Source organism: Anopheles bellator, chromosome 2 (assembly GCF_943735745.2).
Source record: "Anopheles bellator chromosome 2, idAnoBellAS_SP24_06.2, whole genome shotgun sequence".
Taxonomy (NCBI): domain Eukaryota; kingdom Metazoa; phylum Arthropoda; class Insecta; order Diptera; family Culicidae; genus Anopheles; species Anopheles bellator.
Window position 1 is genome coordinate 42,663,875 of NC_071286.1, and position 72,089 is coordinate 42,735,963.

The following is a 72,089-nucleotide window of genomic DNA, read 5'->3' on the forward strand; positions in this document are numbered from 1 at the left end:
TTCTTATTAAAAGTTTTAAGTTTTTGTTTTGCTTTTTTAATATACCGTTGCTTGTCGGAGTTATAAGAGCATTACTGCAATACGCTTGTTACGTTTCTTTTCTTCTAGAAAACTGATATGTATTAACTTCTATTATCTCAATTTCATCATTAATGCGCTTCATATTTTTAGGCTTGGCTATGTATTGTGTGGGTTGAAGGTATCCTTCTTCTGCTGGTAAAATGAGCCGTCTCCGACATAAAGAGATGGGACAGTGTGTGTGGCGAACGGAACGGATCCAAAACCCAGCTAGCTATTCTCAACCGAAGGAGTTTGCATGGCGTCTTTGTGGACTTTAATTGATGTCTTAGTTTAGCAACGGTTTCTGTCAACCCGGTGCCAGTAGGAGGGAACGTTTATTGGAACACCACAACTTAACCGGAAACGAAAGAAACACTCTCCAAACCATTGTGTGCTACAAAGAAGTCTCTCCCACCTTAGGTATAGGTTTGTTCTAAGAAGTCTCGTAGAGTGTTTTTTGCTACAAATAGGGATGCTCCACCCGACGGCAAGGTACAGATATAACAAAATGAACGCTACCCATGGAGGCGGCCAATTGCCGAATCAGTGGTTCGCTCGCCCCTCAAACTCGAAATCATCCGATCTGGGTGTTAAAATTGCTCTAGATGCGTATAAACAGTGAATCCGTTCGACCTTCTCGAAGGCAAACGCACATTTGCCACCGCCAGGTCTCCCAATCGAGTTCGTTGAGTTCGAGTGTGGTTTCCTTTATCGTTAAAAATCACAACGCAGAGTATTTGATTTCGATTTTATACATTTTTCACTTCAGCTGATGGGCTGTGTCCATCCTACGTTCTGTTCGGTTAGTACGTTCCGCGTTGCCGAAAAAGAATATTTGTAAATTGTAGAAACTGGTAGTAAAAAAACATAAAATAATCAATCAGCGAACAATCAACGATCTACGGTAATCAACTGATTGAAGGTTGAGCGTGAGCGTTTTACGATTTTGAGCGTTGTTTTCCCTTTGAAACTTATAACTGCATCCAGGATCGGTACAGACAGGCGCAGGACAGAGTCATGAGAGAGTTTTTCTTGTTTTGTGCCACCAGATAACGATCTCCCGATCGGCGTTTCGCCACTGATCGCTTCGTCCTGCGCGTACAAAAATGTTTAATATCACAATTTCAAGAAACATTGTAAAAATGCTTTGTATAACACTGAGCGCTGCCTGAACCGAGGATAATCAATTGACCACGGTGACCATGACGGTTGGATAGTAAACGGAGAAGGAAAACAACGATAGAAATTGAGCTCGAAATGTATACATTATCGTCTAACAATATTCCACGCTCGAAGGCTATACATGTAGGAAACGTACAATTGTTTTAAATTTTGAGCTACGTTTGAGCTAATGGTGTAATTCATAATAGTAGTGAGTACGATATCGTCGAGTTCCGTGGCTAAGTTGTGAGCAGAATCAGGTTCGTCATAAGTTCGAAGAAAATCACGAAGTGTTTGCCACCGGTCGCGTAGCAAAATGGTTTGATTAAGTTCCCACGATTTGTATTTATACTTTTGGTAACGGTGAGTGTAACAATGAGTATTGGCGGTCTTAGAGTCAAAGAGTTTAGATATCAGATATCAGATTGTGTGGTATTTCAATATTCAAAAAAACCGAAACGTAAATACAAAATATTCTACACCTTCTGCGCCGGTGAGTGTCGTCAGGAGTGTATTGTTGAGAGAGAGAGAGTATTGTACAGTTCGCCATGATAAAAAAGGTGCCTTATGCCAGGCGAGCGGATAGTTATTAAGTTCAACCCTGTTAGTAATGCTTACGTTAAACGGTCCGCCCCGCCGCGTGTTACCCTTATGCTCTGCCCCAAAAGACTGTTGCAGCGCAGTCGTCACTCGTTCGGGTTTTCTCTACGTCTCAACAACGACTCCCTGGTGTTCTCCTAGACCCCGATTTGCAACGTAACTGTGGCGCTCTTTGCTCATAGCCCAAGAAGCTTAAGCTTTGTTGCTTTCTGTGTCTTGCTGTAGGTTGTGGCTATAGATTAACTGCATAGGCTGGCAATTCCGGATAAGAAACGTTCCGCTTCCGCCCGTCCGTCGTGCACTTACGCGCGATTGAATCATCTATAGAATTGTGAACATTGATCAACACTTAAGTCCTAGATACAACCATGATTCATCTTCTCCTCCATCTTTTATCTGCTTGTTTAAATTGTGTAGTTTTACTGTGGCTTTGTTGTGCCAAACAAAGTTCCGTTCCGAGGCGAAATAAGGTCGCGGTGCGTTCACCCCATTGATTATCTGCTTTGCATCCTTGCTGCTGCTTCACACTTTTTGTGAGCCGGCCATGAAGATGAAGATGACCGGCACCGGACGTTTCCGTCACTATAATACTGAAAATATCTTGCTGATTACATCTCTAAATTCTACTTTAACATGGACGATTTAGTTCTTGCGTTTGGCGCCAAGAAGGAAGTTGCGTACAGAACACGGTCGGTTTGGTTGGGTTCCAATCCAATCCAAACCATAAACACACTGTCACTGTGGCATTGTGCTTTCAATTTAACAGCTCGGCCTTTTTCCGTTCCGACCACCGTTTGCATTACGGCACGACAAGCAGAGTGCAGCCCTGGCAATCAACAAAGGTGAGAAGGTGAGAAGAGTGTCTTTTCCTGTTTGCTTTGACTTGGTTTGAACCGGCAAGGATTCAGTGGGTGCGCTGGCCCACCGAGCTCTTCCTGGGCTCGCGGGCTAAGTCTAAAAGTCGTAACAATGGGTACGCTGAATGTGAATGTAAATATTATATACACTACTATGACGGCCAAATACAGCGCAGTGTGCAAAAGTTGTGGGACCCCGTTCTCGGCACATTCTTCGCCATTAGGCAACTGGCGCCATCTGCACGCTGTCTTCGCTGTCTTGTATTTACATTGTTTGTTCACTGTCACTGTTCGTTCAGTGTTGCTGCGCTGCGCTTGAGCATATGAAGTTCCGTTACTGACTAGAGTAGAAAGATTCAACAACAAAAAGATGTACAAAAACATCCTTATCGTCTCGGCTACTAGCAACTGTTTCTTTTAAATATATATGTATATTAATATGGTGTTCTCTACCTCAAACGCTGGTACGATAGTTGGCTGTAGGGCTAATACACAAACACGTACACGGCTTTCAAAGATTGAGCATTTTTTACACTTCCGGTAGTAAAAAAAGTCTCCATTTACAACCGACCTTTTTTGTCTTTCAGTGTATGCGTTTCACTTGGTTCAGTGTATGTGTGTTGCACAACTCTTATTGTTTACTCGAAACTCCTGCTCCTGCTCCTGTTCCACTGGCGGTACGTGTGGAAGTTCCGTAATTTGACGTTGTCTTTTGACGGTGTCTTACACAGCGTGTAAGTGTACTCAAGTTTGGGCGTCCTCTTAGTCCTAGTTCGTACATTCTGTGGGTTGGATTTTTGATTAGTTTTCCTTTCGGTGATTTGTAGCTTTAACAACCATGCGTTAGTTAGTGTGTGTGCCACGTGCGTACGTGCCACGTTGTTTTGTTCGGTTTGCTTTATCTTCTTCTTATGATTATACCGATAAGAACCGGATCCGCTTGTCCAATGCTTTTCCCCGGGCCCGGTCACTGGTCTTTCGGTCTTGCGTTCGATCCGCGTAGGAAGATTGTCTTGATGCGTTCTGTTTCGGTAGCGCTCGCTGCGGCTTATCCATAGTCTGGGGCCTCGGGGATTCAGAGCGCATTCGCATTGCTGCAGGCCACCGTTCCGGTTCCTAGTTGTTGTGGCACTTGTGCTTCCGGTTATTCACGATCGTGAGCCTGCTGTTGCTGGTGCTGCTGCTGTTGCTGCTGTTGCTGTTGTTGGTGTAGCTGCAGCTGATGTTGCAGCTGATCGCTTGCATCCTGCGGTCGGTGTGACTTCATGTGGGCGCTTCGGCTTTTTACCTTATTGAATACCCTTCAGCGGTGCGCAAGGTTTGGCGTGTCCGGTGGCGTGGCCGGCAGTATGAGGAAGAAGGACAAGAAGACAGCGAGAAGACAGCGAGAAGAGAGAGAGAAGGAGAACAAATTAATGGCAATCCACTCCGGGCTCCCAAGTTACCGGGACACAGTGTGACACAGTGAATCAGGTCAGTTGTAGTTGTTAGTTGAGTTGAGAGTCGTTTGAGTTGTACTACGCGCTCTAGAGCGCCGCAAACATTGAGTTAAGAAGCGTTACGCCCTAGCTGCTCGCTGTGAGTAGACCTGACCGTAGGTAGTGACGGCAGGGATAGCGATAGACGCCTAGAGGCTAGTGGCATGATGGCCAAGCTGGTCGGAGGCTGCAGAGTACCGCTCTAGAAGCGTACCGCGCGGGGCTCATGCTCAGACACTACACGCAGTGGGCAAGCAAGGAATATCTGGTCGTTGCCACCGCAGCTTTCGCGAGCTGGAAGTGACAATACGGATCTGGCAGTTGTTGGCAGCACATCGGTCGTTGGTGCAGGTGCAACAGAACACCGGAAGAGTAGAGGCAGAATAGAGGCAGTAGGCAGTCGAGACACGAGGCACAGTGACACAGCATTAGAGAGAGTAAGCAGACGAGCAGACGATGGGAACCACCGGTACCCAGGAAGCTTCCCGTGCGATCGTGTGCCGTGGCCGGAAGTGTTGTGTGAGCGCGTGTGGTGGTCTGCAGAGTATTTGATCGTCACACGAGCCCACGTGCTTCACTTGCTCGTTTAAAGGAGAGAGAGAGAGAGAGAGAAAGCGAGCGAGAGAAAGAGAAAGAGAGAGACAGATACGCATACAGGCATGCGGGCACACATACACGCAGTACACTACGGTGGGAGGGCGGCTCGTGTCGGCGGGTCCTTCCTGTTCCGCCTGCGTGGTCGTAGCGCGCCTGTGTGTGCGTTTCTGTATGCTCGTTGAGGTCCGAGGTGCTGTGAAATCCGCGTGCACTCATTCCTTGCCTGCTCATACTGATGCAACTGATAAGAGAGATGTGGACGCGCGGCGCGGCGGAGGAGCTCCTTCGGGGCCGCTTCTCGAAAGTCCGTGGCATCCGTAACGGTCGCACGTCACACGGCCACTAGGAGCTCGAACACGTGGGCCCCAAATGAAGCCATTTGCCGGAAGGGGCCAGGTGCCGGATGCCACGCTCTCACCGGACGGGAGCTCCTCACGCCGGTCGGCTACGCCCCAAAAACCAAAAGGGCCAACGAAACGAGCAGTGTTCTGTTTGTTTTGCGTTTTCTGTTGAGAGTTTTTCGGGTATCGTAAAACGAACATTTATGGGGTGATCTTACTTGCCGCACACCTTGCAGGGATAGTCATCCTTTGTCGGTATGAGGTTAGGGTTAATGGGGTTACCGGCGGCACTCAAGAAATTACCATTTGGAACTGCGCTGTGGCTACGCCCGATACAGTGGATACGGATGTGACCGTGGAGGGCCGCTTTCGATGAGAAGCTCTGCGGAGAAAGACAGACAGAGGCAAAGCAAAGCTAATTAACCCCGGGGAACCGGTGCAAGGGAGCGCGAGGAAAGAAGAGAGTTAGTTTGCCCTGTTTGCCCGCTGACTATCTCGCCTGAGCGCGGTTTAGTTGACCAATTGTAGGGCTGGCCAACAGTTACAAAAATCAATCTCGTCTACCGAAAACAATAACAACGGGTATGTAAAATTTCTACAAATGACAGCTTAATCTTTGAACTACGCGAACATCCAAAACTATTTGCATCTATGCTGCAAAAATAATTCAAGGTCAACGGTAAGGACCTTACATGTTCCGAACAGCTTCAATCGTTATGAACGAGTCTGTCATCCATTTCGCAGTTTCGAAATCACAAATCATTTTAAGGTTTTCAAATATATCCGACGACCATTTTAGAAAATTAATCGTTTGACATCAGAACAACGTGTTAAAATTATTAAAATGTGGGGATGTGAAAACGCTAATTTTTCCAACAAAATTTGCTTCAGTTGGGGCATTGTAAACTCTTAATCGATTGAAGAATGGTCGTTATATACAGAAAAGCTGACTGTATAGTTCGCATTATGGGCTGGCGGCGCCATAGTACCCCATTTTTCGAAAACGACGAAGGGAGACCGACGTTTCGATCACTACCGTCAATTCCGAGCGATTCCGCCAAATGACAACAATTTTCTATTGATCTGCAATTCAAGATTAGGACTTACAAGATATGTGGATTCAGAAAGACAGGACAGACGGGACGGGAAGTCATTGAAAATTATTTTATCAGATCCTACTGTTGCCGAGGCGGCCATCTAAACGATATTGTGCTTCACGCCTAAAGGCAAAGTACAAACTTTTTGATTAAAAATAAATTCATTAGGAACGTAATTTTTCATGCGTTTTTTTAAATTTTGTTGTAGAAACTACGAAATGAATGCACCCTGCATCACTTAGAAAATGTCTTCAAAGCGCCGAAGGCAAGTAAACGATTCGGAACTATGACGGGTACGTTTCAAAACGGCTCGGGTCCTTCTCACAAATATGACGGGAACCAATAATGAAGTCAAGAAGCTACGTCTCACACTTCATTTCATCTACATCCACATTCATTCAGCACAGTAAGGATCAAACACGGGACCTGAATCTTTGGCAGTTTTTCCGTGTTTTCAACCAATGGAATCGAACTCCATACAAATAATGTTTAATTTCTTTTGCATGTAACCATTGTCCAGCCGAACTTTAAACCTTTTCGTGTTAATGGAAAAGAAAAGCGACCAGCTAAACGGATGTGATTGATGGATTAAAAGTAAAATGTTACGCTAATTTAGTGGCTCCCCAAGAAATGGTGATTAATGCGCCCGTCCCGATGACAGATTAGCAGACGTTCGGGACACCTACCGCTGAGCAGTCGGGAACCTCACAGACATGCGGTCGGACATCGCTGGTGGTACTGCTGCTGCTGCCGCTGGTGGTGGCGCTGCCAGAGTTGCTGGTGACCGCCGACGGTTGGCTGCCAGCGCCCCCGGCCGAGGTCGGCTGGCTCGAATGGTGCAGCTTCGAGGTAGCGTTCGTTGGTGGTGGTGGTCGACTAGTGTACTCCCGCTGATCGAGCAGCATCAGGTGGTGGCCATCGTCGGTGGCCGTCGGCGGCGGGGACGCTGGGGACGGAGAGGACATGGAGGCGGCATACTTGGACGACATCAGCCCAACGTCGCCGCCGAGCCGGTGCGGGACCGGGACCGGCGCATGCTTGTAGTCGATGCAGAGCTTCTTCCAGAAGTAGTACAACTGCACGCAATCGGCCGTCGCCTTGTCGGGCAGCAGCTCGGTCGCGATCCGGTGGAAGTCCTTCCCGTAGCTCTCCAGCCCGTGGATGAACTGCTCGATCTCGGTCGCCGTCCACCGCCGGTGGATGCTGGCCGGGGTTCCTTGGAGCATGCTCAGTATCGCGATGTGCACCTCGCCCTGCGCGTCCAGCAGGGCCTTGAGGGCGTGCTCTTCGGTGTGGCAGCCGAGGGGTGCCGCCGACGAGCGGGCCAACTCCACGAACCGCTGTATCTGGCGCTCGTTCAGCGCTACCGAAGGATCCCACAGCTGCTGCGGTTGGCTGATGACGTGGTACGAATGATGATGGTGGTGATGGTGGAGATGATGCTGATGGTGATGGGGCTGGTGCGGGAGCGGGGCACAGTCGGGAAGGGTGGCCTGGTAATCCGGGCCGAGATTAATCCGGGGCCGTATCGGTAGTGGGGGCTCCGAGAAAATGTCGTTGCTGCTGTCCATCGTCGAGTCGAGCTCACTGTCCGTAGTCCCGGTCTGGGACCGCCCAGGAGCCATCGTCGCGTACAGTCCGGTCGTTCCCGATCGCTCCGGATTCAGCATCGGCGACGGAGTGTAGTGTACGGCCGGCAGAGAGGTAGTAGAGCGGCGCAGCTTCGATAGGTAGATCGCCGGTTTGCGCTGCGCTTGCGCGGCGACCGGTAGGCCACCGGAACTTCCGGCGACCGCCATCTGGGAGCGCTTGCGTGGCCACACAATGCTGCTGCCGTTGCCCAGGAGCGCGTGCTGAAGTTTCGGTGACGACGACGACAGCGATGAGGACGAAGACGACGAGCTGTGCGAGGAGAGGCTGCTCGGGCTGAGAAACACACTGTCCGTGTCCTTGGCGATCGGCTCGGTTTGCACGGTGAGCGGAGCTTTGCTCGCGTCCCCACCGAAGCTGGCCTCGGCGGAAGGCTTCAGTTTTTTGGCACTCGGTGGCAAGCAGGCGTTCGCACTGGCGGCCTGCGCTGGTTGCTGACGAAGCTGCTGCTGCTGGTGCTGAAGCTGCTGTTGGGCCGTCTGGCTCTGCTCGAACAGAAACTTCTGGTGCTGCCGGTGGGCAAAGTCCTTCGGCGACGACGACAGCAACGGATCGTCCGAGTTGGGCATCATCTGCGACTGGAGCGAGCTGAGCCCGTTCAGGTAGTACAGATCGATGTCACTCTCCGTCACGCCGATATCATCGTCGTTGGGGAGCACCTCCTCCAGGGCTTCCTTCACTTCCTCGGCCGACGACATGGTCGCACTGAAGAACGCATTCGACAGGGGCGATGCGGCGTTGCGCGTTTCCTCGATGAATACCTGCGCGTCGTCCAGGAAGTCCAGGTTCATCTTGGACGTGCCGTCGGCGGGTGATGGCTTCGGCTCGGCGAAGAAGCTATCCTCTGACTTGAACAGCTCGCAGTGCTCGTCCAGGATGTTTTTGTTCGCCCGGAACAACTCGTGGTGGTGGTGGTGGTGGTGGTGGTTCTCGTCGAGCAGCTCGTGCTTCAGCGCCAGTATCTTGTCACTGTCGGACAGCTTGATGTCGGCGTCCTTCGGTTCGCTCTTGAAGAACCCGTCGTCCAGGAAGCCCTGGTTGCGCTTGTCGTCGAAGAACGAGCCGGCGTCGGTGAAGTGGCGCGAGTCGTCCAGGAAAGGCGATGCCTGGGCCACGGCCTCGTGCGATGCCGGAGGCGTTGGGTAGGCAAGCGGTGAGGGTAGCGGTGAGATGTGGGAACCCGGGCCCGGGGACTGGAGCAGACCGTTGGCCACGGTTCCGTTGGAAGCGGCCCCCGAAGTGGTCGCCGTTTCGTACAGGACAAAGTCCTTCGCGTTCAGGGCACCGAACTCGGCCAGACTCTCCGGGAGCGGCGAGTCGAGGACGGCCTGAATCTGGCGCGACGGTGTGAACTCCTGCTCGCCGATAGGCCCGTAGTCGGAGAGCGCAATCTCGTCCAGCGGCTCGGTGGACGGCGAGTCCTGCAGCAGCTGGATCGAGTCCACGGCCTGCAGCAGCATGGCCGTATCGCTCACATTGTACACATCGCTGTCGCTGAAGAACGTGGTGGCCCCACCGGAGTCGGTGGAGTAGGCAAGGGTGAACACATCTCCGGGGACACTCGTCGGCGTCTGCGATATGGTGAGCGACAGGGGACTGCTGTCCGACGCCGCGGGGGTCAGGCTGGCGGGTCTCACGGTCGTCACCGTCTTGCACGGCGCCGTCGTTGTCGTCGTCGTCGAAGGCAGGATCAGCTGGGTTGCTTCGGCGGACGTGGCTACCAGGGCTGGAGCTGCTGGGTGAGCCTGGACATTCAGGAGTCCGGCCGTTGAGTCGGACGATGTGACGGCCCGTTTCACGGCCACCTTGGTGCCCCGCTTGAGCAGGGCAATCAACGTGGCGTCTTTCAACTCCGTTCCGGTCGTCGAGCCCGTGGTCATGATGGTACCGGCGGTGGTGGTCGTGGTGACACCGTGGACCGTCACGGTTGGAGCAACGCTGGAGCCGGAAGCCGCCAGGATCGTCGTGGGCTTCGCCGAGTGCAGCGTGCCCGTGTTGATGATCTGCGTGGTGCCGTTCTGCGTGGACACGATGGCGACCTGGGTGCCGGACTTGGGCGAGAGGAATGCTTCGCTGGCTTCGATCAGCCGACGGGCGGTGAGCGGCGGGGCCGGCACGACGAACGAACCCTTCAATAATAGATTCTATCATTAGCCGGAGCCGGTGGCCGGACACCAAAGAAAGATACGACACGTTAGGAAAATGGAACAGAAGATGAACAAAAAACCGGACACACCGAAGAAAAAAACACAATGCTTGTTGATTGTTGCCCAGGTAAATCGCGCTAGCCGTTTGGATCAGGTCTACTTGGATGGAACATTCGAAACCCTGTATCTTCTTAACAGTTACTGTCAACTCCTTTGAACCATTTTTCGATACGTTATCTAGACATATGAAACCGGATTGTGTGAACAGAAGGTTCAAAAGCCCATTTAAGAGCACGAAATGCGGACATCACTGGTTTCGTGCTACCTGCTGAAGAAAACTGCTACAGATTTCCATCAAATGCTTGTCAACGTTTTCGGTGATCATGCTCTTGGAAGATCGAAGAACGTTGAGTGGTTTAAAAAATTTAAACATAACGATTTTGACTTTTGAAAAATTTAAACATGGGGATAGTAAACAAAGAGCGTGGAGGACTTCAAAAAAGTTCAGAGACGTTCAACTACAAGAACTTTTGGACGAAAATGACATGCAAATGCAACAACAACTCGTGGATCACCAAAAAGTGTATCTCCATAACCCATATTCTAACATTTAAAGGCCCTTGGGAAACATACAGAAGGTTGAAAAATTGGTGCCCCAGGAACGCACCCATTGCACGAAACGAACGAAAGACAGCAACAAAACCGAAAAACCAAATAAGAAATTCTGATCACCATGTACAAAAGGAAGTCATTTCTCAATCAGATCGTGATTGGGGATTGGGGATAAATTCATTCCGAGGCCGGGAAAACTATCAACTTCTACTGCAAAACCAGAACGAGTCGGCAAAGAGACAATACTTTGTGTCCGGTGGAACCAGAAAGGTATGGTGTACCACAAGCTCGTAAAATCTGGTGCAGCCATTATTTCAGATTGCTGCTGACAAAAATTATCAATTTGAACCATGGATTGATCGAAAAACAACCAGAATGGCCCAGAAGGCACGGTAGCGTAATATTGCTCCAAGAGAGTTCGTCTGGACACAAAGCCAAACTGGTTCAAGCTACAATTAAGGCACTTGTCTAGGAGCTGCTATCCCACTTCGATTCCAACGAGGAAGTCGAAATTGGAAAACTAAACCAATTCGTTTTTCATTAGCTTCAAAAGACAAAGAATTCTTGCGACGTATATTCTAAGATTTAGCAGAGAGATAGGAGAAATGTATATCTAGCGATGGCACATACTTTAAATAAAATAAAGTTTTTCATTTCAATGCAATGAACGTGTAACTTCTTTGAAAAAATCCGGTCTAGATTTTAAGTTATTGGTGGACATCCAATTGGCTGGACCCTGGAACGATAAAACTTACAGAGTCCCCACATTGTGGGGTTAGGTCTATAGACATACATAGACGTTAGGTCTATTGGGTCAACTTCGACGTCAAGGAACACATGCATGGATGCTCTGAGAGGTCGCAAAGTATATGGGGTAATCCCTCAAAGCCCTCAACTTGAGTATGACACTTCTTTACAATTTAATTGCTCACAATATGCACTAGACAGCGGCCGGTCTTATAGACGAAAAAACTTGAATATTTTCCTTGGAGGTCACTTGCAGTGTTTGCCAGCGGAACCAGTTGGCAACAATCAACATTCAGCTGGAAGAAAACATCAAGGCGCCTGTTACCTTCAAATCCTTGCTCCGCTTGTTGATGATCTTCTCCTCGATCAGGGCCCGCACCCCGACGCTCGCCGTCTGCAGCGGTGGTCCGGTGTGCTCCTTCTTATCACATTTCTTCGTCTCCGAATCCTTCTTGAAGTAGCCCCCGTGGAGCCGCATGTGGCCGTTGAGGGCGGGAATATTTTTGAACTTCCGGTGGCACAGATTGCACTCGACCGGCTTCTGCTCGAGCTTGGCCCCACTGGCCCCGACGGGCGCCGCACTTGCCCCCGTCCCCGCAACCGCACTAACCGCTGGACTCGCCGGCACCGTCGCCGTTGCGGATGACACCGGCGTTATGGGCGGTCCATTAGGATCGACACTTCCGACACTGCCGTTACTGGCGCTGGTCAGCACTTTGCTAAAGCCGCTACCACCGTTGCTGCTCATCAGACTGGTGATGGTGATGGCGGTGGGTGCGGTGGCAGCTGATGACGCAACCGTCGAGGCCGCCGGTATGGATGGTGACGACGACGACGACGACGTCGGTGCGCTAACAACGGCCCTCGCCGTCGTTGCGGTTGTGGACAGCTTGTTCTGGCTGAGCTGCAGCTGCAAAAGAAGACAGAGCGAGGTGAGACTGTGGCGAGGCTAGCTGAGCTGGGCTCTCGGGACGACCGGTTTGGGCATCGGAAAGTGCGCCCGACGAGGCAGACCACGTGGGGGCAGGTCAAGAAATGGGTAGAAGTTTCTGCAAAATCTGGTTTTGACTTTTTGTCCATTCCGTTTCCGGCTCACTGGCGCTGTGGCGACTGGTACCGAGCGGACACTGTTAATTTACGACACCCTTTCCCCCACCGCCTCCAGGCGTCCGGGGTTTGAACCCAGCAACGAATTAACACCTCCAACGTCACCCACAGCCTTCGGCCGTAGAGTGGCGCCCGCAGGCTAAAACTATTATTATCTTTTTAAATAGAAATGCTCTGCTCTTGTCGCCAATTCTTTATGTCAGGGCCACTCCTGGCCTGCACAATATCCGGCCCACGGCCCATTACATCCCATCCCATCGTGGGGCCGGCTTCCGGTTGCTCGGAAGCCCTTCCGGCTGCCGGGCTAATGGGGGGTTTTAGGACCCCCACTTTCTGCCTGGCCACGGTCGGGATGGTAGGGCTTAAAAATTTATGAATCCACCAAGGGTCAACTTGGCGAGATTCCATTTTCTCCAGTGGCTGCAGCTCCAGTTCCATTCCTTCTCCTACCTACACTTCGCAAAAGTATCCTTTATCGGGTTCGCCGGCCTGGCCTGGAAGTGAAGCACACAGCATGGCACGGCAAGACCGGCAACCAAGAGGCTTTTAGAGGCCGACCACTAGCGGGGCCGGCTGTACAGTGGAGAGGCCTTGAAGGAGATGGCCACATTCACGGGATTAATTTCGCAACGACGGGAACGGGAAAGGGAAAAGAAATGGCATGGCGTGAACCAGGGCTTACGTTGAGTGGTTCGGGACCTCACGCCTCACGTCGCGCGGCTCGAGGAAGGCGATTTTAACACTCCGGACGGTATTGTTTCTGCTTACCGGCTGGATGACCATTGCTCGGTCGAGGGATTCATTTTATTTAATTTTTACGAATTAAAACAATCGCCCCGGTTGCACCTTGCTCGGGGTTCGACTCTTTCACTCTATGGACGTTATTAAGCAATAGTGTGGAAGTTTCTAAACTAGGATACGCTTTTATCTACAGAGTACAGACTGTTTAGTATCGTGGCATAATCATTACAGTTTTACAATGCGGTAAATTGCACGACCAATACAGGGTGTCCAATCTATCATTCTTTTTTTCATTTGGGTACAAAACAAAAACGGCTTCACAGTTTTCGGTGCTTGAACAATTATTTGAAAGGTTTATTCTTCAATTTTTTTTATAAAAAACAATTTTTAGTCAATTTTCTATCATGGGGGGCTTGGCAGAAGCTCATTCGGTCCACCTACTTTTAAGTACCTTTTCGATTTTATCTGGTCCTATTTCGGCAATAGCAACGTGAATTTTGGGTCTTGAGGCCTTTGGGTCTTTGGGTCTACCACTTTGGAAATAAATTTTCCATATTTCCCAATTTTCTGCAACTAAAATTGTATTTCATACATAAACTTTGTGAATCGACTTTTCAAATAAATGTTTAAGCATCGAAAAATATTCAGTCATTTGTTTGTTATAAACAAATGAAGAAAAGAACGTTAGTTCGTACACCCTGTACTTTAGAATGCTTATACTAGAACTGATCGATGGAAGGTTTACTAAACCTGAACAAAAATGCGACCGAGTCCAACCAAAACCGGAGCTAAAATATGTAGATGAAATGCATTAGGAGTTGTATGTGACGCAAGGATGAATCCATTTGTTTAGTTTGCCTTTAAGATGTAACATTTTCGACGATTTTCTGGAGACCACTCACCGAACAGCGTACGTCATAAACAGACCAAAAAGTCGCGCAACATTGTTAAACCAGTCAACCAAGAGCTTTATGCTCAAATTCGGGTGCCTCAAATCGAACATGGGCTAGTCAACATCGAAAGGGATACGGCAAGGTCGGGCAGAAGCTTCCAATCGGCTTTCGAAAAACGGATTCTTTCGAGTTGCAACAATCGAACGACACAAAGGGCAACCCAGAAACGAGGGGTTTGCTGTTTGCTTGGTTTGTAATGGACTGTTGTCCCGATCTGAACTTTCGATAACCCCACACAATGTGTGTAATCCGTCGCACCAAAGCTTGTTACCGACGGTGGGGTTGTAATTCCGGGCCTATGCTATGGGGACCGAACAACATGTCGTACAACTCGTGTCGTAAGTCGCACAATCGCTTGCCGTCGGTTGGTTTGGCCACACTGGAAAGGGTGTGCATACGAATGTCCTAGCCACAGCGACAGCTAGTGACACAGCCGTACGCTCCGCTTAAACCGTAATTCAATTGGAACCTGTTCGATCTGTTCGATCTAATTTCGTTTCGTAAATCTCACCCGAACGCCCTCTGGCGTTCGATAGGTGTAAGGGAATGCTGTGGCCAGGCCGGGTCTGGTCCGTGCAGCGGGCGAAACCCTCATAAAGTTCGCCAACTTTAGGCTACCCAAAAACTTACTCTACGAACCAAGGCGTACCCCTGATGAGATCTTAAAACATTTTCCCTGTTTCGGATCCCACGGTCCGCAGAATATTTACTCTTCCGTCGTCGGGACAAAGAACGTGACGGGGTTTTTGGGAGACGGTTCTGGGAAAAGGTGAACCTCCGACTGGGTTCGGACGAAACATAAGAATGGACCAGGGCTTCTTCTTGCCACTGCTGCTACTGCTTTGAATACTCGGCCACGGATCGGAGATGGGTTTGGGCTATCTTTCATCACTTATCTTTGATGAAAAGTGACATGTTCATTTCGTCCTGGTACCGGAGCGGTCGAAGTGGACACAGACCCAGCGCAGCTTCCAAGCTCCAGCTCTTAGGCTGTAGGGCACGGCCGAACGGAACGTCAGTCAGATTAACGAGCTTCCGAGTCTCTCAATCACGGTGTAGGATAGTGAGATCTCCACAGAAATTAAGCCATACTGGCGCCGCTCTTGTAGACGTTTGGGTGCCTCCTGAACTAAGTCTGGTGACGCATAGTTACATTGTGACGTGTGCTGAGGCACGCACACCATAGGCCGCTTCATATGGACCGTTTGGTGACATTGGCGTACCACCTTGACAACACAGTTACAGCAATCCATAGAAGAAGCTCCCAAGCTCTGATGCACTTGATTGGGGACCATCAATGGTGGTCCACTTGTTTCCGGAGTCGATCGTTATGCTCGCAGAGCCTTCCCGGAACGGGCCAGTAATGCACTTTGTGTTCTCGCAGCAGGAACTCTGTCGGCTATGGAACTACCGTTACACAGCATCCGATTCCGGGAATCCTAGCCGACGAGTAAACCTATCAATATCGGGTACCATAAGGGAGATGTTGCGGACCGCACGCACGCATGGCTTATCTCCGCCATTTGATGTGATGTGCTCCGTTCGAAGGGAGACTATAAATTTTAAGTGAGTGGTTAGCGGAGCACGGATACGCAGATAAAAAAAATGCTGGCATTCGTTATCCCGAAACGGTTCCCTGCTTGTTCACACACAACACTCCGCGCACGGTATCCGGTTCCGGATTCGGATGGGAATGTTGCTCCAGCATAAGCTCATTCGGGCAGCATGTTCATTAAAATCGCTCCCATGGAATTCATGTTTTATTGTTTTTTTTTTCTCCGGCCTCCCGCCCTATCAAAGGTAATAGATGGAGGCTTTCTATTTCGTCCCGGGCTCGGAATGGGCGGTAAAAATAGGCCTCAACTACTACCGGTGGTCGGTGGGCTGCATATTCGCCACTGAAAGCAACCATAAATTAGAGGATCCCGCGCGCGCCCGTGTCTGTGGTGCCTTGTGGTGGCTAAAGGATGCGTACGTTTGGGTCCAAAACATAACCCCGGAATGCCCCGGAACGGTCACGGGCCGGCCGGGTGAATCCTTCCGCTGTGGTCCGATTTTAAGTGGGTCCGCCGGGCAAAATACGGCCTCGTACGGTCAAACGGTTGGTCCGCTTTCCATCAGTGAATGATTGCTTTCGCATGATTCTCCATTCGTCATACCTATGGGGCTGGCTATGGCCGGCTAGCCATCGCCGATGCCACGCGAAACGGCGCCCCGACGCGTAACGGTACTTCGGCAGGCTTCGCAGGACCGTTCAGGTTCCGCTGTTCAATGATCTTCGGTTGATTTGAAGTGGGTTGCGGCCTTTAACGCACTTCGTCCTTCTCCGGCGGAAGAGGTTCGTAAAAGTTTACGATTGCGTTCGGGGCCCCCCAGGGTCAGATGAAGCGGCTAGCGTTATGGTGGTTGTTATGCCTAATGTGGCAATTATGGTGGAATCATTTATAGTGGAATGTATCGTTTCCTGCTGCTGCTGCAGCAATACTTTGCTTTCCCAGGACGAGTGCAACATAGGCTTGATTTGCTATTTTTGTCGATAATGTCCGCTCGAAGCTCTAAGGCCGGCATAGAGCTTGCTTTGAAAAATTATACGAATTACATTACACGAATTTTGGAACTCTTTTAGTTGGGTTTGGATCACTTGAATCGGGTTCATGTAAGGGTCAAGAATCAGTTCAATCGAGGAAGGTTATTTATACAATATTCAGCCCGAAAAAGGGAGCATACTACTGTGGCCAAAGAATATCGGGGGTTATAACTTGAAAACTCTTTTTTTATTCTCCTAAATTTATGTAATTGAAATTAAAATAAGCGCCGTTCTGTACAATACTAGACTATTCATCGATGACAGAGGGCGCTGCTACGAGCATGTTTGTTCTGTCCAAGTCTTATCATATTGGTACATTCTTCATGTGAAGATGTGTCAATTTTCACTTCAATCAGTCACTTCTTTTTTACCAGCTATTTAATATCGACGTGTTACAGTGTTTTTACAACGGAAAAAATCAAGTATCTTGAAACTTGGTCGTATCGGTGTAGAAGAAAACCATGCTCTTTCATCTGGGCAATGAACCGTGTCACAAGAGCATTTTGAAAATGGCATAAATCCATGAATTAAATTCGACGGTTGGAGTATTCACCGTATTCAAATTGGAGATTCATTGGAACGAGTGTAATGATGTTCAGGGAGACCATACCGAATAATAGAGTGTATTTCAAACAACAAAAATAGGTTTTTCTTGTCGATGATACGCACATATTGAACAGCCTAGTAAATCTATATCTACATTCGTTCCAATTTTTGAAACGGTTTGAAAAGTTTTGATTCCTATCTCAGCTGTTGACTGTAAAAGATGTTCATGGAGTGGTCTCTTGAGTTTGATCATCACAGCGGAAATTGCGGCTATTACGCCCGAAATGTTGTCAAAAATAAAGAAAAGTGCCCATTAAAGGACCGCTTTTTGTATGTCTAATAGAGGCGGTCATTTGATCGATATTGTTTGAGTGAATTGTCAATAAACGGGATTCTATACCCTAAAAAAATGTTGGTCATTTATCAAAATCGACTAAATAATGGCGGAGTTATTTGACATTTAAATCTCTAAGTCTTAATGGAACACCCTGTATTTTATGGAAAAAGGAACTCTTCCGATCGCTGCTATCTAGTTGATTTGAATTGATCAACCTTCTCACTATGTTTATAATGACGTACGGAGCTATACATGAGCTGACCGAGTAACGATTGTGTTGTAGATTTCGGGATTCCTTTACTGACATCTGGTTTAAAATGGCTTCCCCAGAGAATCGACGTTCATCTTGTCACGCCATTTGTTACATCTTACAGCTGATCAACATTATAAGTTAGGTTTCTTTTTCCTGCACCATTTAACGCATTTTCAGCATTCGGTCCACAGTGAATAAGTTAGATAATTCGCGTTCTTTCTTCTTCGAAACAAAATGAAAGCAAATCACCTTCGATCACAGTAAATAATCACGAAAAATCCGCCAGACATTCAGAGGTCGGCTCAAAAAAAAAGAAGCCAAATAGCCTTAATTTAGCCGGCCGAATCCTTCCACGACACGAAACAATGACACACCCCACGGGTTGTCAAGCGTTCGCCGGTCAGTGGGCTGGAAGTTAATTGAACGGTTCCGCGAAATGCGCCTTGCAAGGCGCTCAAATCTGAATTGCTCCGCTGAAAGGGTAAAGTATTGCCCGCGATTAGTGGCAATGGACCGCCCGAGACCCTGGCGGCCGCTGGGCAAGAAAGTTGTCCAGTGAGCCGCAGGACATCTTACCAAGGGGTGGGGGGCGGTGGAATGCTATCATCGCCGACGCCGGGCTGACCCGATGACCATTTGCCAGATTCATTATCGTGCCGTGAGCCCACCCGAAGGCGCCGCAAACATTGGCCCAGGCAACGCCGGGTGATAGTTATCCGGCGCTTGGTGACACGGAATTGGGGGTTTGGGGACGGGATAGGGCAATAAACACAACCGCCCCCCGCCCCGCCCCGACCGTGGCGAAAGGGTTCGGACCGTTAGCGGCCGGGGCGAAAATTAATGGACCGTCGCTGTGGATGCTGTGGGGCAATAATTCATAAGGCAAGATTGCTGACGCGAAGAAATAAGCCGCATGAAGCGTCTCGAAGGTTCCTGGGAAAAGGGACGAAGGCCGTGGGCCGTTTTACGCCGTGCGCCGGCGCCACGAATGTACGATTCCGCCGGAGGCGCTCTTGATAGAGCCATTCCAGGGGGGAAGGGCACCCGCTAGAAAGGCAGCCGACAGGATCTGGGTTGGGTTGGTGCTTAATTTTCATTCTCGGTTCGGCCAGCGGCGATGGAAAATCACGGACCGTTACCCGTGCCGGCTTTAAAGGGTGTCAACAGACCCATTTTTTCTTTTCGCCACCGCAGATTGCGTTAGCAATGGAATGTGTCCTCGCGGTTACATCAGGTCAGATTTTAAGATGTCGCTAAATTAACGTTTTAAAATCTGATCTGAAGCGCTTGACTTGAAGCGCTCCCGAAAAACAAAGTCCGATCCGATCCACAAAACACGTTAGGTTCAATTCCAGCCGGGCAGCTGCCGGTGCCGGAATTTAATCAACCGGAATAACGGGGCCAGGGGCAAAAAGAAAATTCTTAAACGATAACGATTTATCTCCCACAGGCCGCCTGGGTCTGGGAAACACGGTACGTCAGCAATTGAATGGAAAAACTCGGTCTCCACGGAGCACCATAATCCCGGCTCTCGCCTATCTCATCTCGTTGCCAGGTGATCGTTTTGCAAGGCGCCCTGCTTTTTTGGGCGCTCTCGCAATTGTCCCCGTTTGCAGGTGGAAAACCCATACCACCCATCACCGCCCTGATGCTCACCGAGACACTTGTTAGCATAACTTTAGAATAAAATGAAAGGCGGCTTGGGGTGTTCCGGGGCTGGGCTGTTTTACCCGTCGGACCTCGGGACCTCGTTAGCGTTTATTTCGTGACCGAATTTTCTTTTTCGGTTTCTCTGTGTGTGTTAGCGCACATTTTCCTGATCACCCGAAGAGATCGAATAAAAACGAAGCACTTGCCATATCGATTATCGTAACGCGTTTCGTCGTGTTTTCGCATCGGTCGGTCGGTTTTGCTTTTTATTTTGGGCCCTCTGGAAACCCTCGAAGCCGTGGCTGCTACTCCCTGTTTTGGCAGGAGATTGCTTCCGTTATCTCCGTCACTCGAGCCACGGCCGAGTGTCGTGCGTCGTTTAAGAAACAATCAACAATGGGAAAAGTTGTGCGACTTTAGCCACGGCCACGGCGGATGGCGGGTCCTCCGGATGTGGGAGCTCAAAATTATGAAGTACCATCATGCGCCCAGGACACCGCGGGTGTGCCCTTTTCGCGACCCCGAACCGGGGCAAACATTATGAAGCGGTAAAGAGACACTTCTCGATTGCCAATATCCCCGACGATCCCCGGTAATGGCGACGTGGTGCCGTCGTTGATAATGACAATAATGGCACCTGTACCGGGTTACACCGGGCCTCCCAGCGGGCCGACAAGGGCAAGAGCATAATGATGGGAAAGACTACCAAGAAAGCAAAGCACGCGGGAGAAATGGAGAAAAAAATGGAACACGGTACGGGTCCTGCGGAAGAGCTTCATTTTCTGTCACCCCAGGAGTGGCCGGATGACCAGGGCATGCAACAGGGTTGGCCGGGTGACACGGACCCCACCCCTTTGGACGCCGCAGATATTCCAATTTATTTGAACATTGAGTTCGGCCCGACTGCCCAGGCCGATCGTTATCGGTGTGGCCAGGAAATGGAAAGCGAAACCTCCATTGAAGTGATCCCCCGTTTTTGGTGCCATTTTGTTGTTTGTTTGGCCCCGTTTTGGAAAGTCCCAACCCGAGAAACCGACCGACAGCGACCGACGAGTTGTCATTTCGCTTCTTTCCGCAGAAGCCTCTCCGTCGCGGCTCTCTGCGTCTGCTGGAATTGCTAATTTGAAGCGGGTCCGTGTCATTTGCATCGCTTACGACATTGGCACAGTATCGACGCAGGCCACCGGCGGTGGAAGAGGTGCGGTCTATCGTGTGGTGGGGAGGGCACCATGAAAATGAGAACCCTTTTTCGGCGAAGAAAGGCCACAGCAGCACGGAAGGAAGGGAGTGAACCAGGGGACCTCCCCCTGGTTCATTTGCTCGGAATCGGAGCATCAAAGAGCTTTGTGGGCCACAAACACCAGGAACACAGTGCCGCACACACACTAATGACGGCAGGGGGTAGAAAACCCCCATTTTGGTGCTGCTTCTTTGTGGGGCTCCCAGAACTCTCGAATGCACCGACGGAGAGTCGTCACCAGAAAACCGTTAAACAAATCATGCTCCCCTCGCCATGGAGGTAGCTATTCTTAAATGCACATCAATCGGCTCGATGGCGCACTCTAATTAGTGTGCGCCCTAATTGGGTTGGCAAATCGGGGAACGGAGATGACAGCGACCCGGCTCTCCGGAGCTTCATCACGGGCATCAAAGAGGAGGGCACGCCAGTCAGTCAGACACCCCCTCAGGGCTTACCGTGCCGTGTGGCGCTGAAGTTTGGAAGTTGTTTAGTTGGTGATCCGTTTCCAACAACTTTTTGCTGGCCCAAAACTGCTGAATAGACTCGCGGCGGCACATGTCTGTGGACATGTATCAGGCATTGGCCGTGGAATACATGGCTGTACGACAGTGAATCAAATGTTGGGACCTCTACTGCATTCCGGAGTCGGAGTTGGTGGGACTTGATGAAACCCCTTCAAAGCGAGCCTTTGTTTGGAAGTTTACGGTTCCGAGTACTTTTTGAAAAAAGAAAGATGCATCAACAGCCTGTAATGTGCCTAACTAAATATAAGGTTGGTGCAAAAGTTATCTGTTATTTTGAAAATCTATATTTTTCAATTGTCGATAAAATCACAGATATAATCAAATTTTATCAGCATATTAGTAATCTGAGCATCGACCCTGGGCGGACATCGACAGGGTGTGTGGTGGGACAAGAAAGGATTCATTTATTATGAGTTGCTTTCGTGTGACCAAACACTAAATTGCAGAGCAGAAACGGCCACAATCGACCAACAGAAGAGGTGTCGTGTTTCATCAGGTCTACGAAATGCCACGCACGTCTTTAGTGTCTCGCCAGAAAGTCCGGATTTTCCATCAAGCGATTATTATCTTTTTCGTGCATTGCAAAACTTCTTGAAGAATGTGAAATGGAGATCTAATGAAGATTGTGAAAATTGAATCAAAATTTCTTCAAAAGAGGAATTGTGAAGCTTTCTTTAAAATGGCAACCAATTTTAGAACAAAACGATGCATATAACTGAAATCGGACTATCGGAAACATCTTATATAAAGTTTGGAATTTCACCTAAAAATAATAGATTACTTTTGCCTCAAAATTATACAATTCGCGTTGCCTCTTAGTCGGCCTGGGAACTTTTGAGCATAGGAGCATTGACCGCACTTTTAAATGTCCATTAACCTGGTTTTGTCTTCGTTTTGCCCTTAAGCAGTTTCGTCAGCATTGTTAGCTTCGCTCTCTGACTTTGATGCTTTGAACTTCTTAACTCATGTGTTACAGTATGAGTTTCCCTCTTGTTTGCCGTTATGGCACTCGATCGATGACGTCATAAAGAAACCCTTTATGGAACGTTTGCTCGGGATCATCAACCGAACTGCGTTGCCGAACTTGTGAAACAGGCCGGTGCTGGAGGGTGATGGTACAACGGTTTAGGCCAACTGTCCGCTATCGTGGGACGGTTTTTGTTGGTTGGTTTTGAGACAGGTTTTCTTTTCGTAGAAAACACAGCGTGGGAGCCCATTCAATGGACAAACACCGCGGTGAATCCAACATAATTGCTGGGAGCGTTGCTTCGTGGCCGCCCCGGAGTGGTACATACTTTACAGTCTTGCTACAAAACTTTTAGATTTTTCAACCGCGAATGTTTAACTAGAAGTGCCTTTGTGCTCTCGGAGGCTTCAATGGACCAAAAAGTCAGGAAGTAGAACCGATAGTCGACGCGTCGAAATCCTGTACAGCCGGCGGGCATCGGCTATCAGTAAGAAAAGTGGAATGGCACTGTACCCAGGGCAGAGCAGTGTGCCAACGCGGAATGACTAAATGCAGCGAACTTTGCTTTGTTGAACGTTACCATACGCTGCAGTTGCTGCTGTTGCTGATGGCATTTAGCTGTCAGGACGCCACGGCAAACCTGTGTGTCTCGCGAGTCTGTTTATGGACCGGCGTGTGAAGGAGGACTAGCCGAGGACTGTGATTCAGCATACATTTGTCGCTCAACTCTTCAGGGACGAGATGGCCAGCTTCAGCCAGCTTCGGAAACGTTCCCATAACAGCCAGACACGAAAAAATAGGGTTTGCACCGTCGCGGATTGGGTAGCATCCGGCCAGCGGGACCAAATCTCGCTCACTTCTTTCGGACCGGACGGAAACGGAGGGCGGAAGTTTGGGGCGGATTATGAATAAAACATGCGCTTCGCCCTATATATGTCCCATTGTCATCGAGAGCTTAACGAATGTGCCCGCGAATAGGAGTTTTGGAATGGTGCAAAAGATCTGCCGCCGGTGAGTGGCCGCCGCGCACCGACGGGAAAAGAGGAGACACATCCCGCCGCGGCGGTCCGAGTCCTTTCCTGGCCGGCGGCGGGAAAAATGATACCGAATAGTACTGTTTCCGTTCCGCTGCATGCTGATTTTGCGCTCGGAATAGTAGGGCAACTCGAAAGTCTTCCATCATTTATGGCGACTGATGGCTGTCATAATCTAAGTTGTTTGGGCGTGCGTCAAAAATGAACGACGGCAGTCGGTAGGTAGGTAGGTAGGTTTAAGAGGCACAACAATGCAAGTGCAGGATGACCAATCGACCAATTTTTGAGTAACTTTTCGATTATATCTGGTCCTATTTCGGCAATAGCAACTTGAATTTGGGTCTTAAGGTTGTCAATAGATGCTGGTTTGTTCGGATAACATAAATATCGATTGTGGCTGACGTTCAAGTTCTCAGCTTCAATTTCGGCGAAAAACCAATCAGCCAAAATCCGCATAAAACAGTCACTCGTTTTGGGTGTATTGGCTTCTCTTGCACAGAGTGTGGGTTTTCCGCACCACAATGCTGCTTATTAACATAGCCACCGAAGTGGAAATTTAGCCTTAATGAAATGTGCTTTTAACGAATGGTTTGGCCACTTAGGAAATAAATTTTCTATCCCTCCCAATTGTGTGCAACCAAAACAGTATTTTATACATTAATTAAATTAATTACCCTATCAAATAAAAGTTCAAGCATCGACAAATATTCAGCAGCTTTTGTCATATCAAAATGAAAAAGTGCAAGCTAATTGGCTCACCCTTTAGAAGCACCAGCCAAATTAGATGATTTCGTTTCAGTTAAAATTATGTCCATTTGAATTAGCGTGTCCGGCAAGAATCTAGGACCTATTGAGTAATGCTGGATTAAACTAATAGTTCGAAGCAATGATGTAAAATTAATAGATGCCACGTAAAACTCAACTACGGTCTTGGTATCGGCCAATTTCTTCAAAACTACACTAAGATTGGTTTATGTCTGCAACGTATAAAAACAGAAAAGATAGCTCCATCGGAGAACAGCGCAATGAAATTCATGTTAAACCTAAAGCCGGTGCAACCCGAAGCCCGATCAGCATCGTGCAAAACTTTCTGATTGACCTAATGCCGTGTTTGGCCGACCGTATCCGACGGAACACCGGGGGTTTTGAGTGGCGCGCCGAAAAACGGCGAATCCGTATCAAAATGCAAAACAGTATCGGGACATTGTTCCTGCTGCCGGCGCCCACCGGAGGCCATTTTTTGGCCTCCGCTTCCGCAGCGTTTCGATGGAGACGCCTGGTGGTGGCCGCGTGGGCCACACGTGGGCAAACTGAGTGCGTCGGGAACGATAATAGCATCCATTGCGAGCATCGCTGCCAATCCGTCGTCGGTGGGGTCGCCTCGCCAGTGACTCCAAACCCCGGCGGGCCGTGTGGAAATACTAGGCGAGGCGAATGGCGAATTATTGTGTGACAAAAAACAACACCAGGCACGGGCCACGGGCCAGTGTGGGACGTTCGCGGGGACATTTTGTCCTTCGTACCCGGGGCCGTGGATTGGGGGAAGAAAAATTAAATTACCCTCTTCGGCACGCCGGCGGAAATGCGATGTTGCGGGTCGGAAACCCCGGTCGGATGCCCGTTTCGGTTTCTCGGCCGTCGTTAAAAAGCTTAATGCTTCCGTGGGGAGCAACGTGACGAGGGCCATTAAAGGACACGAATGCGCGACGGTTCCCGGAGATACCCACACCGTCGTTAGCTCCGCTTAGCGTTGATTAAAGCTGCTTACCTGCATGTTCCAGGTTCGGGGACGAGGCGCTACCTTCTGGCTGCCGGAGCCAGTCCCGTGCCCGTGACCGGCCGTGGTGCTCGAGTTCGTCGTACTGCTGGCGGCGTTACTGGCAGCGGCCGCAGCAGCAACGGCCGCGGCGTTCGCTTGCTTCGTTTGCTGCATGATCTGCGAGATGAGGTCGAGCTGCTGCCTGGTGAGACCCTCGTTGCCGGAGCCTGGCGCAGGCGAGCTGGGTGAAGGCGATTTGCAACTCGAGCCCGAATCGCTCACGTTACCACTGCTACTGCTGCTGCTGCTACTGCTACTGCTGTTTGAGCTGCTGCTCGAAAGGCTGGAACTGCTGCTGCTCGAGCTGCAGCTACTACTGTTGCTGGCACTGCCGGAGCTGTTGGTGCCGCCACTGCCGTTGACACTGAACTGCACGATGGTGGCCCCGTGAGGTGAGCTCGCGTCTCCTGCAAGTGAGCGAACGGTGTCAACCATATATTAATGTGATGTACCTCGATTATTGAAGCGACTTTTGTGAAAGGCTCCGAATCCAGCGCTACAAAAATTAGACTACAATCCGTCCGTGTTCAATTTTGATGGAATTCACCCGATGGCACAGGCCTGCCAGAGCTCGGGGCATCGAGCTCGAAACGCGAACAAAGCTCCAAAAATCGAACTTCACAGATGAAGTGAAGCGTATCGGCAGAGAGACACAGCGAAAGGCACCGGGAAAATCGATGCCAGATACTCGACGACGCCGTGCGTGCGGAACAGACACACGTCAGCGAAATTTGGAAATGTGGCCCGCACCACCCCACCCAAGCGACTCTTTCGCGGGCTCGACCCCCCAACGCGGCCAGGGCCGGAGCCAACTTCGAACTTATCTCGGAACCGACATCCGCACTCACGGCTCGGATCGGATCGAAGTTTCGTCTTGGAAAGGGGATTCCGGAGGGTGGGCTTTCTCTCGGGGTGGCGCACATAATCGGAATATGTTGGGCCACGGCCCGGCCCCGCGGGTGGCGCTGTTGCTTTTGAAACCGAAAATCCCATTCAATTTCAATAAACTGTCAGCGCCAATCAAATTTTGCGTTTCGCTCGCTCTCGCGACGTGGCTCGGCGTTCCGGACGTGGCAGAGGGCCAGGCCTCTAAGGGCCTAGCTTCGCAAGGCTTTCAGGGCCCAAACCACGTGTACGACGCGGGAAGGAAGAACTTCACAGGCCACAGTTTATGCTACCTGCGTTCGGCGTTCCGAGTGGCGCTGAAAGCAATTCGATCCTTTTTCCATCATCACCGCCCAACCCGTCAGCGGCCACGTCAGCGATTCGAACGAACGAACGAACAGCAACTTGCCGAGGGAACTGTGGCAACGAAAAAAAAAACGAAAAATCGGCAGACAAGCGAAAATGGCTGCACGAATCCGCTGGGGAGCACAACTCCGGCTCCAGCATCCTGCCAGCATCCTGCAGCCATCGGAGATAGAATGGATGGTGGAAAACATCGATATAACAAACCGGCACCGGGGAGGAAAGTACGGCCAAAAAGAAAACTTTCCCAGCACGGCACGCGTGCTGCATTGTGCACACGGACATTGTGCAAACAATGGCACATTTGCACGTACTTCGAAGGAGCCGTCCGGCGAGCGGTCGGCGTGAGGTGGCGGCACGTCGAACGGGCTGCGAATGGTTTCGTGCAGGTTGTGTCAAAAAGTGGCCGTACACCACACCTCTGCCAACCAGGGTGGCCCACCACAGGGTAGGAGTGAAAAGTTCATCTGATTAGTTGGGCATTAATAACGTTGGACGGATTGAAATTAGTTTTAGGCGAATCGTGGGGCCCGCTGCGGAAAGGGCGAAATTAGAGCTGCGCGCTGGCGAAATAACCGAAATTGATTTTACGAATTTTCCCGCACTGACCGAGGTTGGAATTGGTTTCATTGTTGTTCGGTTGGCGTTCGCCGCGCGTAGAACTTTGATCGGTTTCATTTACACTGGCGAGTGTCTAACTAAATCCTGAGAAGTTCCCATCCTGGCATTCCGATCGGAAAAGCGAATCGATGGAATTTTGCTTACATTTTGTGGGTTTCGAATGTGTTTTATTGTACATCCGTTCAGTGGAATTCTGAGTTGAAAGCAAGTGCGCATGCAGAGGCAGTACTAGCTCTGCTTCAAGTTGTTGCAGCAGCTTCGGAAGAACGAAAAACGGTTCACTGTAGCATGTTGTTTAGGACTTATGAAGCTTTCGAACAAGCATCAGGTTTGATATGAAAAAAGCTACTCAAGTTACTGCATATAAATGCTCAGAACCACAGCCCCACAGCCTTTCTATTCGTTTTAAGAATTATTAACGTTTTAAGAACATTACCGTAAGCAACAGAGATTAATATTGTCCCTGTTGCAAACCAGGGCCGTTCGGCGGTTGTGATTGCCGGATAAAGAGAAGAATCGCTTATCACGGCAGAAAGCCAAAGAAGAAGAAGAGTTTGCGGACTGGTTCGTCGTTGCACATTCTCCTGACATGACCAGCCCACCGGGGCCTGGCGAGCCTTATACGCTATAAACATTTTTTACCGTCTAGAAGAACTTGGTTTCATGTGAATTTTTTTGATGTCCTGATGGTTTTTGCAATGGTTATGGTTATTCAATAACCTTGTCGATGCCTGATGAGTGCAAATCCTGCAAGGCGTCTGTTCCCCAGGCGTCTGTTTCAGTGTGAATGGTATTTTATTTGATACCTGAGCGGGAAACATTGTACAGGGTGAGCAAATTAGCGTGCCCTTTTTCATTTAGTTATAAAGCAAAAACAGCTGAATAGCTCGATGCTTGAACTTATATTTGATAGGATGATTCTTAATATTTTTCTTTAAATAAAACAATTATGGTCAAATGTTCACACGATTGGCTTGGCTCATTCGGTCGACCTATTTTTAAGTACATTTTCGATTTTATCTGGTCCTATTTCGGCAATAGCAACGTGAATTTCGGTCTTGAGGTTGTCCATAGTTGCTGGTATGTTCGGATAACATAAATAACGATTGTGGCTGTCGCTGTATGACACGTAGCACCGTCCTGTTGAAGCCAAATGTCGTCCAAGTTTTCAGCTTCAATTTCGTCGAAGAACCAATCCACCAAAATCCGCATCAAACGGTCTCTCGTTCTGGGTGCATTGGCTTTTCTTGCACGATATGTGGGTTTTACGATCCACAATATTGCTTATTAACATAGCCACTGAGGTGGAAATCAGCTTCAATGAAATGTGATTTTGACGAATGATTTGACGACCTACCACTTTGGAAATAAATTTTCCATATTTTCCAATCTTCTGCCACTATAATTGTATGTTACTCATAAATGTTAAGAATCAACCTTTCAAATAAAACTTCAAGCATCGATAAAATTTCAGCCGATTTTTATTTACAACCAAATGAAAAAATGCACGCTAATTTGCTCACCCTGTATTTTAGGCGTGTTGCCAATCCTTAGTTGCTAAAGCACGCGTGTCTATGATCTGCGTTGTTTTACAGTAATTAACAGAAGCAACAAGCCCCATAAGCCTCATAAAGGGTCGTAAAAGAAAACAATTAAAAATATGAAATATGAAAACGGCGACGTTTTGCGACTCGCACTCGTTCGCGACGTCACAACTGAAGCTCTTTATTTGTTAGCACGCAACATAAATCCCAACCGCATGTCGTTGCCACGCGGAATCAAGGGGGCACTTGGGTAGCTATTAGCAACGTACTCGCGATTGAAACGGGTTGCTCCTCCGCTCGACTCGACTTACCACTGGCCGTCGCTGGTGACAGACTGAGCCCGCCGGGTGGTCCGGCATTGCTTCCGCTTGGGCCCGGGCTGGCGGTTCCGGAAGGCGACCCCAGTCCCAGGGCGCTGTGGTGGTTCTCGGTGTGCCGGCGCAAGGACCGCGCGTCACAGTACGACTTGCCGCAGCCATCCGCCTTGCACTCGTACGGTTTTTTGTTGCGATGCGTCAGCATGTGGCCGTTGCTGTAACGACACAGGGAATGTGAAGGGGTGGAGGTGAAGGTCCTGGTGAGACTCCGGACCGAACCGGGCTATTACTTACAGGTGATCCTGTCTTTTGAACGCTTTCGAGCACATCCCGCACACGTACTTTCGCTCGTCACTGTGCGTGAGCTTGTGCTTGGCGAGGGCGGACGCGTTACCAAACACCTTACTGCAGACCTGTTGATGCGGAAAGGAGAAGGAAGAATGCGTTAGCGCGAGAGTGGACGTTTGCGGGACAATGGGTTCCTACTCCCTTCACAGTCTATGGAACACATCAATGAGAAGAGAGACGCCGAAAGCGAGTCCTGCTATTCCATTAGGTTTCAAAGACGGGCAAAATGGCCGAACGGACCCGTCGAGCCCGAGTTTCGATTTACGACCTTCCTGAGTGCCGAAAAACTCGCTCAAACCCTTGAATCCCGATGCGCCCGATGCTGCCGATGTTTCGCGTCCCTCTCTTCGTTAGGCCCATTGTTGCATCGACCCACCGGCCGGAAGATGCGCGTCGGCCTAAATCGGACCCTTTTTTCCTACTCCACGTCATGATGTCCTTTTGGGGCGCGTTCTAGTTTCGAGTTCTGTGTTTTTGGAGCGCACTCAGCCCCAAACTCGAATCCCTCTCCGTTCCGATGCTCGGATCCATCCATCACACTGAAACAATTGTTGTTCATTTGTGGTACGCAGCCATTGTGGAACGCGTAAATGTGGACGGAGCTCCGAAGAAAATGATTTACTTTCACCAACAACAATGGTCCGTGCTGCTGGGTATTCCGTTAGCGGTGGCCCTTCACTCGGGATTGGATTGCCCACCCGGTCCCGGTGACACCTCCGCAATCGGACCATTGCTGGGGCGTTCGTCCTTTGTTATCATTTTGGGGCTATGTACACACTCCGCGCAAGGCTGGCCGTTACATCCGGGGCCTATCATCACCCCGGCACCCTCATCATCGTCATCATCATCATCATCATCATCCCGAGCGGTCTGGTCGGCCGTTATTCGCCAGGAGACTTTTAAGTGGCCGACGCCTGAAAAGAAAATGTCCCAAGCTTTTACAGCCTCCACTTTACACGGCGGCGAACCAATTTACCCAACTGCGACAGGCGGGGGCCTAACATTGTTACGGGGGCCGTTGTTTTATCAGACTCCCTTTTTTTACCCCTCACGCCTTCTCTCTCTCGCTCTGTCTCGACGCAAATTGTTTTCTTTGTTGCCAGTAGCCAGCCTGTTGTTTGCTTTGGGGCAATGTCGATGTCACTACGGCGTCAAAGGGCCGGATGGGTCCGTCGAATAGCCACGCACTTAACCGCACTTTATTTTGGGTGAACGAAAAATTTGTACTTAGCTTAGGGGTTGGCGGTTCGTTGGCCAAGTCGCCCGAACTATCCCACCCCAATCGACATGGTCCGGGTTCTGGGGTACCTGGGGAAACACAAGCCACACACACCTGAACCTGGAGTTCCAAGCACTACACCGGTCTGGTTTACTTTGGATCGATCGGTCCGAGGTGACCGAGGATCCACTTCTTTCCGTATTTGGGCTGGACGTGGACGAACCCCGACAACCTGACCCTGAGACCGAAAGGTTATTTATGAACCGTACCTTATTAAAACAGAGTTCCAGTGCGTTTCCGGGTTTCCGGACCCTTGAGATGGTTGACCGAAAATTGGTTTCGTCGTAACCTTTATCGGTGTCCGTTTTGGGACACACTCCCAAGTGCATTCGATGCTCCAAGGGCTCCAAGGTACGGAGAAAATCTCCTCCCCCGGGGACCTACACCTGACATGGATCGAACATCCCAGCAACAAGGCTAGGGCCGAAATCCTGACGGTCATCGCCCGGGAGCTTTGGGCTGGATTACGGAGCAAATTTATGGCAACTGTCGGTGCGCCCACTGCCGGAAGCGATTATATTTTGGAATAATTCTTTTCCTGCCCAGCCATGGAAAAAGAAGCGTGCTGTGGGTAAGAGACAGGATGTGAGAGAATGAGAGCGAGACACAGTGGTCCTGGGTGGGAAAAAAGGTCGACAGCAAAGTGCGTACCATATATCTTCGTATTACTAATAAACGGGCGGCATCCATAAACAATGCTGCATCATGCGGCGGGTGCGCCCACGGCCCACCACCCAGGATACCCTCGTCAGGACGAAGTGCCACTTCGCCCCGACCCGGGGGCTCAGCTATTTACAAATGAATCCCAAAAGACTCCTCCATCACAACCCGGGCCGGCCATTGGGGTTTTCGGTGGTGGAAGCGGCGCCCAGCGTTTATCACTATCGAACAGGCAGACAGGGCTGGTTGGTGGTGGTGGTGGCGGCGCCGGCTATGTTATCAGCATTACAACCCTTTTTACGGTTGATAGCAAAATAGCTTTTAATTTTCTCCGAGGGCCGATTAAGCTCAATTGCGTCCGGATCGTCGGCAGAGGTCAGTCGGTCGAAACTATTGACGACTCGGACCCAGGACCGAAGGCACAGAGGACGTGGAGGCCCGGGGAGTCGTAAAGCGGGTCCGACTGCTTCTACTCCCACACTCCATTCGGTGTACGAGAGAGCGAGAGAGGTAGAGATGGGAAAATTAAATCGTAACCGTATGGTTACCGGTAGCAGGTTGTCGATTGGTGGGCGTCCCTGTCCAATGGCTAGTGTCCGTCGCCAGCATCCACCCAACGGTACGGGTCCGGGTTTTGCGAATGGTCATTCATTTTCCTGCGGTCCGCCAGCGTGACATCCGTCCGGAGGCGGCCGGATCCAGAGCGGAACACGACTGTCGATATTAGAAGCGATTAAACTTTCATTCCGCAAACCGTTAAAATGAACAGCTTTCGAGCCGTTCATGCGGTAAATCTGGTCCGCTCCGGGTTTACAACCCGGACCGCCGGTAGTTGGGGTCAGTGCCGGAGTTAAGGGGTTTTTAATTAAGCTGGGAGTAGCGCAGGGAACCGTGTCGTGACTGTGTCAACCCGTAAAGGACTCAACACTGGAGCTGCTACGACAGATGCGGATACTGAGGGACACGCTGATTGAAATAATAGACCGTGGAAGGACATTCAATGAAGTCGGTAATAAGCCCACCGGGATGGGTCAAGGTCACATCCTGTTGGGGTCCTGTTCCAAACGAAACCCTTTGCAATGCATTCGATCTGACTTTTTGACTTCGAACGCCTCGGGAACGAAAATTGTTTGATTTGAATTGTTTTGACGTTTGAGTGACGAAACAGCAAGGTCCTGATATTAGGCCCCTGGTCTCTCCCTGAAGTCTTAAACCAACACTCAATTAGCGGGCGCTTCGTGCGAATTACTTTAACCGTTACTTCAGCCGTCCACAGAGTTTCGCCTAATCGAGGCGAGGTTTTGCTGAATGAAAAACAATTATTTGTCATAGTTTTGCTGTGTCGGTTTGCGAGAGATTGCGAATCAATTCAAGCCGGGCCTCCTCCCCGGGACGGCCAACTTAGGGCAACTTTCGCATTTGAGTTACAGGCCGACGGGTGGCAACAGTCGGTAAACAGCTTGCAAATTGAACCATTAATTGGACATGAAAGCAATTACCGGCGCACCAGTCGTCGTCGTCACTGTGGGTGCTTCTTCCGAAGGCGACGAAGAAGCTCGTCGTGGTCGTGGCCGGGCCTAAAAAGCAGCAGCAGGGTCTTGGGCCGTGTTTGGGAAGAAATTAATTAATAATGCTCTAAAAAACCAATCTTCTTCTGGCCCGGGCCGGCGAGCGCTTGAACGCCTTCGAGGAAAACAGGCTGCCGTTCGGTCGTGAGACGCCACACCGTGCCGCTGTAGGGCAACTGGGCACTGAGGTCCTGGGGGCGTGGAAAAGGCTCCGCGTAGTACGAGTTCGCGCGTTCGCGACCAAGACCCGCCGCCGAGCATCAACAAACACTCGTAACGCTGATGGATCCGTGAGCGAGGCCGGACGCCGGCGATGCCGCTGCCGGAGCTGGGTGTCTTCACCGTTCGAGGCGGACCAAGATGACTACACAGTTGTTACACACTTTTTGAACGCTAAACATACATCGTTAATTAATTCCCCTCGGAAAGCGTGCATCTGGTTAGTGGGTGGTGGGCGCGCACTTCCGTTTCCACAGCTGTTGATGCCGCCGGAAATGGACGCGGCCAACTGTGCAGTGCGTCTTTGTGCCTCGGGTGGAGTCAGTGCGGCCCAAGAGGCCTTCGGCGACCCCGCGAAGGACCGGCCCCGCGAAGGAATACCACAAAAGCAATGCGGAGCAAAATCGTTAGCGTAGACGGGTCGGCATCTGCTCCGGCTGTTCCGTAGCTGCTGGAGGCGGAACTAATACCACACGGATGCGCATATTTTCCACTTCAAGTTGTGTTGATAATGGCGGACGGCGGTTGTGTTGATAATGGAATTAAACGGAACTTCACTTAGTTGATATGCTCTAAGGTGCTATGGAAATGGCAGGAGAATGTATTCAAAACGAATGAACTGAAGCTGAATAAATTCAGCTGTGGAGCTGAAGAATCCTTTTTTATAAGCCCCAATGCGTCCGATAATTTAAGGGATTTAAACCAATCTGCCAAAATATAAGGATGTATAAGGATAGTGTGGTGGATACAGACTCGTGCAATAACGTACCAGCGCGAACGTAGGCCACCGCAAGAGTTAGGACTCAGCATAAACGCGATCACGCCATTCGGGTCGACGATCGCTTATGCTGAGCGCGGCACAAAAGAGTCATGTAGGCTACCACCGAATTTGGGCTCGAATGGATTAATCGATAATCGATAGAATTAATCCAAACGCCAGTGCGAGCGGTCGCACCCTGTGCATATCGCACTGGTTAAGCTAAGTTGAATCAAGTAAAAACGGGAGTGAAATGAAGTATGCAAAAAGTGTAACAAGTGTTTGCTACTAATATGCCCATCATTTCATTGTTCAGTGTTTGCAATAGCTTCTAGCTATTGCAACAGATTGTAATGACTGTCATAATTCATGTTTCAGATGTTACCATTTTGGCTGGAAAATTGTGTAGGGTGAAAACCAAATGTCGTCCATGGTTTCAGCTTCAATTTCGCAGAAGACCCAATCTGCCCACATTTCTCGGTAGCATACGACATACGGCGACGGTTGCGGCGGCTCTTTCTTCATTTTCGAAGAAAAGTGGGCCGACGATGCCGACGATGACCAAAATCTACACCAAACCTTCACTCGTTGTGGGAGCATTGGCTTCCCTTGCAAGACGAGTTCCGAGGTTTCCGAGCCCCAAATACGACAATTCTGCTTACTCACATAACCACCGGTGGTGGAAATGAGCTTAAATGAAATGAGTTTATTAAATTTTGAAAATGTCTCCAACAATTGTTAGAATAAAAAAGAATTGTTAGAATAAAAATTAAGATTGAAGGGTAATCGGTAATTTAGCATCCAAAAATTTGACGGATAGCCCTGGATCTTGATATTTGACCGAAAAAGACAGAACGAACGATGAAAAATTTGTAATGATTCTATAAAAATACAGAAATCTTTGGTTATTCTGTACACGTTATAAACAAATTTCTCTTGGCAGATCCTTAAAGAAGGCCTTAAATGTTTTTTAAATCAACTCTATAGTAACTAATGTGGTCGGCTGCAAGATCGGGTTGGTACTAAAATAGCTCGCTCTAGCTAACTAAAATAGCTTGTTCTTACTCTAAAGCTGGCCAGAATAGTTTCGTTAAAATACCGACCAACTAGACGCAATGAACCGAAATCAACAATTCATTTGGAGTTAAAAAAAATCGTTCATCGGCAAAAAAGCTTTCACCAAGCCTCAGGCTCTCAACAACCAGAAGAAAAACAACATGATGGCGATCGATCGAAAGGATAGGTCGACGAAGCCCAACAAGTGCCTGATGGCACACACTGTGCGGCATGCAACTTTTGCCACCGTCAGCACAATGGAACTCACCAAGGCATGGCAGTGCACATGGTGACGACTCCTTATTGTAATTACGTGACACGCACACACTTTCCGGCCCGGCATGGCAAATCTGGAACACCGGTGGGCCCCGGTGGGTTCTGCAAATCGCCAGGTCTGCCCGGCCTACGTGATCTGGCCCCTGAAGGGTGATTGTGTGCGCTCGTGATTGCGTGAAAATATGATAAATTTAGTTGTCACGCAATGGCATCGTTTAATGAGATTGCTGCTTTCGGTGCGTCCGCTCCGTCCCGTCGTTCGTTGTCATCGCCCTTCACCCTCGGGGGGGTGGTGGGGGACCGTGACCACATCGATCCGGCGCGAGTATTCGACGAAGGCGACGACAGCTCGGCGGGGAACTGCGCAAGCAACTGGTTGCCAGTGTCTCGGCTCCCCGGTGGCCAGTTAACGTTAACTGAGTGCCCGGGTACGCCGTCACAAGGCTGGGGATGGAAGTGTGGCTGCGGTCTACCACCGGGCGTATCCTTCCGGCGATCCTTGGCCGGGTGCGGCGGTAACCGCACAGTTCGTTCGATGAATTCCAACGGGGGCTGAATTATTGATGAGACCTGATGGTTATGGTTTAGGCGTGTTTTATGGTTGTCCGTGCGTGCCTGCGCCCGTGCGTGCTGACCCAGTTTGAGTAGCACCGCCCTCTTTCCATCCCATTCGCCGAATCAATTCACTCCAGTTTTTGCCCTTCAATCGTTGGTGGATTTTTTCATCGACAATTCTGCTGACACGCACTCCTTCGTTTGCTGACGAGTTACGGGACGGCGAAGCTCTTGTTAATTTGATCGAAAGGAATTGCTACTGGCGATTTTTTTCATCTTCGGTTTGATAGAATCTTTGGTTTATCGAGCAACGAACAAGTTGAACAGGTATTTACTTTAGTTATTAATTAATTATGGACTCGAGCTATGTTTCTCTATTTAAGTTAACACGTGTTTGTTTATGAAGACGCTCTTAGTGATGCCAACATTGTCGTAGTCCTATTGTTCTACGCTATTTCCGCAAAAACGCAACATTGTAACAATCTAAACAATCAACATTCTATCCTAAACTTCAACTTTCTCAACATAGAAACAGTGTACGAAAAATGACGCAGAAACTTCCTATTGAAAAGACAGACCATTACAGCAATAAAGAGGCAGTCTGTCAGATGAGTGAGTAACAGTTTGAATCTAGTATTTAGTATTTCATCACATCCGATATGACAACAGTTGTAGAAATTATGAAACTAATAAAGTTACTGCACTGTAGCTTTGTGAAACGAATTAATGTTAAAGTAAAATGCAAATTCAATTTAAAGACATTAATGATCCAAGAGACTACGATGTTACGAACTATGATCATCAAACATTGATTAAGGCTGCATCCAGATGATGATTCTCACCAACGGTGTTTAAACTTGAATTGACGGAAAGAAAAACTTGCAATAGCGTGTAGTGGGAAAGAATTCTACCTTCCCTATAATTTAATCCCTTTTAAATTGTTCGTGACAAATACACGTCAAAAGATCAACGTTAATGGTCCATATTTTTGCGGAAGAAGCCACTTTGAAAGTATCCTCACAAAGCCGGCTAATTGATGTAAAAAAGATACGTATTTTGTCGGAATACGGAAAAAAATGCTTAAGCTTTTATTGGGTCAACAGCTGTTGGTAGAACTGCGTTTCAACCGTTGTACCAGGCTTTGAGTAGCTCAAAATAGACCTTCGATCCAACCAAACACAGGGCATTGCTTTCCGCCCATAGCTATGAGGCCGTGCTGCGGATATTGATGGTTCTCGTGAACTTACCCAAGAACGTTTAGGCTTAAGGTTCTTCAAATGAAATCCCCTTTAATCGTCAGTCGCAATCTGATCCCATTTTCCGATCGTCTGGATCTTTTAAATGGCCTGCAAGTGTAAGGAGATGGCTTTTTGAGTCACATTCAACTGATCCGCGAGTTGTTGTTGAGTTTGACTGTTACCTTTGCCCAAAACATCTGACAGTTTACTGTCCTCGAACTGTTTCGAAGGTGTTCCACGCTGGCTTTAAAATCTTAATTTTTTTCATAAAATCTCCATACGTTCGCCTAGCATTTCGTATTTTGGAGACACAACAGTCGACCCGTTCAAACCTTCTCAAACATAACATGCAGACCAATCCTTGTTTTGTTTTAAGTTGAAATCCTTTACCAGATGTAAAAACAAGGGACTATTGTCAAAATAGCATAATAATGCCGGCTAAAATCCTGGTTTGTCCGTCTGCTTCTCTGTTAAACAACATTCATAAGATCTGGGCAAGCATTTGGATAAACATCCAGCCATTGCCGTACAGCCTTCGATTAAACACATTGTCTCTTAAGGACCATCGAAAGACTGGCGGCGGTGATGCTGCGTGCATCAGCGTGAAGTAATTCTTGGAAACGGAAACGCTCGCTGTCAAGTGGAAATAAAACGGGAATTACTTAGCCAGGACAGGGCCACACGGAACCGATGCCCACTGCGGACGGTTGCACCACGGCGCAAGGCAAACGGTTTCCAGACCTTGTCCCCTCCTTGATGATCCTGATTGCCGTTTGAAAGTGCCAACATTTGCTGCAATGTTTATTTCGCCATTTTTGCACCGCGTGTCCCGGGCACGGAGAAGGGTTCCCCGGGATAGCGCACGGCGAACTTCCATCCGGTCGATGGCTCCCCATTTCCGGCTTATGTTTCAACTACCCATAAGCACCCTAACGATCCGTACCGGCGGCGGCGGTGGCAGCGACAGCGACGTGGTGGTGCCGTTTCTCATTTTATTTTTATTAGTTCATTAACTGCCGTGGCCGAGAAGCTCCTGGTCCGGTCCGGTCTAGCCGCTCTTGCTGCGTCCGGTGTCCTTTTTTCCTATCCCGGAGCCTGTTTGGTGGCGAAACCGGGAATTCATCCGGTGGCGAGTCCACCGGGTCCACCGAGCATTATTTGATGCTCTATCAACCGTAATTACTATCCGTTCTTTCCTCTCCACTCCATTGCCGCTCGCCGAACCCCCAAGGTGGTCTTCGGCTTGAGGCGCCGGCCCAGAGCGCCTGGCAGCGTCGTCCGTGGGTGCCCGTTTCTCGCAAGGATCATCACGGCGCACGGGGCTGGGGAAGGATAATCGTTAGTTCAAGAATTAGTGGGCTGGCCGCCGGAACCCCGGGGGGAAGCGACCGACGCATGAAGCTCGGCCGAGGCCCGGGCTCTTCAGAAGACAATAAAAATCTAGCGCTCTAGTCCCTAGGGGGTGTGGGTGACCGTAGGACCGGTGGACGGTGGAGCATAAAACCGCACTTACAAATGACACACTTCCGGCGCGGGGTGCGGCATGCAGGGTGCGAGGGCGCGCACGGGGGAGGAAGTTTTAATTTATGTCGAAGTAATTTCACCCTACCGCCTCGGTCTTCGCCGTCCGCCGGAAGCGCTAGGCTCCGGCGGGCGCTGTACCGTAAGGCGCTGATTAAACGCTGGTTAAGAGGATTGTCCTTCCCCGCGCTCAGCGCGTCCTCCGGACCTACCAGGACCGTGCAGGTGTGTTTGAAGTTGTGCCACGTCCTCACACATACACGCTGCCGTTGATTACGGCGGATTTGTAGCCCGTTTTGGTCCACTCGTTTCGGTGTCCCGGAGAGTGAGCGGGAGCGGGTTTTGCTTTCAACTTGGACTTTTCGTGAATGGACACACTACCCAGGGGTTGGCTTTTTGGAGTAGTAAACTTTTCCAAATATCCTCGTAGAAAAAGGGCTCCTGTTTTGCACTCGCTCAAAATGCACTCGCCACAGACACGCAGCGCAGCGTGGCGTTGGTCCGGGAGATCGGAGGCACTAATCGACATCAAAAGGATTCTGTCATTAGCGTCGGAGCGCGCAGAGTCCTGCGAGTGGAAGTGGATGCGCCTGGCCTGGTGGAAGCCCGCAGCTTCGATCCACGTTTTATGCCCAGCCTAGATCAGTTGTATCTGTTAATGAGATTTTAATTTCCTTCCTTTTATGCTCCGACTTCCGGAGCGAATTCTTTGTCCGCCACGACGGCCCAGAATGCAGCGGGCTGCAGGACTACGGAGAAAAGCTTACCGGTGGAATCGGGTATTGATTTTGCTTCGTCACACCGTACGGCCATTCGCTTCGGGCCAGCCTCGCACAGTCTGGTTTTATGTGGTTTTCCTGAACTTTATCTTTTTCCGTCTTCTTCAACTCAACTTTCTTTTTTAAGTAAAGTAATAAAATTGGAATCTCTTCGTTTCGTTTTCCAGGATCCTTCTCGGTGAACCGCGCTGGAAATAGTCTTCATCAGGGTGTCCGACGAAGAGAGTGTCCACGAAGATGACCGACCTACGGCGCTTCTGCCGCTCGATAACAAATTGCGCCTAATGGATACAAGTGCCAAAGTTCAGGGCGGCAGACTCGCAGGTGGCGTGGCAAACGGGGTGCCGTTTCCGGCTGGCCCCGGCTGGATGATGGTCCGGTATCGACCTCGGTTCGGTGGCCCGGACCTTGGCCGAACCTTGCCCGGTACAAATTAATGACCGTCAATTGCTGGTGATCTATTGAGTACGCCACGGGAAAAGGAAAAGCCTTATTAATCTCAAGCCTTTACGCTTCGCATCCCATTTCCCGGACGGACCGGGGGGCCCCCTTCGCCTCACGCGCCCCCCGAGTTTCCCTAGTGTTGAGTTCGGGCAAGATTTAACAAGTTGCCTTTCATCTTCAAAGACGGAAACGGAAAGACCGGCAGGACTGGACTTGAAGCTTGGGCTTCGTGTGCAGTGGACGGTGATTCTCACAAGAAATTGGCACCCCGTGACGCATCCCGGTTTGGGGCGGCAGTTATTGGCCTAGGAACCTGTAGTCTCACCGTTTCTTTGGCGAATGAATTTTGTGACTTCGTCTTCCCTTTTTTTTCGGTGGCTACCTATTTTCTGTTGTCATAAAGTTACAGATGAAATACCTGCCCAAAGCCCACGGCCAACAGTGGTAAGTGGGGTGACATAAATCCCGGAACCGGGCCGGGCCGGACGAGAGATTGTAGAGATGAAGATTTATAGTTTATTACCCTTTACTCTCGGTTTCCGGGATTATTATCTACCTGGTTGGGTAGGTCGACAATCTCCGGGTGGCGGCTGCCGTGATGAAGTTCCGGTGAACCGGTCTGGGAATGGAAATTTCTCCATTTTTCCGGCCAAGATGCCGGGATCCTGGCCGGCCCGGTTAGGTCATCGCAATTTTCACTTCAACCCAGCGCTGGCCAGTGTCGGGTTGATTAATGATGGAAAATTCGTTTTGATTTGATGGCCACGGGACCCGGTTGCAGTGTCTCCGGTCAGAGTTCGAGATTACTCGCCGTGTACCGTGTGGTTGGAAAACGGAAAATTTAATCGACTGGTTCACCGGCGGCCTGACGTATTACAGGTTTTAGGAGAGAACAGTATAAAGGCCTGAGCGGCGAGAAAAGTTAGTACTCAATTCTTAAGTCCGATAATTTCCGATCCTTACGCAGTGTATCAACCCAAGGGCCATGCTTCAAACACGGGCAAACACGAGGACCTTGACAAGTCCGCTGTTGTGAGCGGGATAAACAACGCCCCTGTGGAGCCAAAAATAGGTCCTCACTGCACCGGGTTCGTTTTAATGATGATCATGTTTTTGATCTGTTGAATGTTTACCGTGGGTCCCCCGCACCGAACCCGAAGCGGTTGTGGGTGGGAAAACAAGATAGGTATCGTTATCGCGGCTACGGAAAGCCTCCCCGGGGTTGGCTTTGAAGTCGGCGCTTTCACTTTCCACGAAGACGGTACGATGTTTGGATAAATATCGTCCGCCGGCGGATGTCAGCGAGTCGGATTCACGCCATGGTCCGGATCCGGGATTCCCCCCCCAGCGTGCCGCTGCTGTCCTTCCGTTCTAATTTTCTTCATTTCCAGCAGTGGCCGTGGCCGTGGCAAGAGCCTTAGTTGATTGATCGACGAGTAAACAGGTGCCGTAATGCGACGATCAATAATACATCCAACGTGAAGCTCCAGTCGAGCCGGTACCGAGACGTGTACCTCGCAGGAGCCATTCGGGAACGTTTCCATTTCCCGTGTAGCTTCTTCAGAGTATATCAAATTTTCCATCCCTTATCAACGGAGCATACTCGGTGCCGAAGCGGAAGCAGAGCTCGGGTTGGAAAATATTTATAAAGCACTTTTCAGTCCCTTAAATGATTTTAATATCATTCTCTATCTCTCTCTCTCTCTCTCTGTCCATATCCGTTGTCGGGGCCGATGTGTGCGATTGGACGCCCTTCGGAAGGCGGAAGAAAAATTAAGTACGGTATTGGCACAGGAAACCTTTTCCGTTTCCGGTTCCGGTTACTATTTTGCATTCCCGACCCTCGTGCGGTGCGGTGATGAGAACATCGTTAGAGAGGGGTCTTCGTTCCGCTGTTTAGGGTCATTGGGAAGGTTTCGTATCGTATCATTCGAATCCCTGTCCCACCAACGATACGGCCGGACGTGGTTTACTTTGATGTAGTGAAGTCGCGTAATCGATACTCGTCGGAGCGGTGGAACACGAAACGGTCAGGGGAATCAGAGTCGCGGGCGAGCTTGGTATGGGCCGACGACCTAATGAAGCTTTTACCTTCTCAACGTCATTGTGCATAATAATGCGAGAAAATGGAGGTGAAAAACTCTTCACGTATTTGTGAGAGTTGCCTTAAGGTCAGCGCGGGGACAGTTGACAGCTTCAGCCGAAAGGCATCCGGCGCCTAGATTGGGAGCATTAATTGCGATGCAAGCATAAGCTGCCGGACGGAAGGGGTTTCTTGATTTGGAAACCTTGTTCCGGGCCGTTGCCACTGCGGTTAAAACCCGTCCGTTCGCCCTCCCGGGAATTGATCAACGGACTCGCGTACCTTCCATCTTCTATGCTGTGAATAGAGCACCCCCAACAAGCAGCATAATGGAGCGTCAGAGTCTCAGGATTCCGGTTCTGTCCCGAAGATGGGCCCCGTATTTCGTACCTGGCATTAATCACCAAGGGACGGCTCGAGCCCCGACTTCTCGCCACCGTCGTCGGAAGAACGTATTCGCTCACACCGATCCGGCTCAAAATCGTACCGACGGGAGTCACGTTTTCGGCAACGTTCCGTGAAGCGCTGTCGAAAGTCGGAAAGGAATTCGTTTTCATGCTAGAATACGTCACGCCATGCCGTGCCAGGGCACTAGCGGCGGTGCACTTAGTGCGCTTTGATCCTTTTCGCGCGGGCACGTACGAGAAATTAAATAAATACTGCACACGCTCGCCGCCGTGGCCGAGGTCCCTTTGGAGCTATGGCGCGCCGTGAACCTTCTTGCATCGCGATTGAATTGGGTGCCTACAGCTTCCGGGGAGCATACGTGCCAGGGGGAAAATATGTTGGCACGAGATACGAGCTCCGGCGGTGTGCATACCGATTGTGGGGTAGATCCGCGTTCGACTTGTCGGAACAGAGCGCAGCCAGGTGAACTCGGTTCTACTACAGTGGCCATAAAATATCGGGAATTTGCGTGTATCTCAAAAAGCTCTTTGGTTTATTCTTTTAAATCTATGTAATTAGTTTTAAAATAATCCCTGTTCCATACACTACATCTATGTCTGCTGTTTTAATATTGGCCTTCAACACATTCTTCGCTTCGACTCCCATCTCACCAATCAACTGTGAAAGATGTCCACGGAGGCGCCTCTTGAGAAAACCCACAGTGAAAAGGTACTAATTCAGGCGAATACGGTGGATGCGGAATGTTATGAGTCGAGTTTGTGTTGAAATGGTCACAAAAATGTGATGAAAAAACAACACGAGGAAATTTAACCGAGAATTGTTTCTCCAAAAATGTGGTCTTTTTTACGCATAGTATTACGCAGACTGCGCCTAGTATTCGAATAGTATTCTTTGTTGACAGTTTGTCCAGTTTCGAAAGAATTTAAATTGCACCAAACCACGAATAATCGAAGCCAACTGGTTACCGTTAATTTTTGGCCACAATAGTACTTCTTCCTTATAAAAATTTAGGTAATTGGCATGCATCTGAAGGTGTATTCGGAGATGTTTCTCACAACGAACCGATGTCGGTATCCCATTTCTGCTGATTAAAGGCTTCCGGTTAAGGAGCTCTCACTGGCTTGGACATAACACTTCCGACCGAAGCTACAGCTATAATTAAAACCTTAATCCAATGCAGCAAGGTAAGTGATTTGGCTCCTGTTGCTGCGTAAAATAAAATAAGCTTAGAGAGACCCATCGTCTAGGTGACGAAAAGTACAGGGCATATAACTTGCATCATGAGAACGTGCATGCGAATAAAGTCGATTGAAAACAACGTCTTTTTCAGAAAGATCTTTTGGGATTGGGTCCTTGAACTCATGTCAAACTCACACGATCTGAGTAATGTTTGGAAACGTTTCGAGTGTTGGCCCTGTTAGACTGCCACCAACAAGAGGCTGATTGTGGTGAGATTTACGACCAATCCCACGTCGATGGTTTGTTGACTTACAATCAGTCAATCGATAATGAGTCAACCCGGGACTTACCTGGCACTGTTGGGGTCCGTGGCGCGTCGGCGAGACGGTCTTGGGGCGCGGTTTCTTCACCAGTCCGCCCAGCGGCGACGACGAGGCGGACGGCGACGAGGACGCCGAACTGGGGCTACCGGAAGCCATCGCCGGTGAGATCGTCTCGGAGCGCCCGATGGCCGTGAGGACGAGCCCGCTGGCGGAGCTGGGACTGGCGGCACTGAGGCCGACACTTCCCAGGCTGGCCGGCGAGCTTTTCACGGTCACCATCGTGGTTCCGTGATGCACGACGCTCGCCGCAGTCCCGACCGCGGACGGCGCCAGGCCGCTAATGCTGCTGCCGCTACTGCTAAGCTGTGGTGCCGGGTTGCTCCCAAGGATCGTGCTGGTGACGGCGACGGTGGTCGACTTTTCGCTCAGTGCCGCTGCTTTGGTGACTGGCATGGGCGAAACCGGGAAAGAGAAAAAGAACCGAAACCGGAAACGGAAACGATTGAATGAAATCCGATCAATAACAGAGAGCGAGCGACAGAGAGAGAGAGAGAGAGAGGGAGAAAGGTCTTCTTGCGCGCCATACCCGGTCCCCGGAGCTCGAAATGAGATTTCCTAATCCGTCTCCATTTCGCCGTGCCGTTGCGAGCGACACTGCCTAGAAAGACTCCCTCGAAACGGTCGCTTCCGGGGCCCGGCAAGCGGAATTGCAGCCCCGCCGGATTAGCCACGTTTGGGGACGGAGGACGTAAGGGAACCCGGTGAAGGCTCGGGGCAATGGAGTGCCGGCACAAGATTGCCCACCGAGAAGCTGCAAGCCGGAACCGGCAAGAAGCTCGCACGCTCGAAGAAGAACGCCATAGGCCAAGACCGAAATGCAGACAAAAAAAGAAAACGGACCCCGAATTCATTGCCCGAAAAGGGACTTTGATCTTCGGCAGCGGATTTCGGTTCGGAGGAATTTGTCCGGATTAGGGATAATTGAATGGAATGCAATATAGATGCATGGCCCGGTGCTGCACGGAGCTGCACGAAACGTGGAATCCCCGTGTGCACTTGGCCGGGCGCTGGGCGTTTCCGACGCAGGGCGGCTCCACTCGGTCGATAATCCAAATTAATTTCCTGTTGGCAACGGCTCGAGAAAGGCGATGTCGTTCGATGCGACATCGGGCCATCGGAAATGCCGGTGAGAGTTAATGAAGCCGGTTGCCAAAAAATCGTTGCAGTAATCAACCCGGTTGGCCGGTTGAACCTGCGCATGAGGAGAGTTTATTTGACGGTAATCGTATTTGGCAAAGCATGGAATAGGTTCTAGAAATAAACAAAATAACAAGGTAATTTAATTTGCGAAATAGTTGCAATTACATACAACACAATCCGTAACCGATGGCTATCAAAAACAAATCGTAATTAAATTGAAATGTCTGAAGCACTCAAGCTGCTAACTCAAGCGCAGGCCAATCCGCTACTCAACCGTTGGTAAATTCGATATTTATTGGCAACAATCTAGCGGTCGGCCACACGATGATGTCAATTTCATCAAACGTGGCCCCGTGGCCGTCATCGAAAAAAAAACGCCGTTCTGCTAGCGACTTCCGCCGGGTCGGTTTGTGTCGAATTTCAGCAAACATCGAGTTCGCTATTTTATTGTAGAGTTTGCTATCAATTTAATTTGTGGCATTCAAAAGCTTTGAACTTTGGTGCCTGGAACATGATGCAGTGCACTGGAAACAGACAAAAATGTCTAGTTCAGAGCGCGTGCTGCCACGTCCAGAGCGAGTCTCAAGCGGCATTCCGTGCTGTTATTCGCTAAAACTACTTTTCAATAAAATGGCAAAAATGCGCAAAGCTGCTCCCTGTAAACGGTGCATCTTTATCGTGACTGCATTCGCTCCAGTAAGCGGACCAGCGTATTGCTTCGCACGAATCGGTTTCCATTAACAAGCGGTTGCAACAATGATGGCAACAACGATCCACGGTGCCGATGCGAGAGCATTCGCTCGCATTCCTTATCATGCGCGCTGCGCCACTTTTTCCGGAGGATTTTCCGGGGCACTTGTTTATTGTTACGCGCTAGCTGCTTTCGTGGTTTTTCGTTCGTTCGTCCTTTCGTGCTACATTAAAAGCTGGTTGAAAAATGGCATCATGGCGATTAAAGTTCGATTCTTCTTTTGGGGCCATGTGCAACCTGTGCTTCTGTGTTTGTGTCGCCGAACGCCAAAAAGATCACGCGACATGCTGCTTCCATTACAGTGTAAGGCTCCGTTCCACGCTCACTATTCTATTCTCACTCACTATTCCGTACAATTCGTTCAACCAAACGGATCGCTAAGCGGATTGACTTTGAATATTTCCTGGCCAATGCACATCAACACAAGGGCATCGAAGAGTGAAAAGTCATAGGTGTGGTTTCACTGTGCACTCGTTTTTGTCAAACGTACTTACATAAATATGACTCGGCTGATGCGTCATGCTTTCTCGCCATCATGAACAACTGCATCAGGCTTCAGAGGGCTTTAAACTTCAAAATTAGTTGTTTGCTTTAAATTGTTTATAAATTAGGTGCATTAAATTGTTGTTTAAAAGTCAACGAATTGAATTAAAATTATGATATGACAGCAGGCTTACAAATTTTTCAATGGATCTTCAAAAGTGACCCAGTGACTTCAAAGGTACGGATATTGCAAATTACGGATAAGTTGCAAATTAAATTCAAACTCTTTTCGACCTTTTGACGGATGACAAAACATGGCATAACAGGCAAAATAGGCATACCAGAAAAGCATAGTGAAGAAGCCCTAATTGACAGCTAGAGCCTTCAGTTTACACAATTCGGTTTCAAAGTCTTGGGCCTGATAATTAACATGTTAAAGCCATTTGTTCCTTGTAACATAGAAACTAAAACGTAGATGTTATTGACCACCGGTGAACGTTATGTTTTTTTTCCTTTTTCGTATAATATCTGTGACTTGGAGTCTCCACAGATAACTTCCTTCATTTGTCCTTCGGATTCAGTCACTAGGCAGGACATTTGTACTACAGAATGGCGTCATCTTTACCTAGTTCACCGGTCGGTAGCACCAAGGACATCGCCGTGAACGCAACGGTTTGGTTCTGAGAGCCCATAATTAAATCCTGTCAACCGTGCAAAAGTGCAACAAACGGCAAACCACCAACAGCAGCTGCAGGCCGGCCTAATCTGGCAAACAATCGGTCCACCCGAGAGGCCAGAGGCCAGCGGCGGAAAGCTCATAATGCCGCGCTGTGTCCCTTAGCGGGACACGCTTCTCGCTGGAGTCTTTGTTGGCCACCGCGACCTACTATTTATATTTATGAGCACGGACCGGCCTGAGGCTGACGGGGACGGGGACCTCCCGGCGCTAATGAACCAGTCCCAAATGTCAATCACCGTGACATTTAACATACCCATGTTCATTAAAGCAGAAAGCCCGATTCTGAAGCCCACCACGCCACTCACCCACACGAACTCACGGGCAGGGTGCACAATGCAACGCGCATCCACCTCCCCGCTGGCCAGACCACCCGTCACAGCCGCGTCCGGTTTTTATCTCGTTCACCTCGTGACTTTTGCTCGGTGCCCCGGCAAAATGTCTATCATTAATTTCGTGTTCATTTTCCCGCACACACCGCCACGAGACCGGCTGGCTTCCGGGGCCGTGAATCGAGCGCCGCCTGGGAACGTGGGATGGGGATCACCGAAGGGTTGTTATCTACAAAATCGATCGAAACGGTGGCCGGACCCGGATTTGCCCGGTGCCGTGCGCAACGAGCGCAGAACGAGCGCTGGTCGGTCGGTCTGTCGCGACCGGACCGGAACCAGCACTGCCACGGTCCTGGCGAACCGGAAGAGAGGCCTGTGCGCCTTTATAATTTCGCAAAACTAGATAGATAAATATAAAATGCAAATAGTACACACATTTAATGTAAATATGCATGAGGTCCACCCTTTAAGCCCGTTCGTTCCTCTCGTTGGTCGATCCGGCGGTCCCGTCGTTGGTGTGTCCGTGTGCCCGAACCGGAAACCAGGCCCGTTTCTACGGAGCAGCCTCCGGAAACCATTTCGCATCACCGGTTGGTGCGCCGGTTGGTGCGCCGTTTCCGCCAGGATGTTGGCCGAGAGCAGCAAGACCGCCAGCGATCGCTTCAGCACATACACATGTTGCAAGCGGATGTGGCCCCAACCTGGGGGAAGGCTGCGCTTCATAAGACGAACGGCAAACACCGTTCGTAATTTGTACTGATTAAAAACAATCTTTTTAGGACTCCTTTTTAGGAGCACTCGGAACGCAACACACCTATCGATAGCGTAGCTCGGTTCGCCTGTCGGTAATTCAAAACTGCTTCGCAGAACATGTCACAAACGGTTCACCACCCACCCAGGGTGACAGCATAAAATGCAAACAACCGCAGACACATGCCCATTGTTGGTTGGCAGACAATTACAGGGCTCGGGTCGGGCTGCTGGTCGGGCTGGCAGAGGCCGATAGGTTTCTGTATGCGGTCGAGCCACCACCGGACCGGAGCCGGACACGCAAGGACCACGAAGGACAGTGCTGGTGGCGGTGTCGTAGGCGAAAGTCCTGCGCTGGACCGGCTGGACCGGTGGCAAAACTCCGATGGGAGTCGATATCAAAGCTCATGTGCATACACATAAATATGCTTTAAAACCATAAAAGCTGGCTGAAAACTTTATGCACTGTCCCGTCCCCGCTCCATAATGACCGCACCTACCGCCCGACCGGGTGCGGTTATTGAGGATCCGTTTCGATGCGGTGCAGGGTTGGACTTTTTCCGAACAGATCAAGGACGGCGAACGAAGGCTTGGCCGGTAGGCAGGCGCACCACCCTCAATAATCTTTCTTTCTCTCTTCTGTCGGCTGGTTAGATAGGGAACGGCCGATATGCAGAGTTATTTCAATAAATTTATGTTCTGGTGTGCCATTGGACGACCCCATGCTGACCTGACCGACCCGAACCGGTACGTCGGACGGTACCGTGGAAAGTGTGCTTTTTTGTTGGTGTTGGTCGCCCAGCTTTTCAGTTAGCGAACGGGAAAAACCGTAGCAGCAAAGCTCAAACGTTAAAACCTCCGGCATCGCTCGTATGCTCGGATATTGAATAATCATGAAACATGAGTCCATCGAGCAGGCTGCGCAAAGTGCAGGACGAGAGAGAGAGAGAGAGAGAGAGAGAGAGAGAGAGAGAGAGAGAGAGAGAGCGAGAGACAGTGGGTTCAAAGTTATGAGAATATTAAGTGCAGACTATCGACGGGCAGACGGTTTCGATAGCAACGCCAGCATACTGGGCTACGGAAAATAGAGCTCATCCTGCCTAGCGACCTACGGGTGACATTTGTTTTTGATTTCCTATCAATGGGCGGCCCACGTTCGTTCTTCTATTTTAAACAACACCTAACTAGGCGGCTACACGAAGCGTAAAAACTAGCGTAAAATTAATTTGTAATGCCAAACTGTTTACGCCTCGGTCAAAAACATATACGTTTTGACAGAAGCGCAGCAATTTGGCATTAATTTGTAATGCCAAAAACATTATGGGCGGTTGACTTGTTGATGTTTTGTTTTGGCCTCTTATTTATATTTTGGACGCTTCGTCAACGTTCTCGAAAGTGTTTAACTGAATTTATAAAAATTTACGAAAGTCTGCCATGTCTTTGGCAACTAAAAAATAAAAAATTATAGTAATCGCAATAAAAAGGCGGAGGCATACGATGCCATTTAAAAGCCGTTTCCTCGACACTGTAACCTCTTCGCACGTTCTTTTTTCGCTTTTTAACCAAAAAGCATAATGCTAAGGTAAACCAACACAGTGTTGCTTCCATGGCTGATTCCAACATGTCCAACCGACAAACTGGCACTTGGTTGAAATTTGTTCACAAATTGATTCATTCGCTTGCTCCAGCTCGTCGGCCACCATGCCGATCAGTTCGCGGTAGTCACACCGATTGATCTTAAAAACGCACCCCTTGTACTCGTCGGAAGTCCGCGTTAAGCCTTTCTTGTCGCCCTCCTTACTCGAAGCGAGCTTTATGTCGTATACCAAAGATGCCAAAGTCGTTGCCAAAGACATGGCAGACTTTCGTAAATTTTTATAAATTCAGTTAAACACTTTCGCGAACGTTGACGAAGCGTCCAAAATATAAATAAGAGGCCAAAACAAAACATCAACAAGTCAACCGCCCATAATGTTTTTGGCATTACAAATTAATCCCAAACTGCTGCGCTTCTGTCAAAACGTATATGTTTTTGGCCGAGGCGTAAACAGTTTGGCATTACAAATTAATTTTACGCTAGTTTTTACGCTTCGTGAGGCCTCCCAGTAACGCTTATATTACTCACTTCGAAACCGTTCCACCACACCGCGAACTTAAAGCTTCGTTAGGCTACATAATGCCGTGGCCCTTCATATTAGCATGTCCTTAAGCTCGGCTGGCGTTGGGCCGTACGGAACGGTTCATAAATCAATTTATCATTCACCTATCCCAGCGGCCCTCGTCGGGTAGCGGTCCACTTCCGAACCCAAGTTGGAACCTGCCGCAAGCGCAACACCTTTTCGGGCGGATTACCGTGTGCCGTTTTGTGCGATCTCAAGTTCCGGTGTCGGGCTTTGAAGGGCTTCGAAGCCTTTTCTCTTAGGGAACGGTGGGCCTCTCGTAGCCATCAGTGCACCGGTCAACAAGTGGGTATTGGGTTCTGCTTACATCACCATCGGTGCATCGGTGATCGGACTCGCTGCCAACTTGTTGCCGGGTTCCGAACGGTAATTTGTGGTGCTGTTAGCTGGCTCCAGGAGCCCAGGATCTGTTGCCGACGTGCGTACCTTTTGTCGGGCTGCTTCAGAGCTGGGTTTACTTCAATATTAAAGATTAACCGACAGGAGAAAACAAAAGTCAGCAAAAAGCTCCAGCCAGGTTTCGGATTTTCGGGCGCCCGTCGACGTAATAATGTTTCGCGCAATGCAAAGGAGTTCGAAAACAATATCACATCGAGCCGGTTAACATTGGAATACGAAATTTAACATTTCGCTCCGGTGGCGTTTGTTGAATCGGCAGCATAAGCATGGTGCATGAGGGGAGAGCCGTGGTACACAATCGCAGCGATTGAAATGTGGATCAACAGGATACGGGAAAAAAAGACTCAAAAAATGAAGGGGGAAGAACCAAGCGTCGGCGATACATGAATGTTGCATGAAGGCGGGTTGTGAAAATACGTTTTCATTTTTGCGCCCGAAGAAAAACTGGTTCGCACACATACTCCCGAGCCGTTCGTCCTGGTGCTGTTTGGTAAGCAAATACGCAAACAGCGCCACGGTGTATCCGGATGCATGGATATCACTCCGATGGGCGGTTCTATTTGCGCACCGTTTGTTTTAGCCGACTGATTTCGTGGTAAGGGCTATTGGGAACGAGAGAATGATGATGATGCGACGGGAAACACGTGCCAATGATCGTCTGTGAGCGGTTTTGTGTGCTGATTGCACTGAGTTCGACTGCCAATCGCAAGTGAGAGAGGGACAGAACCCCTGTCACCAGCGAGGCTGATTTGCAGGCTTGATTCCATTTCGAGAGGGTTGTGTGCTTTGCGGTTTCTGGGCAACATAAAACAGAGGTCCCTTGAGGGCCCCGTCCACCGAGTTGGGATGATGTCGACAAATTAAACTGGAAAATGTATCAAATTTAAACCGAACTCTATGAGAGTGTCTGAGGTTCGTAATGACGCTCGATCTATCAACATGCCATTTCCGGTGCATCCCGGCACGGAGGGCGGCAATCGACATGCCCCGAATAAGCATACTAATACTGGGAATGAAAAGGAATGAAGATTTGGACCGCCCTTTAACATAACAAAAAAAAAACTATGGCACTTGGTGCTACCACTCACCTGGTTCTGCCTTCAGTGTGACGGTGGTCGTGCCAGACGTGTTGGTGTTTGTGGTGGAGCTTTTGGCCAGAATGGAACCGGTCAGGTGCTCGATGTGCTGATCCGCCGTCCGGTGGTGGCTCGATGGTGGGGGACTGACGCAGTCCTGCAGCAGGTCGAAAGTCGTTCCGTCCGTGTCGGAGCCGACGGTGGACGCGCCCTGAAATGTGCCCAGCATGTCGGCCAACATTTCCGGATCCGGGTAGCCGATCGTGAGCGCTCCGTCCAGCGAACTGGCCCCATCGGGGGCCTGCACTGCCTCGCGGAGCTGCAACGTCACGGATCCTTCGGCCCCCATCGAGGCGCTACACATGAGCACACGCGGCGGCGCCAGACCGGCCAGCGGCAACCGGATGCTGTTCTGTACCTGTGAGTGAAGAATTTAAATTGAACGATTAGCAATCGTCAGAAGGAATATCCTTAAGTAACCGTATTACAGCTGTTTGAATCATTGGAATGTCCTAATGACCAATTCGAGATTAGGGAATAAAAAATAGTCACAGTGATTGTAGGGTAGTTGTCCTTTATAGCGGTTTTAATTTTTTTTTCTAATGTGTTACACGGGTATCCTTTTGATCGTCTTTTAATTCATGCGGAACAAATGGAGCCCAAACTTTTCATTTCTTCAAATCATTAGGTAAAATGATTTACCGTATTTTTCCGTGTATAACGCGCACCCGTGTATAACGCGCACCCATATTTTACGAGAACAAAATTGGAAAACAAATTTTTTACTTTACATTTTTCAGATATGTGATATCCAACAAATATCAAATGATAATAATGTATTACTCTAAATACTCTATAAATATTCTAAAGTAGACTAAAGATAAAATGCGTATACATTGCAAAAGACATACTAGTATTTTATATTTCGGAATAATCTTCAAACTCAGATTCACTGCTGTCTGACAAATTGATATTCTCCAATTGCTGTTCAATGTACTCCTCATTGTCACTCTCTGAAGAGTCCTCATAAATTGCGACATCTTCAGATCCATGCTGATGCCACATTTTTTAAATGATTTCACAACAACTTCTGTTTTAACTCCCTGCCATGACTTAAAAACGATATTGTATGGATAATTATATTCCTAACAAGTGTTTCATTTTATAATTTATTCAATAATACTATAGAATATGTACCTAAAAGGGCACATTTGTATGCTTGGAGGAGACAAAATGTTTACTACCCTTGTATAACGCGCACCCAGATTTTAGAGCTAAAAAAATTGGGAAAAAAGTGCGCGTTATACACGGAAAAATACGGTAATAATGTATTTATTTGTATTACATTCTTCAGCCAACTTTCTTGAAGTGAAAGTACCACATTAACCCGTATAACTTTTCATCCAATCCAATCCAATCCAATCCAGTCATCCAATTTGCATTAGATGCATTTGAAAGAGGAAGAACGTACCTTTCAAATTATGCTACTAACTAATAGATGGAGCAGCATTTCAATATCAAAATAAAAACATCTCGTTATTCATATTGTGTAATCAAACCTTAAATATTGCAATATTTGCAAATGTACAATCCCTACTGAACCTATAGATGCCATCTGCAAAGAATCTGTCGACGCCATGACACGCGCATTCGACGCAACATAACCCCAGAAGGGAACGAAGAACTTATAACTTGGTAGCCATTTTTCATCTTCGTTGAGAGAGTACGATGAAGAAATTTGAAAAAAGTGCCAATACGAACCACACGGCGATTCGGCTCGATGTACGGAACTGACCAAACCAAAAGTGAGACCCGATGCCATCGCAAAATATTGATGCCAGATGACGAATTAGTTCACATACCCACGGCAAGAAATTGTTGATTTGTTAGAATGGAATCGTTCGGCGACAGAAAATAGTTCGGAGTAAAGAACCGCAAACGTTACGCGGCACAAGAATGATAAATAAAGGAAAAGTTACTTTAGAAAGGAATGATAAATGATGAAGTAAAAATAAAACTTTACAAACCTTCAGAAAAGTTGGAACAGTACAACAGGAACAGGCAAAGAAAGTCAAATGAAGCGGAAGGAAATGAAAGAAACTAAACATTTCGTGCCGCGTGCAGCTGTTCGTGGTTTGTCATCCTGCCGATTAAAACATTATTTTGCTTCACTGACGGCGTTTGCTAACCTTCAAAGCAAAGAACGGCGCACCGCCATCTTTAAATCCGCGGCATGCATTAGAAATTGTCACCCGAAAACATAAACGCAGCGCAGCTCGTCGGTTGTAACAAATAAACTGCCGGAAATGTGCCCCAAAGCGAGCGGGTAATTTGAAGTCCGCGCGTGGAACATTTTATGGTTCCGCGTGCATCGCAAAGCGGATGGCGCTTTGGGTGAGGAAAGGGGGACGGATCCGGGGGGGATTGCTAGCCGGTCGTCCGTGGACACACTGTCGATTTGCCGGGGGGCCGATCGTAAACCACGGCCTTGTCGCTACGCTGCGCCATTCGCTGTCAATTTGAATAACTGGCGTTCCTTTGGGCGATGTTTTATGGCATTGCGGTGCGGTGCGCTGCCTCGCCCCGCCACACGTCGCTACCGCTCCCGGAGGGTTTGGCGCAAGTAAGTAAGTCGTCGGGCCGACGTACAATTGTCGAATGCGCTTGGCACAATAAAATGGCGAGCGCAAGAAAATGAAATTTACGAATCAAGTAATCGCGCGGAGGGTCTCTTTTGGCGCAAGGATTTTCCCGAGAGAAAGCGACGGCACGGGTGGGATTTCGGGTCCTTAATAAGGTTACTTTTACTCGGGGATTTTCGCAGATCCCGATTCTAGTGTTCAGCACGTGGCAGACGAATAGGGAGCACCTCTCCCTCACATTTGACCATTTGAACACGAACTCGGTTTTGGTTTGAGCTTCTTTCCAGACGATTTTCCAAACCCGATCGTCCGGCCCGAATAGCGCACATTCCGTCGACAACGCTAAAGTACTCCAAATGCTTTTTGTTGTGCTTTGCATGACTCAATAGTGAGGATAGTTGTGGAGCCTTTGAAACGTTTACCTTCAAATGAGTTACGAGTCTTTCAGACAGAATGGCTTCGATTTGCCGATTATTGCAAAATGATCAAAAAGGATCATTTAGCCAATCGTATGTCATATGTTAGAGGTTCTCAATGTATTGCTGTCGACTATTACCGACACGGCTACGTTTAACTCGGGGACACGGTTTGAAATTCAATTATCATGTTGGTGGTTACGACGGATGGTTAGTTTCAGTGATCCGAGCAAAAGCCACACGCAGTCGATGCGGAAAATCCATACAGACTTCATATGCTATCCCACTAAGTTCTCGGTAATTTAATGAAATACCAGGATGCAAAACTCAGTTATGAGGTTACAATAAACTGGCGACCAAGTCACAATAATTGGCGCCGGAGGGATACAATAGTTTTGAGCCTGGATGTGCATTGGAATCCCGACATGACTCCATGCCGTGAAAATATTGTTTGTCCCAGCATTCTTCGAATTGTTCGCAATTATTGGGACTTTTCGTTTTTTATCACTCTAATTTTGAATTTATACGGAAATGATCGGAATTTATGAAAATGATCGGTCGCCACGTCGCGTCGTTTTCATAATTCTGCGCGTCAAAAAAGATCTGAATTGTGGAGAGACAATTCTTATTGATTACGCCGCGGTTTCGTGATCATTTCGCCACAACCTAGGCCCATACCTACCCATATAATCACCGTATTCACTAGACGTAACACCATCTGGCTTTTGGCTATTGGTTCAACTCAAGAGACCGTTCCATTTTGAAAAGTGGAAACGATATAGGTTTAGAAGAATAAAATAGATTTTTCGATATTTTGGGCCCTTAGCAGTATATTGATTTTAGTTGCAGGCCAACATGAGCAGAGCTGATGGAGATGGGCATGGACGAAGACCGTATATCTTTGCAACTGCTTTACGTTGGAATGTCGCGGTAACTTGTTGTGCACTCGGCTCATCCTCTCATGGTTTTTACTGATGGGTAAAACATTAGTACAGGATGCATTTTTACGACTGGAAATATTTAAAGCTGATGAATAACTCCGCCACCTGTCAGTCGAATTTTACAAATCAGCCAGATTCTGAAACGTAGTCTGTGCCGTTTTTGCTGTTAATCGATTTTCGCAAAAAAGCGGGCTGAAGTTGCACCGCTCTGCATTGAAAATAATTGTTTAACTGTGAAAACTGTGCGTGCTTATTGTTACTGAATTTCTTCTCACTTCTTTATGTGGTGCTATTTGAAGAGTAAAGTTTACTGAAAGCTAACATCACAGCGGAAATTGCTGCTATTATGCCCGAAATGTTATCAAATACAATGAAAAATGCCCGCTTTGTGTTTAATGGAGGCGGTTATTTGAACGACATTGTATTCTAAGTAAATTATCAATTAACGGCATTCTTTACCCTAAATAAATCTTGTAAATTTGCCAAAATCGGCTGACAAAAGGCGGAGTTGTACAACATTTTAATATCACCTGTCGTAAATACGTACTTGAACCTATCCCCAATAGACATTAGTACTTTAACTCTTTTTGATTGGACTGGGATTGGACAGCAGCAGCAATAGCAACATCCATATTTTTATAGTATGGCAACCCGGGCAGGTTGAGAAGTTTTGGTGGGCGTCGTTCTATTTTGCTTTCCATCTTTGGAAACTCCGCCGGTAGGTGGTCAGCATCGCCGAAGCTGTGGGCAAGTAATGTGGAACTATTTAAAAATCAATATTTACTTTCCAGCGCCCGTTTGCGTTGTGCGTTTTGTGAATAATCAAAACAATAAATCACTTACTCAGGGACGGTCCCGGCCGAAGGGCCATGCCCATGCCTGACGCAGCGCATTTAGTGAGCGGTTTCGTGGCACCATATGTTTACATCGCCGGTAATGGTTATTCCTCGAAGACGGCCCCGGATTGCGGGGTTGCGCTGAATCGAAGGTGGTCTTAGACGGACGCAAATGTGCATCGCGGAACTGCACGGCGGTCGTAAAAATGGGTCGGTCGGCGATCGAGAGGCGATTCGTTCCGCCGGTTACGCTCGGCACCAGTCCGGAGCCGGGCGTTGGTGTGGCGTTGGCGTTGGCCGCCAATTTTCCGTCCCATTTCGGTGGGAAAATATTTCGAATCATGCCTCGTAATCAAATTTTAATATTTTCCCTCCAGCCGGGGCCAGTCAGCAGCTTTACGAGCCGAACCGTGGCACCGCCATGTTGTTGATGTTGTCGACACGAAACCGAACCCGGGCCGCCCACAGTGGATGGTCGGGGCCGCGAAAATTGGATTCCGGTCAAACCATATGTGTCGCCGTCGGCGGGACGGCGGAGAAGAAAGTTAGCAATCTGCCGGATCGGATCTGCCGATATGCAAATGGCCCTTGGTGTGTGCTGGAGGGTCATCCCCGTTCCCGGCCCCGGGGAAACGGCCGTCCCCATTTCATTGTCTTTATTCCCGGTGCCTCGGGGGCGGCCTTTTCACTATTACGATGCCGTGCTGGGCCGCGCCGGAAATGCAATCATCAAATCAAGCCCCTGCACGTCGCGAGAAAACAACGGAATGGGTCGATCGTAAAAGGAGAAGATCGAAAAAAAGCTGTGAGCCGGCGGGCCAGCTCTTCGGCCGGCGTGGCATCTTTTGGGCCGACCTGACACCGGCTGGTCCTTCACGCACGGTGGAAAGGTGGGTCACTGAGGTGGGGCGAGGCGATGATTTTATTGGCGAAGCAGACGGCCAAATCTCGCTGCCGGTGATCAATAAAATCTATCGGATCATCGCCGTATCGGTGGCGACGATGGCATCGGAAGAGCTTCCATCTGCTCTGGCACCACCATCGTAAATGTGTTGATGAGCAATAAAATCCCGAAAACGCTAAGGAGGGTCCGAAGCAACCCACATCCTTGGGCCGCCAAGAGGGCATTCCGCTCCGGTCGCTCCGGATGGCGCTTGTTGTTGGTGTCTTGGCTTTCTGGACCTTTCTTTTTCTGTCGCTTCCGTTCGGAACCATCCATTTGATTATGTGAATGGTTATCGTATAATAAACTATTCGACGCGTACTGGCACTTCCACGGGTCAATGGATGCGAAAGGTCCACTACGCCCGGTTGGCGGGTTTGATAGTGTCTTTGACTGCCTTCGGTGCACTGTTACTGATCATATCGGTGGGCAAAGGAAATAGACAACTGCTGTCCAGGGGCACGTCGCAAAACATTGGTTTAGTGTTTATTGCAGACGGATCTCATCGAAATGTGTACATCTAACTGGATCTGAACAATACGCGTTTAATTTGGCACGCGTACGCATTCACAAAGCATTATCGAAAAGCATCATAATGATATTGGAAATCAACCTCTTGCTGGTCAGTTTCACACGACAGTAGCTACCTGACCCGTACTGATCTTTCAGCAAATAAATTCATGATACGTCTGTTGGTGACACTGTTGGTAGCCTTAAATAACTTATTTACGTCCCTCAAAGTTTAAAGTCAGAATGGGGAAAAAGAAATTCATTATTTTCTCGGCAAACGGCCGTACTATCGCTAAAGCTCATGCTTATCGTTGAAGTAACATTAAACCAAAATAGAACCCTTTGATGTTTTTTATTAGTTCCATTTAGTTGTAAGTGGAAAGGTGTAACGCAAATCGGACTATCGGAAACATCTTACATAAAGATGGGAAGTTCATGTAAAAATAATGGTTTTCTTTGAACCCGACCTAACATTTGTGATTTTTATTTTAAATTAACATCCTTGTTTTATTTCATACTGAATTTCTAAGATTTTGCTTAACGTACGCAATGATTACTAGCAATCTCTTTGAGCAAATTATAGAACTTTTTGGACGTCATTTTGTTCAACTTATAACAAGGGTCCTTTTTCATTCGTCGTTCTTGGCAGGCAAACAAAGTCAAGAAAAAAAGAGCTTTTTGAAAAATGTATCTGGAATGCACATAGTCGTGAGGTTTCATCCCAAACCAAAAGCATGTTCGGAAGTTGAGCTGCTTTTAAATCGCTTGCGAGTAACGTTATTCCGGAGATGGTGATAGGTTACGTGGTCACAAACTAAAAATTCGTACTAATCGCACCTTGTGTAGTGCAAAGATCATACCGACTACATGTTGAAATAGATTACAGGTAGAAATAGGGCATCGATTGCAGTTCAAGGAAATGTAAACACTTGCGCCCGCATCCTAGCTGAGATGTTTTACGTTTTCCGGTAAACTAAATAATGCATGCGCTCAACAAGGACTCTCCTGATCCAAGTCCTGGTTCATCCGTTTGATGCACCAACGATTCCAGTTACCATTACAACACTCCCCGTGTGAGCAAACGGCCGTCAGACGTTCGCCTCCGAAAGCAATCATCACGAGCAGTACCCGAGGTTACGCTCAAACTGTCTGTCGTCCTTTTGCGCCGAACGACGCGGAAACGACGAAAGTGGTGAATAAAATCTCAAGCCCCGTGTAGGCTCCACTCTGGACGCATGAGCGACTTGTCGATTGCAATTGTCGAACGCCCGTTGACGCCCGCAATTGATGGCCAGGTCCGGCCCTAGACGAGCGGAGATCTACAACCGAGCGATCCCTGGACCAGGACCGTGTCACTGTTTCATTCATGACGCGCGCGTGTCGTGCTGCAGGACGTGAGATGGACGCTGAATTTTTAATGGTCGGAAATATCTATCAATGTTTTATGGTCACCACCGGCGCACCATCGTCCGGCCTTCGATGTCCACAAGCAACCGAGCGTCAAAAGAAAAAAACAGAAAATAAAATAGAAAAACGGTTCAACACATTCGATCGAAAGCGTTCGGTGCAGCCGCCTCTTATTTTCCTGCATGGTGTATTTCACGTTATTTTCACTTCTTCCTTCCTGCACCGACGGGTTTCGGGTTTTCCTTTCCCGGGTATTTGTTTCGCGATTTTCCCTCATCATGATGGGCCCGGGCCCGAGCCCGGGCTCCGCGTCGATGTGCTCGATGGAGCAATGATGTGATTATTAAAATTTAATAAGGGTAAATAAAAGAAGAGCTTCCCGGGCCGGGATTGGATGATGATGATCATGGTGATGATGATGGAATTGTTTTATTTATTTATTCTCCCGAGCACAGGCGGGTGCGGCCTCCAGTTCGATCCGGCCGAAAGCTGCATCCGGTTTCGCTGACCGGGACTGTCGATTTATGTGAGCATTTTCGTTTTTCCCCCCGTTTGCTACTGCTTTCGGCTTAAATTGGTTCACGGCCTAGCATTCGCCCTGGCGTTTTCCTCGTGGCCTTTGTCGCTCGTTTAGTCCCAGATCCGCTTTTTGCTTCCGTTCGGGTGGACAATTCGATTCGTTGTGGAAAAAATCTTCAACCGAAAAAAGTGAATAAAATGGAATCCTCCGTTGGGGCTAGCTGGCTTGCGAGCAGCGGCGATGCAAAATTGATCGACATTTGAGGACGGTTCGTGGATTTTTCCGTTGAGCCGTCATCGCCGCCTGTCGGTAATGTAGTTGATAGAGACAGGGAGAGAGGGGGAGAGAGCGCATTTTCCGTTCGGCTGTCCTATTATGTGCGCCCGGGTTTAATTTGAGTGTCATCACGCCGTGGTTGATTTATGAGCTCGGTGGCAGCGGCCAGCAACGGCCGGCTTGCAATGTGGGCTGCACAGAATGTGGCCCTGGAGCACATCGGTTGAAACATTTCACATTGACGATGCAATATTGGTAAATTAAATTTAACTTGGGCCATTTTGTTTTTCGCACCTATTAGGTGACGATAACTCCAGGATTTCGTTGAGGTCTTTGGTCGAGAACAGGGTTTTGTGAGCTCGTTAGGGCTAATGTAATGAAACAGCATTTAAATGATATTACCGTGTCTACCTTATTCCGTCATTTGCGGTCTGATAAACTCAGTTAAAATTGAATACAGTGCGATTTGTTGTTGTGTAGGTCAAACAAACAAAAGATATTTAAGATTATAAAGATGCATGCCATTCCGACCAGATAATATTGCCAAACAGAGTGGTTTTGTCATGCAATCCGTTCTATTTCTGTCCAGATTGTTTTGATTTATTTAGTTAATCTGTTCAATTACGTTGTGTGTTCTCAGTTACTCCAAGGTTCATGAAAGGCCACATGTTATGGGGTGAAATTCTCACCAATCAAACTTGTTTTTTCTGTTATTGTCTGCTATATACAGTCTGATTTTAGTTTTTGTACAACATTTTTGGTGGATATGATGAACAAGAACTTTGTTTTCATAAGCCATGATTGTTTAGCCGATTCAGGCATATTGATGCCTTGTAAATTCTTCATCGAACGTTTCTTATCATTAATTTGAAGGCATGTTATGTATAAAAAACACGCAAAAGGAAGGAAAAAGATGTTTTAAGACATAAATTTTAAGCTTAAAACTTCAACCAAACTTGCTTTCGGGACGCTCAAATTAACCTACGGCCGCTAATGGCTGTATGGCAGCATACCGGATTACATTGGATGCCATTTAATCTTCATAATGTTGCACATAGCACCTTAAACAAACATTACTCATCTTGAAAAAGCGATTCCAAAAGAAGATACAATCATATTATCACAAATAATTCAAATATTTACTTGTGAAACTTCTTTTTGCTAGCAATTTTGCAATATTTTGAAGAAGAGTAACGAAAATACACCAAAAACACAACCAAAAAACCATTAAGCAAATTAATTAATTGTACAGTACAAAAACTCCTTTTATCATCCGATCACACTCGGGGTCCCATCCCGGAGGCAGTGCTCTCATCGCCTTCCGCGCGTATTGCGCAAGTGTCAGCCGCATAACACGAAGCGTATTGTGCGCGTGGCATCGGCGATGCTGTACTTTTGCATACCTTTCCTCCACTATTGGAACCGGGATGTTGTGGTTTGTTTGCTCACACTTGCGTCATAAAGCATCGGGGCGGCCGGGCACGAAAACTGACGCCACGTCCTCGCCTGAAGGGCAACCTGAAGAGCTCGAGTGAGGTAGGAAGCGAAGCGGAACTACTGTCAAGCTTGGCCCGTACCGGTTGCCATGCATCCATTTACAGACATTTCTAGCTCTTTTTTCACAACGCCACGTGCCACTCCCCTTTTCGGTTTTTTCCCTTTCGTTTGCGGTGTCACTCCGCCACTTCTGGAACGTTCCGATTTCGGTGCGAAGATCGCGCCGTCGTCTCGATCGTGTTACTATGTGGGTTTCCAAAACGGTCGACTTTCGGCAGCAGTCGGCAGCGACTCAGTCTGCGTCCACCGGCTGAGTCTTTTCAGTTTTAACCACCACCGTGCTGGCTGCGGTGTTTGCAGTCAGTCCACTTCACAGCTGATGGAAAGTGCATTAAAATATTACATTACCACCGGACGCCGGAGGGCCGGCTGGATTGTGTGCGGGACGAAACGAACTGGTGACGAACGGCATCCCGGTCGCGAGAGGGCAATTCGCAATCTTTAAAGATCAATTACGAAAGCGGCTCGGGGTGCGGTCGAAATCCACCGAACGGACCGAACAGCTTGGAGCCATCAGCCCAGCACCGGAGTGGGCCGTGACGCTGTGCTGGATGCTTCAAAAACCGCTCCTTAGGGCGGCCGGTAAGACTGTTCTTCTTCCTCTTCTGCCTTTGTCTCTTGCTCCACGGCACCCCGTTCGACGTTGGCCGAGAAAAGTGGTGAAGTTTAGGAAGAAAAAAAATGGCGGCTCTGAAAACTTCAAAAACATCTCCGACCTGTGCTCCGGCCGCAGCTTCGTCCGCTCGAGAACCGGGGGATTTTGCGGTTACTCGAATTTCATCCAACGCACCCGAAAATGATTCATCCACCGGGCAGCCGGGCAGCATGCCGTGGGAGCGTGGGCACAGGGCCAGGCCCCACCAGGTTCTTTCCCCATGCAGGCCGAGCTCCGAGCTGCGTGTCTGGAGCTGTCGGTTTTGATTGAGTTGCTTCGAGCGGGCGGAGAGCATCTTAAGGTGGGTGTCGGTCGTCGTTTGCTGGCGGTCTCGGGCCCTGTGCACAATATGCTCGGAATTAAGACAGCAGCACTATATCGGCTTGACGTACTTTCGTGAATCACCGGAGGAAAATTTCGGTGCACGGCATCGGCGCGTACGTACGCAGACCGCGCCAGGCGGCGTATTCGGGTTTGAGGTGAATCCAGAATCCATTAGCGACCGGATTTGGCGGAGCTCTTTATCGTGGCCGGCCCTCTACCCGACACCGTGCGATGTGCGATGGAAAGCCGTTCAGGAGCAGCGTGTTGTGTCAGCTCACAGCAAATCATGGAGCGAACATCATCGATCTACCACGTGGGGCAATGACACCAGAAGATCTTTTCGAACAGAGGTGTCTTCAAATGTCTCAAAATCAAAATTTGTTGTTTTACGATTTGCAAGAAATCGGTTAAAAAATTCCATTCGCATCCCAAACAACTTATGTTAAAACCGCTTTCGGTGATTTCTGGACATGAATTTTTTTGGAGCTTCACACCACTCTTTAGCCTCTTGTTTTGATTCAAGATCATATTGATAGACCCAAGTCTCATCCACAGTGATGATTGCACAAAATACACTAAATCCTATCGAAAACACTCTACATGTTGCCGAGAAAGTTGTATTCGAATGCGTTTTTAGCGAATGCGGCAACCATTTTGCAAAAAGCTTTCTGAATATTAGTGAATATTGGGAAAATATTGGTTATACTGCTCAATACGGTGCCTAGGCCTTTTACTACATTTCTTTAAGTGATTCCAAGATCTTCCAACACGATATTTTGTTTTTTTTTTTACGATTTCAGGCGTTGTGTCTGTTTTATGACGTTTTTGACCTGGATCGTCTGGAAAGCTTGTACGACCACGTCTAAACTCAGAAATCCTCCTCTTAACGTTCTAATTAAAGATGAAGAGTCCTTAAAGACTTTCAACATTTGTTCATAATTTTACTTTGCTTTTAAAGCTTCCAAAAATAAAAATTCATTCACTGCGCGATGACATGTCGATACGAAATGGCATGTAAAAAATTAGGTGACCGATCGAAATGAACCTTCACATACGTTCACATGAAGAGTGTACCAATATGACAAAAAAGAAATTAAGCTCGTAGCAGCGCTCCTTGTTATCGAGGCTCCGAATATAATGAACAACCCAGTAAGTAGCTCCTTGTGTGTTAGTAATCGTACGGACTTATCAACCAACACGCTACATCTGATTTGCCAACCACGGACTACGCTTCGGAGGATCGTACGCTTCGTTGTTCGATCAACGTAATCGCTTGATATTGATTAAAATAGAGCTACCACGGTGCCGAAGCGTGGCGAAACGTTGATTTCCACATGTCTGTAAGCACGCATGTACGGCACAGCACATTCATTTAAAGGAGCTTCCGCGCATTCATCATCACATAATCGCAAAATATGGTCGAACGCAGCGTAGTGTACAATTTTGGGTGCAAAACTTCAACGGCACCGCGGATCTTCGTTGTTGGCGACTGAGACTCGCTGTCGGAACGTTTGGTGCTTCACTGACATCGTTTCATAGCGCCCATGACCGCTGGCTGACTGGCTGTGGGAGTAGTTTCATTTTACGAGCTATGTTTATTGTACGCGACACGGCACGGCAGCCTGCGTGCAGCTTCTGACCACCCTACACGTGGCCATCGGTCGAAAAAGATCGCATTCGCGCTCCAGTTTTCGGTTTGCGCTTTTTTTGCAACCACGGGAAGCACTCGGAATATTCGCTCCAGTCTCGAGAATCTCTCGAACCTCTCGGTGACAACGGACGTCACGGCGGCAGTGGTCCGCAGCCGAGCGGCGTTTGCGCTTAATTTTGCCAATAAACATTCCACTGTAAACAGCGGATAGTTTCGGATCGCATGACAGAATTGCCATCTGCGTAGTTCCGGAGCCCGGACCCGTTCCGTTCCTGGGAAATATTCTGCCGCTCACAGCAGAATGTCCCGAGAGTCGGTCCGGCCAGTCGTGACAGTGCAGCAATGAAACCAATTGCCAATGGCGACGCATTCTGGAACCTTCGCCGTGGTGTCACCGGCGTTTTTATGGGACCCCGTCATCCTTCGGGAGGCGACAGAAAATGGACACGCCCGGTGCGCAGACCCGGGACCGAGCATTGGCCTCAATGACCTGGAAGGAGCCACCCGATAATGAACGTGATTGTTAGCTCGCTGGACCAGCGTGATGCCGGCTTGGCAAGGATGCTTCAGTTACACAACCGGTGCCGTCGGAGCTTCCGGGAGAAGATTTTATTTAAAACGATGCTACAAAGTGGCTTTCCGGGGTCATTATTTCACTCCACGATGATATGCACAAGGCCCTCGGAGAGCTCTGGTTTGTCGGATCGGAACTGTCATCTGGGCCAAAATGGAGTGACGTTTCCGAAATGATTCCCGCGATGGAGCGGCCTGACAATAGGCAGACCAGATTAGCATTATTTACGTAAACCGGAAGCGTGCTCTATCGTGGCACTTGAAACGCTTCCAGCCAAGGCAAGGCCAAAGTCCAAAAAAACCCCAACGTGCTGGCAACAAGCGTAATCCGGTGAATGGTTTGTAATCACTTTTATGGTCATGCTTGCGAGAAGGCGCTGCCGGTCGTGGCCATCCTCGGACCATCTCAGGTGATAATTCCCTTCGCTTAACCTTCGTTAATTGAATTACATTCACTCCTGGGCGCGGGCGCGGGCCGGACCCATCCCCTGCCGGCAGATGGCAGCAGCATACTAATAGGGGTGTCCGGGGTGCCGTACGTTCCGGCTGTGATTTATCCGTGACTTTCGTGGCCAACCGTGGCAGGAAAGAACAAGCCAACCGCGATGGTGCCACACACATACACCCAGAAATTCCGAAATCAAATCAATTCAACCACAAAATTAAATCTCAACTCATCAATCTCGCCCTCGACTCACGCGCGGGGTGCCGGGAATTGCTGGGGGCTAGGAGTTCCTCGTCTCGGTGGCTCCAAGGCAGAGCACCATCGCGGATCGCGTTGGAAACCCCGGTCACGAGCCTCCGGTGGCGAATGAAAAGCGCATTAGAGGGGCGATTTGATTTCCCTTCGGTTGTTGGTTTTTTTTTATTTTGTCGCTGCCCGTTTCTCGTTCCATTTGCCACCTCCGATGGGGAAGAAGTTTCTGGGGCCGCCACCGGTTGGAGAAAGTGCGTGTGTCCCGGTGGGTGAAAAGGGCCAAGGAATGTAACGAAATTTTTAATAAACACCGACCATGACGATCGAAATTAATCTCCATCTCTTCGCGAAGACGTTGGGGTCTTCCTCGGTCTCACAGTGCCGCACGGTGCCCAGGAGCTGGGGGGAAATTCTCATTCCCTCGGAACCCCACCTATCGCTGTCCTCCACCCGGCACGGGTTGTTGGGAAGAATAAGGAAATGGAAAATTCTGAAGGGCGAGAACACGGACTGTTCGCTCACGGAATTCGACCCCGAGTCCGAGGGGAGTTGGGGTGGGGACTTAAGAGGGTCCGCCGATGGCGGTTAAAAGCCGATTATGGCACCTGTTGTGCACCGCGTCGTTCCGTGGGGCAGGTTCCTTGATGGACTGGTGGAAAATGTAAATAAGGCTGGCCGGTGGTGTGCCCCGGGTAAAAATCCGTGTGAAAAATTACTCCCGGCAGGGAAAACCTTCCGGTCCGAGAGAGAGAGAGAGAGAGAGAGAGAGAGAACATCCTGCGGTGGGTGGCATAAGATGGCTTTCCTCATTAATGGCGGTGGCCACGATGGACGGGGTTGATTGACGGGTTTCGCCACTGCCGAACACAATCGACAGGCAATCAATTACATTTCCCGCTGAAGTGGTGAGCAGAAGGCTCCCGAAGCTTTTTCAACCGCGGAAGAACGGCTGAAGCACGTAGTTGGTGGGCCAGATCTGGGGCTTCCCGCCCCTGGTGGGCGCCAAAGGACCCAGCTTGAGTCGGCCGGCTTGAGTAACGTAGCGAAAGTTTTCCCACTAATGTTACGGTTTAAGGTGGATCGTGGCGCACGGTAGACATTTTGCACATTCTTATCATGTTCTGGCGCGGGCGTGGGGGGTGATGAGTGACGCTGGGTGGCTGGGCCGGGACGCTGAGCCACCAGATTCATCCAGGTTTACACCGCAGGATTAGAAATTCCGTTTGCTGGAGGTTAACGGTGCCGTGACCGACGGGCGTGTTTTTCGCGCAAACCGTGGCGAGGGTGAACGTGTGACAGAGAGGCAAAAGAGGTGGCCCGCTGAGGACGCACGGGATTATTTGCGGTTCGCTTTGGAATGCAAACGAGCGCCTTACTTATGCGCCACTACCTTACGAGCGCTGGCAAAACCACCGAAAGAATAAAAACCCGCCGTCGGCTGACAGCATGGTCGTCATGGTGTCAAGACCGGGCCCGAGGTTTGGCAACCACCCGCCAGCCCATCGAGTGATAAATATTTCACACCAACCACGCGAGCCGAAAGCGCACGTCGGAGTGCCGTGCATCCTGCTCACACCGAAACGGGGCTTGTGTGGTGGAAAGGTGTGCTCTGGCAGGTCCTTGGACGTGGCTGTAAGAAAGCCCGTAAGACGACGAGCATTTTTATGTTTCGTTTCGCGTTTCCTTATCGAAACACTCTTTCGCTCGATGATCCGGATCGGGTGGCGCCGGAGGAGAAGGTACGCGCCGCTACTCACACGTCGTGGCGTGAAGTCGACGCTTGAAAGTGTCACGTTGACGAATCCGCTGCACGCGTCGCGCGTTTCTAACCAGATCCCGGCGCACGACCATATGGCGAACCGAGAGCGCGGATTTGCTACAAACTCCTAGCGTGCTGATAACGCCGAACGCCATAACTCGAAAGCGGCGCACTGGAATGGGCACTCCAAAGCACGGGGGTAGGTTGATCCGGTTGCCCGGATAAGCGTACCATTGTCACGGAGTTGACGTCGGGAGACAAATCGGGCGCCAGCGAATGGAACACTGAGGCGCGTCCCACGTCTCTGCATTGAGAGCATCGATTCGCATGCAAAATCACCACCGGTTGGGACGGAACGAATGAGCTTTTGGTTTGCATGAATCGTAAAGCAAACATATTAAAGTACCTCAAATTTTATTTATGTAATAGCCAATTATCGGTGACCAGGCGTCTCCATGGTCGATTGCGTTTATAAAACCAACCGAATTGGCAAAGTTTTCTTTTTAGAGGGTTAATAAATTATCCTATTTTTTAAATAATTTAATTCCTTTTTTTGTTGATTTATGTCGTATTTTAATGTGATAAAGTGTATAAAATACGTGCATTACTTCATTGGCCACCATGCGCCTCCATTGTTTGATTAGTTGTGGAAGCATTTCATATTGTAACCACACATGAACCAACAGTAAGTGATCAATAGGATCATTATTTCGGCATTCTCCATCATTCAAACGCACCTCGCTGTAATTAAATTTCATTAAAAGCGACACACGAATTTCGGTACCGCATTTGGTATTCCGTATTTGAATGATGTTATTCGATTTCCTAACAACGTTACATGCACCGGAACCGAAGAGGGCATGCAAAATGTTCTCGGTGCTCTCCCGGCTGGCCCATAAATATATTTACCATTTTTCGACAACCTTCGCGTCTACGGTCTGCCCCGGAGCCGCGGTGGATTCCGGGAAGCCAGCCAACGGTAATACATTTATGATTAACAAGCCACTAGCCCCGGGGTAATTCATCAGATTGATTGTTCTATTGACTGGATTAGCATAACGAATGCACGCCACGGTTCCGCCTTCCATCAGCATCCCCAGCCTTCCTCCGCCTCTCCAGCACCGCCCCCGGGCCTCGCAGTGCCGGTGAGGTTTATGTGCGGTACGTGCTCAGCTAACTGCCAGCTATTGTGACCTGATTCATGCTGATTATGTTGATGGGATGCCGTTTGTGGCGGTAAATCGAAACAAGACCATATCCGTTCCATAACCGTACCGTGTGTGCGGCACGGCGCTGGCGGTGGGAACTGTCGGCGGATTCGTTGGCAAAATGAGCGCCCAACAATAGCGCCGTGCGTCCATAAAGCAATGCCCTGCCTGCGACTGAACCAGGCAAAGCAAAAACGAAGCGAATATATCTTAGGTTCTTCGTACAGAAAAAGAAAAAAAAAACGTTGATATGATGCCGAGCGTTCGGTATAGCTGGCACAAAAATTATGTTATTCTTCCCCGGTACCGGGGCACCGGGGCCGTTCCGTTCGAGTTTCGCGGGGCTGCGTGCGTACGGGATGAATTGTTTGTTTGCCATCGGTGTGCGCCCGGGATCATCATTCCGGAGAGGCGGATGTGAAGAAAAACGCCATTTCTTTCCTTTTTTGCTTCACAAACAAGCAATCAACCTTCGCCCGGGACGGGACCCCCGGCGCAAGTGTGAGTAGTGAAGGTTCTCCGGGATGATGCTACGAAACAAACGAAAAAAAGCCAAAATGGTTCAGCTCGTTTATGCTGCTTTCTTACTTTTTTTCCGGTCGGTTCTTGCGAAGCTATTTTCCGTTACAGTTTTACCCGTTCGCTTTCCGTCGATGCTACCGACTGACTGGCGGACATGATTGAACGCACGTGCGACTGTTGTGCTCTTGCTCAGGTGAACGCGATGATGAACAATCATATCGCGGGGGCTCAAAACGTCGTTCGTGAACGTTCGTCACGTTTGATCCGTCCCGGAAGACAGTTTAGGGCGACACGACATTCCCGCCAGACGCTATGCGTTCAAATGTTTTCGAATATGAGACCAACTCGCATCAATTTACAAAGCCACAACTGGACCAGGTGCTAAACTATATTCGTTGCAAAGGCGCCGAGCACGGAAAGCAGCTACTCAAAATATTGAGTAAATTTCCGGTTTTGAAAAGAGCGAATTATTTGTTCATTATTATTTACACAGACCGTATAAAAAATATAGCCAAATCTATTAATCAGTTACGTAGTTTGAAAGGTACGTCTTTTCTATCGCTTTTTAGTAAAAGTTTTCGCGTTTACAGAAATGTCATCATAAAATGATCCTTTCATGGAAAATTCAAGCTTCAAGGGATTAAGAAATAGTTACATGGCGACAGATTACGCAAATTCAAAGGATGGTCAATGACAGAAATGGTTAAATGAAGAGATACAATTTCGTGCAACAAAATCATCTGATTGTTACTAAATAGTAGATAATACATTTTGTACTTCGACGATGAGAGCCACATTGTAGGACAGAAAATTGACAATTCCGAAGTATTGAGTCCTGTTGAAGGTGTTGCACGACATGCTATTCGATCTTCAGAAGCGATTTCAGAACATCGGTGCACCGATCAATCGGTTTATATGGCAAAGACGTCAGGAAGTCAGTGCAAACATTTTAAGTTGGTGGTTAATATGGTGCTCTGTCCATTCTAATGGCAATAAATAATAATAATTCATCAATAGACGCCGTTGCACAAGTCAAATGCCATTTCCACAACAAATTGGCAAAATTGTCTTTCGCTTTTTTAGTTTTGCAATTGGATGATGGGCGGGATGAGACAGGATGTTCCGAACCTGTGGTTCTGTCCACGTTTTAATTGTTTTTTATCAAACAGTACCACCTCGCGCTAATATTGTTTTAACTCAAAGAAGATTCTCGGTGTGTCAATCAAGAGCATCTTGCATTTTTTCCAATTCTCCAAACGACACGTCGTGAAAGCGCCGGAATGGCCTACGCGCCGTTCGGGAAGAAAAGACCAAGTGAATCGATAACGCGGCCCTTCCCAGCCAGAGTATGTTGCCAGTCCCAGACCCACCATCCGATCCGATATATTTTATGAAGCAAATTTTAATCATTTCTGACATATTTCAATAAATTTGAATTTTTTCAAGCCACACGCGAATGCTACAGCAAATTGTGTTTGGCGTTTGGCGTCGTGTTTTCTTCTTCGGCTACGAAAATTCCCGCCGTGTGTGTCATAATCGCACACCAGACAAATGGCGGAACGACTTCGGGTGGCGCATGTTTTGCGCCTGATACCCGCCTGGCCGGGTGGCACACAAATGGAACTCCTCCCCCGCCCCCAAAAGCCCCCGCAACCTTCGTTATTTACGAGGTTTGGAAATGGGCCAACACTCGCAGTGGTGGTGTAGAGACGAAAGGCGGCGGAGAAGCGGGACTTACAACAAAAACGACGCCATATCAATTTCAGACGTACACTGTCACGCTGTTGTTTGAGGTTTTCTTTTTTGTGTCGTTCGCTCCGACCCTACCGACGTCAGTTTCGATAACAGTGGCAGCCAATGAGAGCGTAATCTGGGGGGGAAGGATTCTGTGAACGAGGTGGGTGGCCTCCAAGACGATGGCCACGGTCACGACGGCGTAACAGTTCCCCGAGAGCCCGTGGAGGACGGCGCCGGTTGATGGCGTAAAATAATCATAAAAAGGAACTTTTACCCCGATCAAAGGAGAGCGAAGGACTCGCCCGCTCGCTGGCGTTATCACGCCGTACGTGGGCGAGCCGAAGACGTAACGAAGAAAATGCATTCCCCCACCCCCCACCCTCTCCACAAAAAAGCTGGGCCAAACGGTTGATGCCGGACCGGGAACTAGTAGCTGGCCACCCACGGGAACAATGATTGTTTACGGACCGGTTCGGAAAGTTGGTTGGCCCCGACTTGCTGTCGACAGTAAAATGGGGTCGATCCGGTTCTGTTTTATCATTGTTGTTGTTTGTTATTTTTTTTCTCTCTCCCTCTCTTTCTCTCTCTCGCTCGCCCAATCGCCGACCCTGTAAAGCGTAAGTGTAAGTGCTCGAGCTGTTTTATGTTGCTGCCGATGCGTGGCGCGCCCAAAAGTCACAAACATGGTACCGGTGATCGCTGTGCGGCCACTCTGGTGATAGTTTTTATGCTCCGTTTGCTGACTTACCGAGGCCACGGCCGCACGGTCGATAAGAAATGGGTTTTACGGCCCGGCCCGGCGTCCCTACTATCCGCCCCGACGTAAAACGATGCTGTTTGTGGACGGTAGCTGTCCCACTGACTCACTGCTACGCGAATCAACAGAGCAAATTATTATCATCGTAAAAGCCCCCGGTCGGGACGGGAACTCCACGGGGGTCGGAGTTGGAAAATAAAAACTCGACAACGGTTATCTCTTACCGATCCGACATGTCTGCGCTATTTTTGGAGTTACATAATAGTGTGGCGGGAACAACGCATCCCTTCCATTTGCTGCCCACTTCCAATGCGATATTTTCAGGAACTCACCATCATGTTGCGAAGAACTTTTCTCTCGTCCGGCTGTTGCTCGGACGGGTACCGAAAGAAACAATAGAAATTAATTTGTTCTGTTCATTGAAGCGGTTCCATTTAATTGCAAAATGAAGGACTTTAATCAAGTTTTATGCGCTGCTGCGAATATTATAAACGAAAATAAAATAAAAGGCATCGCATCATTTCGCGCTAAATTATGCACAATCTGTGGCTTTGAGAGTGAAACAAAAAACAAAGCAAAACTAACCGAAACTAACAAACCAGAAACCACGTTGGGTGATTGTTTTTTCAGCGGACGTCATCATTTACCACCGTGTATTGCTGTGTATTTTGCACCATTGCACCCACCAACGGTCACTCCACGGCAATTACGTTACATCTGCGC

The 72,089-nt window shown here is 48.9% G+C and overlaps 1 protein-coding gene across 1 annotated transcript; it reads right to left on the reverse strand.

The window, feature by feature from the left end:
- Positions 1–3,822: 3,822 nt before the first annotated feature.
- On the reverse strand, positions 3,823–53,050 carry LOC131207572 (mucin-5AC). The gene is made up of 10 exons (XM_058200190.1): positions 53,033–53,050; positions 51,448–51,853; positions 43,556–43,974; positions 29,130–29,248; positions 28,830–29,050; positions 25,055–25,512; positions 11,673–12,257; positions 6,878–9,985; positions 5,313–5,476; positions 3,823–3,979 (listed from the first exon to the last, which is right to left on the reverse strand). Exons 1-10 carry the CDS (start codon positions 53,048–53,050, stop codon positions 3,823–3,825), a joined length of 5,655 nt encoding a protein of 1,884 aa, XP_058056173.1.
- Positions 53,051–72,089: the final 19,039 nt, after the last annotated feature.

Coding starts and splice junctions, on each gene's coding strand:
- LOC131207572 (XM_058200190.1), bottom strand. Junction 5,477..6,877: donor AGGTTCCCGACTGCTCAGCG/GTAGGTGTCCCG, acceptor CTTTCTCCGCAG/AGCTTCTCATCGAAAGCGGC. Junction 3,980..5,312: donor CCCTGCAAGGTGTGCGGCAA/GTAAGATCACCC, acceptor GCACCGCTGAAG/GGTATTCAATAAGGTAAAAA.